Genomic DNA, 72089 nt, shown 5'->3' with positions numbered 1-72089 from the left:
ACCCCTTAACATAGTTACTCTAGATCTCCTTTAAGGTTCTGTTAGATCTGCTGGCCCTTTCTGTGTCTTGACTTTTCCTTGTTGTCCCCTCATCTGGCTTTTCTTTCAGGTTTTGGCAAGGGCCTAAGCATACTTTCTCTGGTAATGTAGACATTTTATTCTTTCTCTATCGTTCCCCTCCCCACCATGTGGCTGCTTGCCTGCCATATGGCTGACCTCCATGCCAACTGAGATGGTGGGGCTTTTGCTTTTCTCTTCCGTATCTCCCTCCTTCGGACAGCTGACAAGATTTACAGCTGGCATTCTCCTAAGTTTTTGAAATCCTATTAAAATTGTCCTTGAGCTTAAAAACAATAAAAAATAAGCAAAACGCAGTGTATTATATATTTACAAATGCAAGAGTTCAAGAGGCAGCAAGGGAGAGAGATATCAAGTGTGGAGGGTTCTGTGGCTGGGGCTCCATGAAGGGCCTCACAATACAGAAGAGACAGGCTGCTCTTCAGTACCTGATGTCATCTGCTTTACAGTTTGGCTGTTTAATTCTTCTGAGTCTGAAGCTGGTATCTCTGGGAATTATCAGATCTTCTGAAATCAAGGCCCAGATAACAGATTTTGCAGATCTGAGATCTGGGTCTGTTTCATTCATTCTTCGTTGACTTGTTATTCATATCTTTTATTTGATTCATTTATTTACTGCAAATCTTATGTTCATATTAGTTGGCAAGTAAAGTTACATATATTTATTGTATAATATGACATGTTGCCATCAGTACACATTGTAGAATTGCTAAATCAAACTATTCACCAAGCATGTTTTCACTTATTCTTTTACTGTTTTTAAATACATTTTTTATTATCAGAAGTCTGTGAAACCTGCCTGCTGTGCAGTCAGTCTCCTGTGGTAATACTTGTATGTATTTTCAGTCTCAGAACCAATTTGTAATTTGTTGATGTCCTACCTTGAGGGATATATATATATATATATATATATATATATATATATATATATATATATCCTTTGCTGTTTTCCTACATTCTGGAACATTCTGGAACAAGCCACACAGAAAGCATTTACACATCAAAGATGACACAAGGGCTCCCTCCACTGTCACCAAGCCTCAGGCAGACACCCATGTGGAACCCATGACTAATTCTTTCTGCAGGCAGAGGCCCAACAGCCCATGCTTTGAGCTCTCAGATTAAGATAAGTCTTCAAGAAGATAGAGAACACAGATCTGCCTGGTAGGTCATGATCACCTATTGTTTTTAGTTAGTTATGCTAAACAAACTTGTAGAATTAATAGACTCTATGAACCAGCGCACCTGCAATACTTCTTTCTTCACATGGAGCACAGCAGGGGTAGGACTCAGAGCAATGAGAACTTGCCTCCTAGTACAAGGGTGCTCCAGTTCTGTCTCAGGAAAGACGCATCCCACTTGCATCATGGAGGCAGTCAGCAGGGATAATAGATAATGGTAGTGGTACCAGGCAAAGCTGGTGTTCTTAACTTCACTGTACCTACAAGAGACCATGAGTGTTGCATAGAAGCCATGCACACTCTATACTGTAGAGACTGCACCACCTTCACTTCTGTCTGGACTCCATAGCATCTTTCTGTGGCTTGGCTTGCCAACTCTTCTCTGAGGGGAATGGTTGGATACAAGGAAATAGCTTGGAGAAATGGGGGGAGGGGCAAAAATGGAACTTGTCTGAGTTTCTAGATATCATTGAGCTTTACAGGCAGCCCATAATGCAATTCCCACTCAGAGTTGCCCTCTTTGTTCAGGACAGGGAACACATTAGAACCACCTCACATCCACCAGGAAGACAGAAACCTCTGAAAAGAGAACCCTTCTACAAGAACTAAATTTAAGTAGCACCAAGGAAAAGTGCATGTTATAGCCCCATGCCCAAGTTTGGAGAGGGATGTAGGCTAGGGATGAAAGAGAATGGGAAGACAGTCACCAAAGGTGAGAGATGCTAGGCTCTAATATTCTAGGGTCAAGGAAGGCCGGCGTTAGGGGCACAGAATAGAAAGAATCTAAGCCCGTAAATGCTTACCTCATTGCTACCACTATTTCATCTCCAACTTTAATGACAAGAAATAAAGTAATCATGTCACCTAAAAGTCAAAGAATTTGGAGATTCCCATAAGAATCTCAGCTAAATCCTCTAAGATGTGCAAAAAGTTTTGCTGTCTCCTGTAGGCCCTGACATCCTGTGCACACAGTACAGGAAAGAAAGAGATGCAGTGAGGCAGGATGCTGTCACCTGCTGGACAGTTTGGTCCTTTTACTCAGGTCTCAGGTTTCTGCAATGGTAAATTGCACTGACAAAGGAGAGCTCAGAGATCACACACAATCTGTTTATGATAACTGAAGCATTCTTGCAATGATAAGAAATTTAGAAAAAAATAAAAAAATAAAAAATAAAATAAAATAAGAAAGAAATTTAGTGTTTACTTGAAAAGCAAGTTTAAGTAGCTGTATTGAAGTCCACATTTCATAGATGAAGATAAGGTCCTAAGAGGTAAAGTAGTTTGCCAAGGACTAGGAAAATGCTGAGGCAAAAGACAAAATAGAAGGTGTTTAACCTATTCTGAGACTGCAATGAAAAGAAGCAAACAATCCCAAACTACACAGCTATTTTAAAAACATAACCAAAATCTTTTGTTAATAAATAACATAGAAAACAGGGCTGTGAAACTGAGGCGTTGGAAGCCTCAGAATGGGAGGAGGCAATTAGAGGGGTTACGTCCTGTTCAGGACAGCAGGGACCTTGGGCTACAGGATGCAATGAACAATGACTGTTAGTGTGGAGGAGAGCAGTTTGACCACAGTGCTTCACTTGAACAAACAAGTCACCAGGGCTCCAGGACTTCCTTGAATTCCAACCGGCTGGTGCGACTCTTGTATCCTCAGTATGCATCAGGGTACAAACTAAATAGAAGATGCATTGCAAGCTCAAGGCTCTGCAGTGAGGCACAGGAAGCCAAAGGTCTTGCTTACTGAGGGAAGCAGCCTCCACAGTGCATGTGATCCCCAAAGTAGAAAGAAAGATATATCTGAATACACATTTCTATTGATTTTTAAAAATCAATTTTCATTGTAATATTAAAATTTCTATTTTAAGTATATTCACATTACTGAATAATTGTCACTTCAATTCATCACCAGTGCTGTTTAATTTAGCAAAAAATGCAAGTCCTCTCATTAAAAACCAACACATTTGTCCCTTTCTTCTTGCGTGTTCACTATATAGGCTGTCTCCAGAAGGTTTAAGGTGGGTCTTCCCAACTCAAAAGATCTGGGTTTGGGTGGGTCTTCCCACTTTAAATGAAGTATTCAGCTGCTTGGCTTTAGTTAATTCCTGATGTGGTCAAGTTGACAACCAAGAATAGCATTCACAGATAAGCACACAGACAGATAGACAGACAGACAGATAGCATATCCCAGTTATTGTGAATACAGTTGCTGTAAACATTTATGTACAACTATCCATTCTAGTTTTTACTTTCATTTCTTTTGGTTATAAACTAAGTAGAATTGCTAGGTCATGAGGTAGTACCAATACACACACACACACACACACACACACACACACACACACACACACACACGCGTGCGCGCACGTTTTTTGATGAATCTTTATACACTTTCCATAGTCCTGTGACATCCCACATTCTTATGAGCAAGCCACAAAGAGCCCAATTTGTCCACATCCTCACTGACCCTGGTAATTCCTTTTCTTTTGTTTTCCTTTCTTTTCTTTTCTTTTAAACAATATTTACCTGTGTGGATTTCATGTGGTATCTTGTTGTAGCAAATAATCCTAAGACATCTGTATTTATTTTCTCTAGCAGTTACACTCCAATGCATTGCATCGGACATTTTAAACAAATCAATATATCTGAGGTACACTCTGGTTTCTCATAAGGGGAACTACCAGAGCGTACAGACGATAAACATGAAGGAACTTGCCTTGTTGAGCCACCTTGTGGTTCTGTATCCACAAACTTCCTCTTTCAGTCTGCCTGGAGGCGGAAAACACCAGTTAGACCGATTCTTATAAAACTCTGAAAAGTCTTGGTAATTTTTCAAAATCTGTGCTAGAAAGAGCTTCATAAATCCAAAAGCTTCATGTAGATACTAAGAGTTACTATGTCTTCTTCTGATGCTATGTATGAAAAATGGTTTTGTTTACATTTTGCTTTTAAATGTTATTTTGAGACAGGCCTCATTCTGTAGCCCAGGCTGACCTGGAACTCTGTCTCTTAAAGAGTTAATCATATCTGGCAATCCTGCCACCTCGTCATCTGTGGTGCTTTTGAGGAACATGGCTACCCTTCACTCCTACACAACAAAAAGACTCCTGCAGCATTTCCTGCCCAGAGTGTATTTTCTCACTGAACGTGGTTTCTTGTCAATTCCTATAACATTGTCTCTCAACAACCTTCTCTACAACTTCTCTACAACTAAAGGACTAGTTCACTTCTAATTGGCACAATCATCCCTATGGATTTACACAAGAAAAGAATCTGGGATTCTATGGAAACCTAAAATGTGTCCTTTGCTGATGTTGTGTGTCTGTCGTGTGTGCCCCTCTCTCTCTCTCTCTCTCTCTCTCTCTCTCTCTCTCTCTCTCTCTCTGAATTCTAGAGCAATACCACTGACTTCTAAACAAACAAACAAACAAACAAAAAACAAAGAGCTCTGTCCATCATGAACCACCTCATGGTGAACATACTGACAAACAGACAATCTATAGCACAGTGATCTCCTACTTTTCCCAGTGTGAAGACCACTTTTTGGATAATTCAGTGTGTCTATTTTAGGTTTCTCACAAAAAAGGAACCAGAGTCTGCTGGTAAGAATGCCCTGTATCACATATAAAAAATGCTATGGGGAAACATGCTTTTTAAAAATTATGAAATCTTTTCAAAAATTAAAGATTGCAAAATCATCTACTTCCTGGTTTTCACTATAAATTAAGATTCCTAAAGTTAAAAGCTCTAACTATTAGGTATGGTGGAACCCAGTGGAAATAAAAAAGATGAAAGAAAATAATTACATATGAAAAATAAAGTAGTATGTATCTTTTAAAGGAAAAACAAGTCAGGCATATGTTTGCATTAAGGATGAAAATAGTTTTTTTTTTTTCTTAATAGAAATAAAATGACAAAAATTCCAGAAAAATAAAGAAAAGGAGTGAGGTACAAATTAAACAGATAGAAAGTTACACTGTGAGAAGTTTCACGCATAGTTGAACAGTGATGGTCAGGTGGACCAGTTCACAGAGCTTTCCATAGACGAGGCTCATGCTGAACAGATCAGTGCCAGAATTTCATTTTCTTTCAATGTTATCCTTCATTGTTGTTCTAAGACATCATACAGAGGAGCTTTGCCTTATCCGTTAAATCGGCTGTCCAGGATCTCCAGATTTATTTGATCTTCTTTAAGGAGGCTATTAAATTAGGTAGACTTATCTAATACACTGAATTACAGAGCGAGCCTTTTGAAACTCAGATAGTCTCTCCTTAACTCTTACAGGGTCCTTCTCCATGGATGTGCTGTCGTCTCACTCCACAGACCTATATTTTTTATCCCACTGCTTTCCTGAGAGCATCAAATGCAGCTAGAATGCAAATCTCAAGAGGTTCATGAAAAACACTGGCACACGCACAGTTCTAATGACCGCATTGCTCCACTACATAGGTATTTTCAGATCCCTCATGGAAAACTCATGGACTCATAAAACTGCTCACCCAGTGTCAAGCATAGGAGAACTGTGTTACTGGATCAGAATGGTAGTGTCTTTGTGACTTTTATAATTTTTCTAGAATTTGGAGACTACTGTTGACTATTCTCGCCAAAGCCATTTTCCTATTGGAAAAATCCAATAGGAAGGGACTCTCCAAATGGCAAGGTGGAATCAGGGAAGTCCTGGGCTTGGTGTCTTGGCACAGAAAGCTTACTAAGGTTCCAGTGTGAGATTCCTTTCAATATATATATATATATATGTGTGTGTGTGTGTGTGTGTGTGTGTGTGTGTGTGTGTGTGTGCATTATTAAAACTGACTAAAATAATTTTTAAAATGTGCCTAGATGCTATTATTGTTACATTTACATAAATCATCTGTTCAAATGTAAAGATTTTATAAAAATAATCAGCCCTACTGTGATCATATGCTAACCGTAAATAAAAATTATTATTTGACAAAAAAACTGTAGTTTGCCTTTATAAAATTTTACCCCCATATATTTCTTGAGGCTTTGTCATCCATTTGTAAACTGGATTAAATCCTCCATTTTCTATCTTTTTAAAAAAGATTTATTTATTGTGTATACAGTGTTCTGCCTGCATGTATGACTACAGGCCAGAAGAGGGCACCAGATCTCATTATAGATTGTTTGAGCCACAATGTTGTTTCTGGGAATTAAACTCAGGACCTCTGGAAGAGCAGCCAAGGCATTTAACCTTGGAGCCACGTCTCCAGCCCAGATTCTCCATTTTCTACCTTGTGGCTGATGTATAACATGGCTTGCTTCTATACGAAGGCTTGCAGCACTGATGGGCTGTTAAATTAAGTCACCCAGAGAGGACCTCTGGGTGTAAAAATCACAGTGTCATCACCAAAGCATGCTGCCAAAGGACCTATGGGAAAGTCCCAAGGCAGGGGTAGGGGTCAATAGTGCACATCACAGATCCGGGATATTACAGGGAGTCAGTCTCCATGATTAGCATTACAGAAAACTAAAGTGACTGTCCTATTGTCCTAAGCCTGCAGAGAAGTGGGAAAGGCTCCAACCAAGATCAGCAAGGGTAAATAGTATGAATTTGGAAAAACCCGAGGAGGGTCAATTGTTCCTAACCCTTAAAAAAACATTCTCAATTTCAGGACACAAATTTTATCAGATTAAACCAGTTAAATATGATTTACCATCCGAAAATTGCCAAACAAGAAAGAAATCACCAAAATGGGCGCTGATGAGAACAACAAATCTTAGTTTGAACCTCTTGAGACAACAAATACTGTAAAACTGCACCACAGACTCTATCGGTTGATTGTGCAGCAACAATTGCTTACATTTGTAAAACACAAGCCTTCAAAATGAAAACTTCACAAGTGATGGTGAAACTGACCAAACGAATTTGAACCGATGTTACTCACAATCACAATAATGAATCAGAAATGCAGCTTATCAGCTAAAGGTAGACTCAACACACCCAAGAGATGTTTGATGGAGCTGGAGAAGCTGCTCAGATTGCAGCACAGAGAAACAAGATTGAAAATGAGAATGAAAATAGGAAGGGTGAAGACATGAAATAGAAGCAAGAACAAAGAAGATGGTACGGGGCAGTCTCAAGCAAATATGTAGCCGTCAAGGATTGGAAAGAAGCAACATTTAAAAACGTAGTGATTAGCATTTGGAGGTGCTGTTTACAGACAGTGATCTACAAATGTGAAAAGTACCATGCACCCAGAGAGAACAATAGAAAGAAATTTTAAACTTGACATATTGATTTTAAAGCACAAGACCAAGAAAAAAGAGAAGAGATCAAGGTAACCACCCATCACCAGCAGAGCCCAGCAAAGAGGAGCTCCTGTATTTTAGAGGACATAGGGTCACGTGGGATTGCACTCTGCTTTGGAGAAGAATGTGCCAGCTGATAGCAGAGCATGCACAAGCCTGAACTTGCAAAGAACGCATGAGTGCAGAGTGCAGAGGTTGTCTGCCAAAGAATTATGTTAAGGGATTTGGCCAGACCACACACACACACACACACACACACACACACACACCACACACACACACACACACAGAGAGAGAGGAGAGAGAGAGAGAGAGAGAGAGAGAGAGAGAGAGAGAGAGAGGGAGGGAGAGGAGGGAGGGAGGAGGGAAGGAGGGAGGGAGGGAGGGAGGGAGACACAGACAGACACACAGAGAGAGACAGAGGGGGGAAGAGGGGCAGAAGGGGAGAGGGGGAGAGAAGGAGAGAGGAGAGAAGCTTCAGGAAGAAATCATGAACAAACAGGCAACATATGAAGAAAAGAAAACCTTAAGAAAGAGCAAGAGAGCTAGGAGCTGGAGAGATGACTGAGCTGTGAGGTTGGGTTCATAAGCACCCATGTTGGGTGGCTCAGAACTGTCTGTAACTCCAGCTGTAGGGGATTCACCGTTGTCTTCTGGACTCTGCAGCCACCTGCACTCACAGACAGGAACATATATGTATATACACACAAATAAAAAGTAAAATAAAATTAAAAAGGCAATAAATTAACCAAAAATATAATTTAGAATTGTTTAATGTAATAATAATAGTGATAATTCTCATGAATAATATAGGTGTAAGTTATATATTTCCCACTTAGAATTTATTTTTCTGTATTCCAAAGAGAAAAAAAAGTTTTCTCATTTTTTATTGTCCAAACATGTTTTGTAATTTCTTTAATTTATTGGTTGTCCAAGTGTGTTTTAATTTCAATAGATCTGTATTTTTTCCTTCTGTTGTTGGTTTCTAGTTTTTATTCATTGTGGCCAGAAAAGACAAAGGTTATTATTTCAGTCTTTTGAATCTTAAGACTCGTCAGCCAACATGTGGTCTGTGCTGGAAAATGATCTGCCTGTACTTGAAAAGTGTGTATTATTCTGGCAGTGGCTCTAATGTCTCTGTGTGTCTTTTGGGTCCATTTTTTCTACAGTGTTCTTTAAGACCAATGTTTTCTTATTGGTCTGTCTATTGTTGAACACAGGGTATCGTACTCTGCTACTATTAGCACATGACTCTTCAGTTCTGCCAATATTTGCTTTATATATCTAGATACTCTAATTTTGTTGTCACAAATGTTTAAAATAATTATCATATCCTCTTTCACTAGTCACTTTATCATTATATAATAGCCTTCTCTGAATTTCATGATAATTTTTACTTAAAGTTTAGCTGGTCTGATGTTTAAGTATAGCCATTTTGCTTTTATATTTTTATTACCATTTTCACGATGTTTTCATTCCTTAGCTATCAGCCAACAAATGTCCAAAATACAAAGTGAGGCTCTGTGAATGGCATATTATTATACATTCAGCTGCCCCATGTCTAGATTAGGCAGTCTAATACATTTACTTTTAGGGTAATTATGTAAAAGGAGGGACTAGATATTGGGATTCTGTTCTTTGTTTTGTCTTGTGATTCTAAATTTATTTTTTCTCTTAATTCCTTGGGGTTAGTGTCAATGCCAATCAAGAGAAATTTCTTTTTAACTATAAGAAAATCATAATGTGTTCCTAATAGATGAATGAGAAAAACGGATAACCAAAAGAGAAGAAGAAAAGACCTTCAAAAAGCAGAGTCAGCCACTTCCCGACACTTCTTACAATGATTCATTGAGGAAAGCCCCTCATCGTTCATGTATCCATGGACTGTGTTAGGCTTAGCAGTGCAAGAGCCAAGAACATTAAGGTTCTGTCTATCATGGAGCGCCACCATCATCTGAAGAGATGCCTGAATCAGCAGGGTCATTCCAGAGGTATCTCACAACCCTCATTGGTCCAGGTGGGTAAGGCCACCCCTCACTGAGAACAAATGGAAAGGGAGCCAACAGTGACTGGGCATGGGGTGGATGTCATATATTTCTAGAGACATGAACAACTGAATCCTCAGAGAAGAGACCCCCATAACGAAGATCTTAAGAGGTAAGCAAAGGTATTTTACTCTCTTTAGGCATTTGGAGAATATTCTGATTGCTGAGAAAATAGATTTTGAGCTGAAGAAGATCATAATAGTTACACGAGAGTAGCTAAAAACAGTGCCACAAACTGAGGGTTTTTTGTAGAACATCATCAATTTTGTCATTTTCACTGTTACTATCTTTGTTCCTGTTCTTTCCTAATCCTTGGTCCTTTAGGTGCTAAGAAAAGAAATACCCTCAGCTATGCAGCAAATGTTGTCAAGTATTCTTAACTTCATGGTTATCCATTGTTTGTTGTACATTTTAACTGGCAGTATTGGCACAATCGGGCATCACTTCCACGTTCATTCATGCTGACTAAACCTGTAAAAGAGGACATTATATTTTGTTCAGCATTGTCACTGTTTATCTCTTCCAGGGATTTGAAGGCATTTTCCTCTGAAGCTGGTGCCATGAAATTGCTTTACCTTCTTATCTCAGTATTCCTCTTTATCTCTCAAGTCATGGCAGGTAAGACCTATCTAGTCTCTTTTTACTGAGTTCCAATGAGTTAACTTCATGAAGGATACTTTTATGGAGGTCATAATCAGTGTAGGACAGAAGAATATTTAAGGTCTTACAAATCATGTTTTCACACTAACCTTGAACTGTGAAGAAATGCTGAAACCTAGGAAGAAGGGGAAGAGGACTTTTGTCAACCATACTACCAAATCTCTTATTGTCCCTGTACTGATATAGCCTTGAAGAGCAGTAGACTTCACCATCAGCTATGATTTGGAGACATCCCGTGTAAGGTCTGACTGCAAAGCCAGGAAGACATAACTTAGAGCTTTTTTGAAAAGGACATCCAAACAATTGGAGCCTTGGCATTTTGGAGGAAGCATAGGCAATTGTGTTCCCTATATTGACAAAAGAGCACCAGGTTTGGGATGAAGGGGAGACAGGTTTAGCTTTCAACCTTGACTATTCCTTACATCATGGTATGGGGCTCTGGGTCACAGCAGAGCTTAAAGTCTTCAGAGAACTTTAACTCCTTGGGGGGTTATTGAGAATTTGGACCTGGCCTCCTACAGCAAGTTAGGTGTCATACACCCCCCTTAGTCCTCCTGCTCCCTTACCCTTTCCTCCAAATATTAGCCCTTTATTTAAACTCACAAAATTATTTACTTCCTGTTAAAGGGTCCATTGTGATTTCTAAGGTACCACATCAGAAGACCATTAGGCAATGAGTTCAGAAGTTGTGAGCAGGTTGGAGAAGTATCCTCTTTCAACCAAAAAGTAGTTTTCTAATAATGACCCACTAGGAAGAAGTAATAATGTTTGTTGTGTTACTCAAAACAGTGATCCTAACTCAATTTGCTTTCTGAGCCAATTCTTACTCAAGTAGGTGATAAACTATGAGGTGCTCTCCTTTGGAGGAACAGGGAGAGCACTCAGCAGTTTCCATGATGAGACACCAGCTTCTAGCATTTGAGTAGATGTGAGTTGTGCCCAGGAAGAGTGATGTACTATTACAAAGTGTCTGAGTTACAATGGAGCGATAATGACACAGGATCCCATGATAGGTACGTGTGTGAAGTGTCTCTGCTATCAACATAGTTCTAGCCACTTCCTTTTCAGTGTTGGATAGAATGGTGCCAAACTGGTTCATGGAAATAGGACTGAGGCCAGGTTAGGATGACATGGGATGGATAGATCTTGCGTTCATCCCTAGTATTGGTTTTCACATATGATGGGCACAGCCCAGTAAGCTCCTCTGAGGCTGGTGAGAGTCGCCTCTGGGACATGTGCTGTTTGGGTTCTGAAGCCTTTGCTAATTGTTCATAATAGACAAGCCAGACCCCAGGGAGCACTGTAGCTGCTGCACTCAGTATGAGCTTTCCTTTTCCTCCAGGTGAGAGGCAGGCAAGAAGCCAGATCCAACTTTGAATAGGATGCATGTTGCTTTTCTGGACAGGAAACCCCCACCTCAGATTGTGTCTGTCATTCTGAGTTCTTGGCTCAAAAATTAGTTTAGATCTACAATCTCATTTTCTTAGGATGTCTACTAACAAACGTGGTTATATAAACCTGTATTATTGTGTATAGATTTTGGAATGCTGTTGTGCCTCAAAAAGTTTGCAGCATATACACACCTTTTAATATATGTGTCAACACAATCCCTTTTTGGAAACAAGCTGTTGTATTATATCCTCAATGGTATCCTGTCCTGAAATGATGAAAGCATAAAGTCTTAATACATTGCTTCAGAACAGCAGTTTTGAGCAGTTCCATGAAGGAGCTCATGTTCCATGATGTTCTGGCCCTATAGGAGTATTGGAAGAGTCTTATCCTTAAATTACAACACAAATACTTTAATTTATAACCAGCTCCTGCAGGCTGTAAACAGGAAGGAGAGACTGAGTGGAAAGATTCGATACAGAAGGAAGGCACCTCCATCAACAGTGAGTCCATGGGATCCTGAACCTACTGGATGGTATCAATTCCTGCCCAGGGCGCTTGAGAATTTCTACCTAAAACAGCTAATTTTTCTCCTACAGATTATGAGCACCATTACTGTGACTCTCTCATAAGTGTGTGCCTGAGGAGGAAAACAAAGTGTACTCGAATGCCAGGGTTGTGCCCTGGCAGGAGCTTCTGCTGTGTAAGAACCATGACCTGAGGAATTACACTTCCTGTCCTTCCTGAATTATACCAGACACCAAGACCTCATTGTGTCATTCTCTTCATTTACTTAGTAATTTTAAAACAACCATCGAGTACTTCCTCTATATCAAAAGGTTCTAGTGAACTTGAGTTAAAATTCAAAGTCAACTTTAATAAGAAACTTATAGGCACAGAAATTGCATCCATGGGTAGATAAAGATATCTGCCTGGTAAGTCATGCCTGAGCAGAATATCAAATGTTAAGGGCTATACAGGCAAAGTTGAAGTGATCTGAATATTTTCTGACTTGAAGGGAAAATATGCATGGCTTTCATGCCAGAGTTATGACTCCCATCATAATATGAGGGAATTTGGGAACTAAAACATGAGAGACAAAACTTGCAAAGAAATAGTGGACACTTGGAGAACTTTCCAAGCTAAGCTACATGCAGTTAATTTATCTTTTGCACTATAAAGTAACACTGAAGCAATTTTAGTGATGTGAAAGGACTGAAAGACAGAGGGTAGAAACACAGAAGACAGTTAGTACACTACACAACTTAAATGCAAGTATTTGGGGTCTTAGGGTATGGATTAAGGTAGTGTCAATGGCTGGAGGTGGGCTTAGTAAAGAGCCAAACAAGGAGAAGATGACAGTAATCCCAGTACTTGGGAGGTGGAAGCAGCATGATCAGGAGGTTTAAAGCTCATCCTCAGCTGCATAATTTGAATTAAACCCGGGACATATGAAACCCTGTTTCAGAAAAATAAAGGACACACAGACAGGCACAGCACACTCTCTCTTTTCAAGTTTATTGGCAATTCACTAAAAATTTACACATTGGGAAGAGTTCATGTACATTGTGATGTCTTTATTACATGGAAATCAGAGCAGGTGCCTACTCTCACAATGAACCACACAAGTCAGTGAGCTGCCATTAAAGCCTACAGCAGTGCTTGTACCGACTTTTGCATTCTGCAGGCAGGATGGAGCATCCATGGGTTTTCTGATACTTGCAAAGGCCACCCATTTTCTCACACTGACGAAATCTCATATCTCTTCTGCGCCCTGTAAGAAAAGGGAAACAAATAAAGCTTCATTAAAACCAAAATGCTATAATTTATCATTCCTAGCAAGGGGTGGGCAAAACAGTCCACAAGCTCCACACTAACTTTCTGATGGCTCAGGTGTGACCTGAGCTGGTCACTATTTTCTCATTGGCAGACTATGACAAAGAAAATTAGATGAGGGGGCTCATCTGATAATGTATGCAGTCTGCATTTCAGTGTTGTTGAACAAGACAGCTGGAAGACAGCCATGCCTATTCTCTCAGTCAGTCAGTCAGTCAGTCAGTCAGTCAGTCACTCACTCACTCACTCATTCACTCACTCACTCTCTGTGGCTGTCTTTACCAGAAAGACAGAGGTGACTTGTGGTAACTGAGGCCATGTATCCATGGGGGCTTGGTTTTAGATATTTTGGGATTTTTTTTTCCTGGTCCCTTAGAAAGCCTGAGATTCCCATAACTTAGTTTCATTTTCATTTGAAGATGCTTGAATCAGAGAAAACACCTCACATGCCTGTGTTCCAAGAACATGAGTGTAATTCACTTCCTTGCACCGGTTCTTTCTATATCCTTCCTAAAGTGCCCCCCACTAGACACTCAAAACTTTACTAATATGCATCAAATATCTGGCAATACATAGCAAGTGGATGACAGAAGTGGCGTGTTGCTGATGGTTGAGTGCTGTGCCTCCCATATTTGGTGAGGTGTGCATGTTATTTCATACGCTGAGATGCAGTGGCACTTAATGAATGTCAGCTGTCCTATGTCCCAGTGAGTTAGGCTAGGAAGATATGAAGCCATGGAGAGAGTAGGGTGAGAGCAGGGAGAACCTGAATCCTTCCCCAAAATCAAGAAAGCCAAAGAGTGAAGGACAGCCATGAGTTAATACTGAATATTGTTTCTATCAAAGCCTGTGGCCTTTTGATGTGCTGTGTTGTGATGGAGAGCACACCAACTGGGAATAAGAGACTTGGGTTCTAAATAAAGCTACACTGCCACTGTGGAAAGAAAACAAGCATGCAGAGACAGACATATGCTTCTATCTGTAGTCACCTCCACAACCATATCTATCATCCGTGGATACCCATCATCCAGTTATCAACTATAAGCTATCAATCATCTGTCCAGATTCCCTTCCCCCTTTCTCTTCCATTAGGCTGTTCAAAAACAGTTAGGCTCTCTGTTGTGTTGACACAAAAATATGATGGTCTTATCTTTTGCCTAAGTACATACAGCTATGAGCCCAGCCAGGGTATTTTGAATGGAAACCATGTCTTCAGGGTTCTTAAATACTAGTGTGAAACTCCTTGCTGGTCTTCCCATGGTGGTAGCTATTTCCTGAGCTTGGACTGATGGATTGTAGTGATCAGAGCACCCCTGTGGCCTGAGTGAATTGGCACCTCAGAGAGGATGAATCCTTTTGTTCTTTTAAGATGCCAAGACTGGGAAATAGTTTTCTCCATACAATATCACCAGGTAAAAATGAGACCACTTCATTAAATCTGAATTTTCAGGTAGGTAAGTGTTAAGGTTTTAGAAAAAGCACACCTCAAACATTGCATGGGCCATATTCACACCAAAAAGCAATCCTTGTTTATCTATAGCATAATAAACTTACTATCTAAGATTGTTGGGCATTTAATAGTGCTATCTGAAGAATGAACTATTTGACTTACAGATTTCATCATGTATAATCTCGCTGGCTTGAAGGAAGTTACAACATTTCTAAATCATAGCTATAAACTATTTACTCTATAACTATTGCTACAAAGAGTAAAGTAGCTGTCATATGCTAGAAGACTGTGTTGTGGCATGATGGTGTACATCTTCAGTCCTAGAATTCAGGAGGCAGACTGATCTGAGTTTGAGGCCATCCTGGTCTACAAAACTAATTGCCAGCCAGCCAGAGCTCATGATATCTGAAAAGTTTGTCTGACAAAGGAGACATGTGGGGTTAGAGAGATGGCTGGGCAGTTAAAAACACTAACCATTCTTCAGAACACACAAGTTTGATTCCCAGGACCCAAATCAGTCTGCTTATAACTGCCTGTAATTCTAGGTTTGGGGAATCTAATGCCTCCTCCACAGATGTAATATTTAATGGTATTAAAAGTGAAATCTAAAAACTTTCAGGAAAATGGATGGACTTAGAATAGATAATGTTAAGTGAGACCCAATCTTAAAAAGAAAGAAATACACATTCTCTCTTTTATGCAGAATCTATCTGTGTCTCGTGGTGTGTGTGTGTGTGTGTGTGTGTGTGTGTGTGTGTGTGTGTGTGTGTGTGTAGAAATGTACATGTGAGTATGGAGTATGGTAGAACAGGAATAGAATAGAAAAAATGAGACTGAGTATAGGGGATGAGAAAGGACTGAATGCAGGTGGTAGACATGAGACATGGAAGACAATATAAAGCGAATTGTTTTTCTAGTTCTAATCCTGATGTGTGTGAGGGGGTTGGTTTCAGTAATGTCTAAGTGCATGAAATATACTCAATACTGAAGGTGTAAGATTTAATGTGAAGTTCCACAGCTTCTGTTCTGAATGACCATTCTAACTGTATGAAGTTCACTGAGTTGTCTAGACCTTGGGTCTGGTTAATACTAATGTGTGATATTTTTATTTATTTGCAAGGCTTTTCAAAAATCAAAAGTGAAAAATGAAATAGTAATAAATTTTAAAGTTTTAACAAGTGATGTGTGGGGAGAGAAAGTGATCGTGATCATTGACCACTGTTACTATTTGCGTTGGTTTTGCTGTTTTCACTCCCATGGAAATGTTTTGTAATCCAAAAGAAAGACACACTCAATATGTTGTCTGTCACAATTACTAGTGATTACCAGTTGAAGACCTCAGGGAAGTCTTTCTTTAATTTTCCTTAAGCTTCTCTTTGTAAAGTAAAACATTTCCATACACTGTCTTAGTTTCTCTCCATCACTGCAACAAAAGCAACTTAAGGGATACAGCAGCCTTCATTTTAACTCACAGTTCAAAGGACAGTCTATCGTGGCTGTCAAGTCATATGGACAGGGACTATGGGGAGGTGGCCATGTTGCTTTGAAGGCAAGAATCAGAGAAGGGCAAATGCATGTGTGTTAGTGCTCAGAGGAGATCCTCCACTCTGATACAGTCCAGGATCCACTGCCCAGAAAGCACTTGGGTTGTCCCATGTCAATTAATGTAGTCATGATAACCTTCCCACAGACATACCTAGAGGCCCTTCATCTACATGGTGCTGTTTCTGTCAAGTTGACAGCACCAGTGACTAGATGTGTGATGCTTCTTATAGCTTTGTCATGATATTATTAGTATATATTTCACTTTATGATTGAATTGTAAGTTTGTTTGGTTTACTTCAGGCTCCAAAGTCTTCTACCATTTACCCCATCTGGGTGGGTCCACAGGTTACCTGATGCTGTCTGAATAAGACATATAAGAAGGAGAAAGAGAAGAAATAGCAGCTTCATGGTAAGAAGTGAGTTCTTGGCTTGGAAGGAGGGAGTGGCAGTGTCCGACGGTGGAGACTCCTTCTTCAGGGCACATCAACGGCAATGGCAACAGGTGATCTGGGGGAGTTGGAATGATTCAGCTGGAAAGAAAACTTATATTCTTAGTGCAGATGTTCAAATAGGACCACAGTGTGACCAGAGATGTCTTTTCTATGAACTCATGAATACAAACCCAAATTGTCCTCTGTCAAAAACAAGCTTTTAGCTGAGTATGCCGGCTAATTCCAATACTTAGGAAGTAAAGGGCAGAAGGATTGTGAGCTGAAGCCAGTCTGGATTATACAGTGAGTTACAGGACAACATGGGATACACATGGCAGAAACCTGTCTCAAAAAAAAAGAAGCAAGCAAAAAAATTCCCCTACATGGGGTTTATAGTAAGTCAGGATTTCCCAATGGGTTTCATTTCTACTTGTGATTTGAAGGAATTGTGTTTAGTTTTTGTTTCATTTTCTTTGTTGAGACAGGGTCTCTCTCTTTCTCTCTATGTAGTACTGGCTACCTCAAACTTGCAGTGTAAACCAGACTGGCTTTGAACTTGGAGTAATTCACTGCAGGTGCTGGGAATATAGGGATACACCTACACACACACACACACACACACACACACACACACACACACACACACACACACACACACAAAGCTAAAAATTAGAAGAGATTTTGTAAATGGAAACTCCCTTTGTTGCTTACTCAGTTTCAGTATTTTGTGCTAACCAATTTGGAAAGGCTGCTCCCATGTAGGTTCAGCTCTTTCCATAGCCAGATCTTGTACAGCCCACAGCTGGTGATGCATGCAGGACCAAATGCCTTCATACTGATGATCCTTCAAAGTCATCAATACACGGTTGAGTAAATGTATGGACAGATGGAAGGAGGCTGAAGGGAGGTAAAGAAGTGTTGTAGTCTTCATGTTTGTGTTCCCTGAAAAGCTCTGTATTGAATTGCCAATCCTAAGGAGTGGGGTATGTGAGAGTCAAAGTGTCAGGATGAGGGCCCTCATTAGAGAGATCCATATCCTTACACAGATCTGTAGACACCTTCACCAGGGGATTCTCAACCTCCATGATTATGAAGTGTGTGTGTGTGTGTGTGTGTGTGTGTGTGTGTGTGTGTGTGTGTGTGCTCGTGCTGTTATTTGTTGTAGCATCTAGAAGGAACTAAGACACTAAGAAGTAAAGGAAACAGTGGAGTGGAAGGGGGGAGTGTAGGAAGTAGGGGATAATTTAGACACCCAAATATCCCTACTCACTTACTCATGGTTGCCCTACACTACTAAGTCACATCCCTGTTGAGAAATCAAGGGGCAGATGGTGCTTGAGAGGTAGACATCAAATAAATTCCTCCACCTCTGAAGTAGGCTGTATCTCTAGTGGGTAAGGAAAAGGAACTCTTACCTACTAGTTAAAGAGCTGTATAGTTAGATAAGCCTGGGTTCAGGGACTGCTTTGCCTCTCACTGAGCAATGTTTTGCAAATAATTTGACCTTTTAACACTTTAGTTCTTCTGCTCCTGCCACATAGTTGAGTGACTGTGTGGGAAAATGGACTCTTCAAGCGCTCAGCAACTCTTCTCATTGGTCATGACTATGTAGCCATCTTCCATCTCTACATCCCAGGAATGGGGACTTGCGGCAAGTTGGTGGTGGATATACACCTCTTCATAAAGACTGTTTAGCTTTGCCTGAGATCATGGCTAGGAATTTCATAATAAACTGCAAAGGGATTGAGGAACTCTCCAGCATGTGTTTCCTCAAATGAAAGCTAAGTGATTTCAGAAAATGAGAAAGAAATTTAAAACTAAATAAAGACAATCTGTGTCTCTTTCATTCTGTAAGTGAAATGTCAGCAGGGAAACTGGCCATGTGGGATAAAGATCTTAGAAGGGAATTAGAATTGTAAACACAATTCACCACTCAACATCACTTCCAAGTATTATCATAATAGCTTTATCATATAATGAAATATTTGAACACCACCCATAACTTTAATAAGAGAACTTTCTTAAATAACTTTATATTCCAGAGTCTTAAGTATGACCCGTAGCTCATACAGCATTCATGTAACATATGTACTTTCTTCAAGCAAGATAAGGCATACTGAGCCTAGACCCATTCAAAAATTACACTTATTAACAGTTTTTTTCTTGCTGAAATAATATTTGAAGAATAAAGGACATGGCTACAGGAAGATTGTGTGTGTGTGGTGTGTGTGTGTGGTGTGTGGTGTGGTGGTGGTGGTGTGTGTGTGTGTGTGTGTATGTGTGTGTGTGTGTGTGTGTGGTGTGTGTGTGTGTGTGGTGTGTGTGTGTGTGTGTGTCTGTGGTGTGGCATGTGTGTGTGTGTGTGTGTGTGTGTGTGTGTGTGTGTATGTTAGTGTGTGTGCCCATGCATGTACATGGACATGCCCAAGAGCTAGAAAGTATAAGTTCAGAAAATTAGTAAGGTCATGAATGGTTGAGTCATCCTTTCTATCGGAGGGAAAGACCATGGTAGGGTAGATTGTGGTGGGCTGAGATGCTAAAGCAAAGTTAACAAATGAGTAACCATGTTAAGAGAAGTGCATTCTATTTTTTAAGGTTTTATTACTGATAGCTGCCATGGTACAAGAGACAGGATGGGAAACAAGGTATTTCTCCCTCATCTCTAGGGAAACCTTTCATTTAGGAAGCATATTCCTGCGCTGTGGGGGTCATTCTCTCTTCTGTCCATTCCCATCCCCCAGATATAACCCAAAACAGTGACTGACCACAATGGTTTTCTAGGACGTGGTGACTGTTGATGGTGCAGGCTTATCTTTTCAACTTACTATTTGTCCACTTCCTTATCAGCCTCAATAATGGACAGGGGAGATCAGAGAATGCCCCTGTGTCCCATTTGGAAGTCATCTCTAGACTTTAGAATGTATCACCAAAATTACAGTAAAGTCAAACAAGCTTCACTTTGAAGTGCACACTATTCACAGTGCATCCCACAAAGCAGTGCTTATGCAGGGATTCCCTAATCTCAAAGGATACCCAGAAGCAGGCTTTCCTGTCTATAACTGACTATAAAATTACATTTTTTTCTCTTTGAAAATCTTCAACACAGTACGGTATAATTAAATTGCTTTTAGAGTAACACTCCAATGTTGATAAATGACTTCCTTCACATTGGACCCTAGGTTTTGAGGGCTCTGCAAAGGAATCATTACCCTGCTCTTCAGTGTCTCTGAACATTTACTTCCTCCTTCTCATCCTTTCTCATTTATAAGGGAACTTATTCTACTCATGAGGTATGCCCTCATTGTCTAATCAAGTCTCCAAAGTCTCACTTCCTAATACTGCTGCACTGAAGACTATGTTTCAACACATATTTTTTGAGCAGACACAAACATTCAGATGATAGCAAAGGCAGAAAGAAAAGAAAGCATACGGTGAAAGCTTTTCCACACTCTCCTCTCTTACTTGTATGAGAGAAAAGCACTCCCCTTGATTGTCCCCTCAACTCCTCTTCACCACAAGGTATCTCCTAATGACTTACCTAGAACATTGGCTCCCTCTGCCCTCCATAGGCAATGTGCTGCCCGGACTTGGAGGCAGGGAAACTTGGGAATAGGTGCTCATTATGATATAATTAAGAGTCAGGAAAACCATGTGCTGAGCAGGCAGGGCTTCATAAAGCATGTACTATGACCCTGTTGACTAGTTGAACCTGGGTAGGGAAAGAAGGGTCTAAGGAAGTGGTGCTTGTGTGATACTTTTCAGTTTCACTGAAAAACTCAGCAAAGCAAATGCATCACCAAAGATGTTTTTAGACAGACACACTCAGAAGTAGAGTACATAAGGTAAATCCTTATGGCCAAAGAGGTGGCACTTCTTCAACTCTTCTTTCTTGGACTATAGGTTTCTAGGGTACCTTCCAGCTCTGTTCTCCTATTAGATTGGTGCTTCTCAAGAAGACTAAATTGATGGGCAGTTGTGGCATGTGCCTTTAATCTCAGCATTTTGGAGGTAGAGGCAGGCAGATAGAAGCAATCCTGGTCTACAGAGGAAGTTTCAGGACAGCCAGGGCTACACAGAGAAATCATATGAAATAAAATGAAATAAAAAAAGAAGACTAAGCAATCCACAAGTCATGAGAAAATAGAAAATACATGGATAATCAATAGAAAATGGCTTCTATGAATTCTTGAGTTCCACAAACACCATAGGCCTGGTAGGCAGCAGGAATGAAAAAAAAAACAGTCTAATTAAAGAGAGGCCAGGAAATGCCAACCTTTTAAAAAAATTTATGTTTTTATAAAACAATTTTAAAAACTATTACTTTGCCATCTAAGTTTGCCCTGTCCGCTACAATAAACATTAGTCATACAGGTTAAAGTTTTATCAGTTACAGTCAGCCCCAAGGAAAAACCCCTCTAGAATAAACCCCAATGCACAAGCTTGTAATTGGATACTTTTACAGGAGACCAAATCACCCTCAAACCTAGTTCTTTTAAAAATCTATCATGGCCCTTGAGTTAGCTAAGCTTAACTAAGTGTCTGGTAGAAAGGATGTCAATGAATTGATAGAAGCTGGGCCTAGAATCTTCTCTAAATTCACATGCATGTTGATGCATGACTGAGCAGAGAGGGCTTGAGAAGCTGGGGGCGGGGCATGTCATTTGGCAACCCCTTCTTCCTCCTGGTTTCTCTAACATAGTGATTTCATAGTGATCAGGGCTTGTACACCATATTTAAAGGTTCACGTGTTGTATTCTGGCAGCCAGAGAGCCAGGTGGATGATTCCCATCTTTTATGATGTCAGAGGTTCTTCAGCAACACAGAGACCACCTTCTCGGTAGAGACAACTGCCTACTTGGGAAGCAAGAGAAGCTTCCAGAAGCCACCTCTTGATGGAATAGTGAAGTGTTTGGGAAAACATTTGGAAATTCTGTCTTTCATGCAGAAGAGAGTGAAAGCATGTGTGCCGTACAGACTCATGGAAAATAAAACCCAGGCTGGAGAGATGGCTCAAAGATTAAGAGCACTGGCTGCTTTTCCAGAGGTCCTGAGTTCAATTCCCAGCAACCACATGGGAATCTATGGAGATCTGATGCCCTCTGCTGGCATGCAGGGTTACATGCAAATAGAATGCTGTATACATAATAAATAAATTAATAAATAAATAAATAAATAAATGTTTTTTTAAAAATTTAAAAAAATGACACCCAAAGCACTTAACTGGCTTACCACCTCACACAGCTCAGCAGAATCTAAAGCTGGGACTGACTAAGTCCAATGCCATAGTCACTCACAAATGATAGATAGCTGTGTTGTGGGACAGTTGGCAGACATTCCCTCCCACCCATCTGAAGACTCTGACCTCACACAAGGAGAGATGCTTGCTCCTTTTGCACAGCAGGCAAATGCCAAAGTGACAGTTTTCTTCCTTATTTGGGGCAATTTGGGACAATTTTTCTTATTTGGGCAATTCTGTAAGATTTAGCTTAGAATACTGATGCTTAAAAGGGGTTAAAATGGACCAAATCTTAACATAATTCTTTGTCTCACCCATGTGGATCTAATGCACACTAATCCATCTATTTGCCACATGAGTACACAAAATTTAAGGATCCTGACATAACCAATGCCTATTGGTCCTCTGAACAACGGTAGCAATGAAAATATATCTGTGGGTTTGGATCACTTACTGTCTGGAACTAAGCATTTTCCAGGTATTGTTTCAGTAAGTTCTGTTCATAGCATGAATTGGTATTCTCCAGCCTTCTGGGACTAATCTTCACTCTCAGCCACACAGCTAAAAATCCTAGTGGTAAATGTGGGCAAATTTCTAATGTTTCTAAAGTTCCCATGTGCACTTGCACCCAGGCAACTCTGCCCCAAATCCCTCCCTCTTCCAGTGTCTCCTCAGCACCCCAGACATCTACCCCTTTCCTAGAGTAGCTTCTTCCTCCTCCCTAAATCCCACTGTGCAAGAGTCTCTATCCCTGTGACTTATCCTACAAAGCAGACCACTGTGTGGGTCGGGATCCCATGAACCTTTGCAGAGAGCACATGAGCCTGTGTTGGTCAAGGTATGAAGAGAAGAAATTAGCTGGGGACAGGAGCATTGTCCCTCACTGTGGGATTCTGGAAGTCTCTCATTTCTCCACCTACACAATACCCCTAAAGAGAGTGTCTCTTTCTTGCTTCATGTAGGAATCAGACTTTCCACACATATGCCACCTTCTTGTGAGGATTATCTTGAATTGGAAACAACTGAGTTTGCATGAAAATGATCTTAGACTCTGGGCCATCAGAGCTAACTCTAGACGTATCCATCCCCAGAAAAAGCACCCAGCAGAATCCCACCCATCAGCCCCACAATCACAGATAAGCTGCTGTTCCTGGCTTATTCCATGATGCTGCAGATCAGATTCAGGTCTGCAAGCTTGCACAGCAGGAGCTTCATGGACTATGTTCTGTCTCCAGACCCCCACTTTTATTTTAAAGACACATTGCATTATATTTATCTTCAGCAAGTAATTGCTTCTTCCACATCAATCATTTGGCCCATGCTTCCTTTATCAGTTGCATCTGTCCACATGAGACAGTTTTACTCCAAAATCTCATTTCTTATTCCAGTCTTGGAGTTTAGAGAATGGAAGGAATTGTTCTGGAGCTGAATTTTTATGCACAGACACAGATTATATGCACATTAACTGAGGAGTGAATGTAAAGAAATTGAGACCTTTGCACATGCAGGACACAGAGCCACCCATCGTACTATAAAAGCCCCCAGTGCAAAGGTCTGGCCTAAGACAGAATCTGACCTCTCTTCTTTGCAAAATAAAGTCTCATTTTCATCTTCACCCTGCTTTTCCTTCGTGTTGCTTTCAATAAAGTCTTGTTTTCATTAGAAGTTTCTTGTGTCTTATGTCTACATATAAGAAAGCCTCTTCCTGACTCAGCTTGCCCATTTGACTTAAAATAACACATGATGCAATATTTCCCTTCAGTGTCCAATACATAAACAAATAAGGCCAAACCCACATCCAAGAGATCTCATAGCCAGAGAGTGTAGTAAAATCCTAACTACAACCATGCAAGGCACAATTAGAGGCACAAGCCATAGGGAAGCTGGGGTTGCCTCCTTTGGCTTGAGTTGGGATTGAATGGATGAATGAAACAAAGAGGTTAGAGGACACAGAGGAATGCAGAGGGAAGGGCAGGAAGAGTGCTGGTTGCAGGAAACTATCCTGCATATCAGGTACAGGGACAGATGTCCATAAACCCGGGAAGCATAAGAGAGCCTTGCTTTTGAGTCACTGATTCCTCAATGATTTTACAATTCATCCCGTGAGAAAACAAATAGCAAGCTCACACAACTATGAGGAGGCAAGATTTTGTATTTAAGCAAAGTACTTTAATTTGGGTTTAAGTTTTGTACATCCTCAAGAGGGAACAGATTCTGGCTTTTAAATTGTCTCATTGGTTCTTGGTCTTCTTATTTATCTTCTCTTGCAGCACCTGACTTTAGGAATGCCACAAGTGCCAATCTGTCGAAAATTTCCACGACATGCACCCCAGCATATACCCCCATTGGTGAGGCAAGTTACAGGGTTCTTGATTCTTTGGGTGAAAGCTGAAAAACGAGTAAGAAAAGCCACACATTAGAGTTGAAAGCATCAGATCTTGAAAAATTCCAGTGGGCTTTTCAGCCAAGGCTGGGATGTCTGGTTCATCAGGACTGAATCTAGTTCTTGGAAGAGACTGGCACTGATGTTTTAAGGTATGCTGGCTTTCCTAGGACCCAAATGTGGGAGGTCTGCTCCATCCTGAATGACTAGAGCTCCAGGGCCACCAGGAAGGAGCTCAGCTAACATGCTGTGTGAGTCCCCAGCTACTTCACAGCAGCCCTGCCTCTGTTTCTGCTCACAAGCCCCTTTGTTTGAGTATCAGAAGCAGTCAGTGGGGTATGAGTGTACACATGGGTGTATATGTGTGTACACACATACAGAGACCAGAGGTTGGCATCAATGTGTTCAGCAATTACTCCCCACCTCATTCTTAGAGACAGGGGCTCTCACTGAACCAGGAATTCACTGAGTAGGTTTTTCTGGCTGGCCAGTGTGTTCCTGGAATCCTTTCCAGGGCTAAGATTACAGACATGTCCCAGCTTGCTCTGCTTCTGTATGGGTCCTGGGGATCTGGACTCAGGTCCTCATGGTTGCACAGCAAGCACTTTACACACTGAGCCATCTTCCTATTTTGAATTGTTTATTTAAACTTCCTGGTACCTATTTTTTACAAAACTATCTGACCCAAAGCTCAGTGTAAAGGACTTGTTTGATGATAACTTGATGCCTAAATAACTTACAATGGAAAACAAAAGTCAACAGTATAAACTGTTTTTTTTGATAGTTTCTAATGTCTAATATTAGGTTTTCATCTCATCCCTCCTTTATTTCTTCTTCCCTTTTTTCTTCACACTCATCTAAATGTCAGACAGTGTTTGGGTATTGCTTGGCACCCAGATGCTCCTCTGTAACCAGAACACACCCATCATGAAACTTGGTGTTTCTCTCTGTAATTTCTGTTTAATGCAGTTTCAGATCTTTGCTTCATCCACCTCACTTTCTCTCTTACTTGTTTTAACCCCTTCTCTTAGTTATCTATCCCCTTTATTCTGTTTGTCTAATGTCAAGCATGAAATACAGCCTTGGAGCTTGAAAGATGATTCAGCAGTTGAGAGTGCACAGGGACTCTACAGAAGACCTGAGATCAGTTCCTAATACCCTGATCAGCCAGCCTGCAACTGCCTATAACTCCATCCCAGACAGATCCCATGCCCCTTTATGGCTTCTGGGGTACTGTACGCTTCAGTACACACCCATACACAGATATGCACATGCACACATATTTGAAAAGAAAATCAACCTTTCTACAAAATACAATTAAGACAGAGTTGGGAAAGAAGGGGAATAAAGTACTGAGGCCGATGAGGTAAAAACAAGAGAAGACAGGACAGGGGAGGAGAGGAAGGAAGGAAAGTGAGGGAAGGACACAGGGGTGGGAGGGGGCAGGAAGACATACAGACACTCAGACACACAGACAGACAGACAGACAGACAGACAGACAGACAGACAGATAGACAGACCTTTTCTCATTTCCCTTTGGAACCACCCCATTCTCCTGCCTCACCTGAAAAAGGTGACAGCAGCACCAGGAGAAATGTGAGGAGGAGGTAATGGATCCTCATGACTAAGGCCTGGTGAATGGCAGTGACACAGGGAGTGGAGCTCAGTGCCTTTTATAGGTTCAAGCGCCAACTCTTGGGTAGAATTCTATGCGGACAAGAACCCGGGTAATTACACTTGTGAAATACAGAACGAGTTACCTCCCTTGCCAAAGAGTGGCCCTTTGAGAGCACACTCATTGTCACTTATGCAAATGTGTGGAGCCCAGACAATGTCTTCCTTTACTGGAAACCAAGAGCAGCTTCCTGCCTTGGTTCTTTAGGTGTGAGGGACCCAGGCTTTAGGTGTCTGTGACCCCTGGGCACAACTTGACCTTACTTGCCTGTTCCTTATAACTTTAACTTGGTTGTCTTGGAGTCTGGCAACAGTTTTAGGTCTCAGTGGGAACTAATTTCACAAAGATCCATCAGGGCTTGGGCACACTCAGCTGCTGGATGCAAGGTCCCCAAGCTTTTCCAGGTCAGGACATAGGTCTAGTATCATAGATTTCTCCACGTTACTGCAGAATGGTGAAATTCATTTACTACTTAAAACAACAACAACAACAACAACAACAACAACAACAAAAAACATGCCGTCAATTCACTGTCCACTCAACTTGACAGTCATGGAGTCAAACAGGTGTGCTACTTCCTCTTACAGAAAAAGCAATGAGTTGATAACATTTTACCTGAACATGTCTTCCTGTGCCTACCCAGAACAAAACCAGTGAGTGGCTGGTTCTGGCTACCAAGAAATACACAACTCCATGGAACTTGGTAGCCATTGAGTCTGTGGCTCTCAGCTTTCTATGATTGTATGGATATCGGTAATGAGGAGTCAGGCTGGGTTTTGTATTTTCATATGAGAATCTATGACAGCAGACTCCAGTCCTTCCCACCACTTCCCTGTTGGTCTTGGTTCTGAGGGAGGCCATGGGGCTCGGGGCTGAGTGAGATCTCGTGTGTCTTCCTTAACCTGGTTGCTCATTTTTAACCTAGAAAACTATTGACAGTGATCAGGACATAACCCATGCCAAGGACAGAGAGATGGAGATTTTCTAAGGGAAAAGAGGTTCCATCAATCATGATTTCTTCCTCTCTACAGGGAGTTTAAACAAACAAGCAGTTGGGCAGAAATTCATCATTTAAGGGCAGTTTCGACAAAAGCTGTTGTGGAGTTTCCAGCAAGGAGATTTGAAACTGGAGAATGAAGAGTTTAGACACACACTTGACTGCTTCACTCCAACCACTTACATGATTTCAAAACCCATGGTTTTGGGCTTGGTAGGAATATTTTTAAATTGGCGTTCAGTAGAGATTTTTAAAAATCATACACAAAATGTATGCATACTTGTGGAGTACTTGTGTACATGTCACAGTAAGTATGCATAGTTGTGGAGTACTGCTTACAGTGTGCAATGATCAAGTCAGGATAATTAGCATGTCCATCACTTCAAATTGCGTAATTTTACTATATCGAGTAGCCTCAATTCCCTCTTGTAGCTTTTTTGAAACATTCGGTAGCTCTTTAGCTCCAGGGATACTGCTATACAAAAGATACAGTGGAAACCAGGACTTAATTCTCCTATCTTAAAAAAAAAAGAGAGAACACTAAGGCTCATCCCAGTCTTTCTCTGGTTGTTATTAACCTACTTTGTCATTAGAGGTGTTCTTAAAGGTAGCTGGTGATTGATCTATAATGATGGTTTGGTTCAAAGAAGGAAGTTTCTGATGGATCAGGGAATCACAGGGCTGGGTTAGGATGCTATTACAAATAATAAATAAATTCCTATCTGGGACTGGAGGATAGCCATGTGACATCACACTCCCTGTTGGGACTTTGTTTCCCTTCGTGAGGCATGCAGACTTGTATTGAAAAACATGTTAACTCATCCCCAATACTAAGAGTATTTCTTCCAGGCCAAGAAAGCACATACAAAAGCTGTTATCTGTAAATGTGCAGGCTGAATTAACACTTAACTCCTCTCTATTTGCCTTAGTTCTCTTACATATAACAGTAAAAGTTAAACATAATTGTTTACTATCAATGTGGCAAAATACTTTTGACAAATCAACTTTGATGGAAGAAATGTTATTTTGACTCAAGGCTCAGAGATTGAGTCCATGGTCAGTTGGTTCCACTGTTTTGTGGTCTTTCATGAGCCAAGACATCATAGCAAGGAGCATGTAGTGAGGTAAAGTTGCTCACCTCCTGGCAACCAGAAAGCAGAAGGGGGGATTTGAAGTGCCCATACTCATTGCTACTGTGTGTCCAAATACCTAGTTCTCTTCTAGTAGGCCCACTTTTTAAAGGACACACCATCTCCCAGGGGAGCCTCAGACTAACTCAAACTTTAACACATGACTTTTGGTGGACATTTAGGATCTCAGTCAAGCCATGTATGGCCATGAATAGCCATAATCCCACACATGTAACCCCATCTACTCAGGAGGCTGAGGCAGGAGGGCCATAAATTCAAAGCCCATTAGGGCTACATAATTACATTGAAGGAAGCTGGAACAGCTTAGAGAAACCATGTCTCAAACATGAGTGGAGCAAAAGGAGTTGTGGAAGAACTTTGGCTTAAAAAACTCTTGACTGACACACTAGGCTCATGGTTCACTCCCTAGTATCATGAAAAAAAATTTAAAGTCCTGAATTACAGAACTTCACTAAACTCTTTCCTGATTATCTCATTCATTAAACTTTTTCCTAATTACATCATTATATATTTCTATTTATACACACAAAGAAGTACTACTTAATATAATTTAGTATCATAAACCTCTCATTTTCACAACTTGGTTCTCAATAGCTACTGATTTTTCCCCCTGGATCATTTTAACTCTAAACACTCACTTTGAATTAGGTTACATGGCTATTTATTTGTAGACTTCTGTTTTGTTTTGCTTTTGAGAAAGCAATCTTAATTGTTATAATGTAGGGGTGATGCTTTACTGGGCTTAGAATTGAACGAAGTTAGTGGTTCCCATATTAGTGTGCTGAGCCTTAACTCTAACTCATCCTTTCCTGATGACTCATCTGCTTCCAATTGTTAGTAAAGCAATGTGCTGTTATTTAAAGATCCACCCATACAAGTATGAACTTCCCATAAAGCCCTATTGCAATCCCAGGGAGCAGCCAGCAGCACTTTCCTGGACCATGTCTGTCCTGTTCTGAACTCAATGAATGAGGGAGGCCTTGATAAAAAGGAAACAAAGATGATCTGAAACACACACACACACACACACACACACACACACACACACACACCACACCACACACACACACACACACACACACACACACACACACACACACACACGAGAGAGAGAGAGAGAGAGAAAGAGAGAGAGACAGAGAGAGAGACAGAGAGAGAGACAGAGAGAGAGAGACAGAGAGACAAAGAGGGAGGGAGAGAAGGAGGGGCATTAACTTTCCCCACCTCCTTTGAGGACAAATACCTCAAAGAAATGATGACATCAGCCTGCATGTTGAGGACAGTGGCCTGAGTGTCCCATCAAAAATTCTAGTGACTACAGCTTACACTTCTTGGCATGGGCCACCGAGACTTCTTGTGGCTGTGTTCATCCTATTAAGTATGCTTGAAAGAGACCTCCAGAAAGGATCTTCCCCCTCAGAAAATTACAATTCTGCCTCAGCCTAAAGGATCACACACCACTAGAAGACCACACACTATCATAAACAAGGGCCCCTCACCACAACCTGGAGATGAGGTTGTGTAGCTTTTGGAGTGAGTTCAGGTGTAAACCTAGATGAGTTTTAGTTTCATAAGAGCTTCAGGCTATGGGTACAATAGTAACTGACAAAGCTGGGAACTGGGGGAGGGTAGACTCATGGCCCTTCTCTTTTAAGGAGAGATAAAGACCATATCCCACACCTCTCATATACACCTGGAGAAGGCAAATAGTTTGCCTCCATGGGGAGTAGCCCAGTCACCCAGGCAAAGGGAAACCCTACTGATGGGCTTTCAAAAACAAAGCCTTTCATGATTGTGATTTCTGGAAAATATGACTTCAGCATTATGGTTTCAGTGTGTCTTTTAAAACATAGTTTTTAATCTTCCTCTTGCTCCTGGATAGGGTAGAGGTGGGGCAGAATTCAGGTTTTGAATGTTGTGGGATGTCACACTGGGCCCGAACTCAGAAGGTGGGTGGTGCTTGGTGTCATACTCTATTGTCATCATCTTAACCTTTTCTTTTCTTTTAACTTAACATTTTATAAGTAAAGTGCAATAAGAAAATAGAGCAAGCACTTGGAAGACTGGGCATTTCTTGAGACAGAGTACACAGACTCAGGCCCAGAGGGCAAGGTTGACCCAGACATCCTGAGCATCTCAGGAGAAGCCTAGGGATCTCAGTAATGGTGGTGGCAGCTGTGACCCCAGACCTGGAGAGAAAGTATGGTCTCCATGTGGGCCAACCTTGGAAAGTTCATTTGTCCATCAATGGATATGTCCTAGGATATGTAAACAAATGTTAATTTTGACTTGAATTCTGGGCTGAACTTCAAGGGTCCCAGCAACAGTCAAGGAGAGACCTCAAAGCAGATATGACCATGTAAAAAGGCAGTAGAGCACTTAAAGCTCTTACAGGAGGAGCTTACAAACTTCAAAGGCTTAGCCCTACCTCAGAAATTGGGATTAAATGTATGGCGTCAAGTTCAACAGAATATAATGCCATTTCCATATGAAGCTTCACATAAATCCATTGTTCACTACAAAGATGGCAGTTGGTAGTGCATGACTTTAATTCCAGCACTCCCAGAGGCAGAGGCAAGCTGATCTCTGTGAGTTTGAGGTCAGCCTGGTCTACAGAGTGAGTTGCAGGACAGCCAGGGATACACACAAAGAAACTTGTCTTGAAAAACAAAACAAAAAACCAAGAAAGAAAATTTTAACTTTTACTTTTCCTTGACAGTGAAGATTCAGCAATTGAATGCAGCAACAGAGTGCAGTATAAACCATAAGGCATGGAACTGGGTTCACCACCTTACCTTCACAAAACCTGAGCAGAGATGTTAAAAACTCCATTGTTATTAACAACAATGTTGTTAATTAACAACAATGCATTAACAACAATGTTGTGTATGCATTTCCACTTAAAGCTAAATTCAGGAGCTGAAGAGATGGCTCAGTGTTTAAGACCACATAATGCTCTTGTAGAAGATCCAGGTTTGGCTCCCAGCACAATATAGTGACTTACAACCCTCCATAACTCTAGTTCTAGTAGATCCCACCCACTCCTCTGACCTCCATGAGCACATGATGCATAGACAGACATGCAGGCAAAACACTCACATAGAAAATAAATCAACGAGGTTGACCCTAAATAACAATCTAAGCAATAGTCGAGAGGCTACCTTAAATGCCCTTCTCTGATAATGAGATTTGTGACTACCTTATATGCCATCCTAGGGTCTTCCTCTAGTACCTGATGGAAACAAAAGCAGACACCCACAGCTAAACACTGAACTGAACTCTGCAATCCAGTTGTAGAGAGGGAGAAGTGATGAGCAAAGGGGTCAAGACCAGGCTGGAGAAACCCACAGAAACAGCTGACCTGAACAAGGGGTTGCTCATGGACCCCAGACTGATAGCTGGGAAACCAGCATAGGACTGTTCCAGACCCTCTGAATGAGGAGGTCAGTTTGGAGGTCTGGACAATCTATGGGGCCTCTGGTAATGGATCAGTATTTATCCCTAGTATAAGAATGGACATTGGGAGCACTCTCCACATAGAGGGATACCCTCTCAGCCTAGACACACTGGAGAGTGTCTAAGCCCTGCTGCAAATGATATGACAGACTTTGAAGATCCCCCCACGGAAGGCCTCACCCTCCCTGGGAAGCAGAAATGGGATGGGATAGGGGATCAGTGGGGGGCAGGGGAGGAGGGGAGAGAGAGGGAACTGAGATGGACATGTGAAAGAAGCTTGTTTCTAATTTAAATTAAAAAAGAAAATAAATCTTAAAATGAGTAAAATTAAATTAAAACCTACATGAAACAGACATTTAAATAATTAAATGTTAGAATCTTTGTAAAAAATCACCATTTTCAAAATACATGTCCCACTTTTGTATAACAAACTAATACATCTGCAACACACCTCCTACACCTAAAGCTCAGGTAACGCCACTGAAGAATGGGTAGAAAAGATTGAAAGAGCCAGAGTGCCAGGATGTCATCGTCAAAAATGTAATTAAATCACTCAAAGTATGTGTAAATGATCTAAGAAAGCTAGTTCTAAAAATGTTGTCTGGAAAAATGGAACAATCAATATATTTCACTAGTAAATTATTGTTTTCCAAAATTGGTAACAACTAGAATAGTCCTTTACCATTTATAAGTCTGTGCAATTAGTCCCTTATAGTTTTATTCTTACTCCATTTTACAAATTATAAAGTGTTATTAAGGAAGAAAACCTTTTGTCTTCTTGTACTCAACACAGCTTCTCTTCCCTGGACTTTGCATTGATCCCTGCATTTTTGTTCATCACCGAGCCTTGTAAATGTATAGCTGGATCTCTTTTGATCACATGATTATCAGTCATCTCATTTAATCCTCATTCACAAACCTGCCAGGAGAAATGACTCAATTCCATATATGAAAACCCCAGGACCAGTAAAAGTTAAGAGATACAATGTCACTTAGCTAAGTGTTGTCACTAGAAAACAAAACCAGCTTGTCTTCAAAGTCTTTGCTGCTCATCCCCTACCCAATAACCAAGATGTCCTGATAACTTTACCCCCTTGGTTTTTCTACAGCACTGTTGAGCCAGAAGGTACTCAACAAATGCCTGTCTGATTTGGCACTGCCATCAACCTCTCCAGTCCTCTTGTAGGAAGAGCAGAGCTGAACTTGCTAGAAATGAGATTGCAGGCTACTGCTACCTTATGGGGAGCCTTCGTTCAAGTGCCCTAAAGATGTACAAGCTTCATCACTTCCCTACCTGCTGGAGGAAGCATGTACAAACCTGAGATGGCTCATAAACCATGCTGACTTCAAGCTTTGATATGGTGCCAAGGATGACCTTTATCTTTGGATCCTCATGCCATCACTTCCCAAATGCTAGGTTTCCAAGCATGAGCTAAGTTTTTATGCAGTGCTGGGGAGTCAAACCCCAGGCATCAAGCAAGCTAGGTACACACCCTACCAAATGAGCCACATCTGCCAAAATTCAGTGTATTTTTATTCAGATATCTGCTGTTCATCTCTGGAAGTCCCGTTTGATCCTTTATATACTCCATTCCTTTCCTCGTGAACAGTTTTACCCTGGGCATTGGGCATGCTTACACCGACTCTTTTTGTACCTTTGCTGGCTAATTCTACTATCCTCAACTTCACTGGGTTCATCTTACGGCATGGCCTTTCTTCTTCTTTTTTTTTTATCATCATGAAAGTTATGGTGAACAAATTGCAAAGCATCTTATTTATTTATTTTATCCTTTAATTACTACTCATATTTACATATCCATCCCCGCCATTCCCTTGCCCTCCCAACCTCCCAAGTTCCCCCTCAACCCCCCCAACCAATCCCCCAACTCATCCCCAGGGATGAGTTTTCCTCACAATGACCTTTCTTCTGATAGTGGATTGTATCCTTCTCTGCCTAGTTGGTCATTTCTATGGCATCTAGCATGTGGGAACAAATTTGACCATCATCTTTAAAGGAAAGTTGGACTTTATTCTGGCCCAGATTTAGGTTTGTCTCAGGTGTTTGAAACCTTGCAAGCGAGCTACAGAAATTTTCAGAAAGGACTCACCAGTGTCACCAGGCTACTTTATGAAGGTGGAACGACCTCCACTTTGCTGTTGGAAATGCATTTTCTAGATCCGTGAATTCCTGAAATATCCACACTGTTCCCTTCTGATGTTTTCATTTTCCTCTGGCCATGTGATATTTTGTCCCAAGTGTCCATTAATCACCCTAGGACTGATGTCCCCTCCCCACCCTCTGGTATAGCTCTCAAGCACTGTCTCCATTTGAGGGCCTGTCCTCCTTTCCCCACCTCTGAAGGCAAATGGGGGTGAGTTGTTCTATCTGAATAGATGTTTCAATGACTTGAAGCTGCAACATTGCCTGCTGGTCCTGTGAATTGGCCTCCCTGTGCCTTGGCTTAGAAACTGCCTATGTAGTAAGTGTTGTATTCATGAACTTGCCATCTTCCTTCTCTCCCTCTCTCCCTCCCTCCCTCTCTCCCTCTCTCCCTCCTTACCTTTCTCCCTCCTTCCTTACCTCCCTTCCTCCCTCCCTTTCCCCACCTCTCTCTTTCTCTCTCTCTCTCTCAGATCTACACTGGTTGTTGTTTAGTGTCTGGAAACAGCCTTTCCCATTATACTTTTGATGGAAGATGAATGCTATAAACTGTGCGGCAGGATGGTTCTTCCACCCTAACCTGAGGGACTGATTATCTCATCTGTGTACCCCTCAGACTAGTGCTGCCAGGGAAGACCACTAACTGGGGTCACTCAGTATGAACTTCTAGAAAGCACCAACTAAAATGAAAACACTTCTAAGATATGTGGATGTCCTTCAACTCAAGGACACTTGTCAACCAGTCTAAGCATCCAGATATGGAGACAAGAACTATACTGTTATGAATCATGCAACCAAATGTGGAGAGTAGCAATGTGTGAATGTCCACAAGTCAAAAACGAAGCAAGAGTCGTAGATAGAGGACTCAGGTCAGAGCTTCACATCTAAAGAAAGTTGCCCATTTGGGAAGCTTACTGTTTTTAGGAAGAAGAGATCATGGGACAGCCCCTGAGGGATACGTTAGGGTGAGAAATGGGTGGGTGGAGTGTATACCAGGCAGGAAGCAGCAGAGCAAAGGCCAGAGCAGTGGGAAAGAAGAGAACAGGAAGAGGGCCAGGTCCCTGTTTCTCTGGGCAAATTTTTCATAAGGGCTTAAGGTTGACTTCTGGGGTGAACTGATGTTTTAGATTTGGGAAAATGGGATCCTATGAAGAGGGCTGGAAAGATCAAGATATCTACAGTAAGACACAAAGGGGTATTTCAAAAGACAACAACTCCATTTCCAATGAAGTTATAGAATACACAAAATATAAAATGTCAGTCTGGACTTTGATGATTTCCCCAAGGGAGGCCTCATCCTCCCTGAGGAGTGGATGGGGGATGGGATGGGAAGATGGGAAGGGGAAATGGAGGTAACTGGGATTGTAAAAGAAGATTGTTTTTAATTCAAATAAAAATTAACTAAAAAAGAAAAGTCTGTCTGTATGTATATGTACATTTCACAAATACACATGTTTATATACATGCTATTTATTTTTCATTATTTATTCATTTATTGTTTTTTTGAGACAGGGTTTCTCTGTGGCTTTTGGAGGCTGTCCTGGCACTCGCTCTGTAGATCAGGCTGGCCTCAAACTCACAGAGATCCGCCTTTGTTTGCCTCCCGAGTGCTGGGATTAAAGGCGTGTGCCACCACCCTCTGGCATTTATATACATGTTTATACACACACACACACACACACACACACACACACAAATACACATACACCTAATCAAGCCCTTGGCCCTTGGAAAATGAGCGTAAGTATCATGTAGACCTCTGTAGATGTGCTGCTTCATTCAAATCAAACTGCGTCTGTTGATTTTCTTAGTTTTGTATTTGTTTATGAATTCGATGGCCAATATGTTTAACAAAAAAGATTAAGCTACTGATTTTCTTTAAAAAAATATATATTACTTTCATTCTACTGTTACACGCCCCTGAGAGGACTGCCCCCAAATGGCCAAATGGCGGCAGTCTCATCCTGAATCTGGATCTTCTATTTCTTCTTCGTCCGGCAGCATTTCCGACCTCTACTAGAACATTGACCTATTTGTTCTTCCCTTGCAAGGCAGCTAAACAAAGCACACCGGCCACCTCGTAGTCTGCAGAATAATTTCTGGATGGTTCTCTGGATGAATGCATTCCCTACAAGGGGAAAAAATCAAGACTATTTTAGAAAAGGTGTTAAAAAGACATTGGGTCCAGCAAACGGCATTTTTTCACTTCTGTTTCTTTTCTCTTTTCCTATAAAATCAAAAGTAAAATGAAGGGATGTCTAGGCAGGAAACAAAGTCTTCTAGGGGCTGCATCTCAGCTGTGAGCTCACAGCAGCCTGGTCTCTGAGCCCTACCATAAGAACTTGGACTTGGGGCCATTGTTTTCCTAGTACCTTTCAAGCATCCCATTGTACCTCTCTCCCTCCAGCCACTTAGCCCACTTAGAAAAGATATCTGTGGGTTTGGGTATCAGATGAAATAGTTCATTTCCATCAGAATTAAAATATCATATCAACTTTCTCATGTCTCATTCTAGTATTCCAGTGATGAGGTGGGTGGAAAGTTGGCATCTGTGGCACTATTTAATCTCTTAAGAGTGGAACAGGACAGACCCGAGAGCCTGCTTTAGTGCTGTTAATGATTGTTGTCAGAAGGAAACACTGGCAATGTTTGGTTTCCACTCATCAAATCCACCTAATCTCAGGTTCACCGCAAACAGAGAAGGGCTGACTAAATTACATGTTCTCAACCCTTTCCACCCCTTATTTCCCAACCCATCTTACCTGGAGCAGGTACCAAGAACAAGATGAGGAATGCAAATAGCAGATAATGGAGCCTCATAGCTGACTGCTTCCAACAAGCCGAGACTGGGCCAAAAGGTGTGCTTGTCCACCTATATAACTAGGTAAGCTATGATTGTAATTCTTGTAATGTCGTAGTGATGACAATATAACATATTTCCTGACGTGTCTTTCCAGTGTCTCTCACCACAAAGAACACACCCACTCAGCCAGGAGCTTACAAACCTGATGGGTGTAGCCAAGCTTGATGGGACTTTTTTGAGGTCCTCCAGGCCCTGGGCACATTTCCAGATCAATTTCGGGCTGTGGGTACAGATAGAACTGGTATGGACAAAGTAGTTCTTTTTAGGGGTAGCCCCAGGACGTGCAGCCTCCGGCTTAATTGCCTTTGAATGTAATCTGCTTTCTGTAGCCTAGCAGAGACCTGAGAGCCTTCCGAGGACATATCCAGAATTGAGAAACAGAACTAGATTTTAGGTAGTAAAGATAAAAAGAAACTTGGGCCATATTGAAAAACTTTTGCTATGGGAGTACTCTAGTTTGAATGACACCTGTCTCATACTTTACCATTGTCTGAAAACTAGATTCATGAGTGAAGGTGTTTCAGTTTATCAGAGAGAGTGCCATAGTGATATGTATTCATCTTCTCTCTATACCAGAGAGACTTACAAAGACAACACTGAAGACCTCTAGGTGTTCTTGACCTATGAGCTTTTAAAGAAGGCCAAGGTTCCGTTAATTCTACTATGTATAAATTCAGTAGCTGGAGTAGCAAATCTCTTGACTAATCCATTTAAATGTTGAGGAATCTAATTACTCTATTACATCCATTGATAGTCTATTCAGTCAGGAGACCAAGTCATCCCACAGAGGTAGCTGTTGCAAGGTGTCAGTGTAACTACAATGGATCTAATGTTCTGGGTGTGTTAGTTCTGGGATGGAAGGGACTCAAAATACTGGGATACCTAGAAAGATATTAAACAAATTCCTATGGGTTCAGACTAGTCCAAGTGCTCAAAGTGGGATTGAGCCTGTGAACAGACATTCAAATACAGCATGGGTGCTGACAAGTGAGAATGGCACTTATGCAAGCACAGGGCTACATAAATGTAAAAAAATAGTGGCTCATGATGAAGAGTGGGTTCAGATCTGCAGATACAGGAATACTTTGGAGTATAGACACTGGTTTTAAAATCATCTTGTATCTGCGGTTAGAGACATTAGGAACAATTTTGAAATTGAGGAAGTTGATGAGTGTGGAGCAGGTGTTGGCTGCTGGGTGTTGGCTCAGTAGTCTTGACTGGTCTGGGTGTCAGAGGATGACCAGATCCCAGCCTTGTGTCACTGAGCCAGCCTATCACGGGAGATGGCTCACTTTTCCATGTGGAGAACAGATTCCACATGTGAACCTTTGGCTGTGACATGTGCCTTTGCAGGCCGAGAGCCTTTCTATTGCATCAACGTCTCAGAAGAGGTTCATTAGGAGTAATGGTCACTTTTTCTTGTTAATCACCTTGCAAATTCTGTTTGTTCTGCTTTGTGTATTCCTGTGGCCATGTACCTCTCAATAGCATCTCAGCTGTGACTTCAGCTTTAGGAGATTCTGTCCTCTCCCCCTTCAAAGCAAATTCAGAAAGCTACCTCTCAATAGCACAAGAAGATTAGGGAAAGCATAGACTTTGTTTCACACTGGGTAACTGAACTGTGTGACACTACCAGGCCACTAATGTACTAATGACCCATGTCATTTTCAAACCAAGGCTTTCAGAGTTTTTGCAACTTGCATATAGGATTGAGCACTGAGGGTCCTAGGGCTTAAACACCACTGAATTTTAAACACTGATTTCCTTCTGTATCTATTCTACCCCATACACTGTATCAGGAGAAGAGAGCCAGAGAAGGTAAGGGCAGAGTGTCCAAAGCAGGGATAAAATAATTAGCACGAAGGATCTCTGGCTCATCCTGAGCCATGGGAATCAAGTTATGACAGATTCAATAGTGCAGGAAGTCACACAGGCATGATTTGTCACAGAAGGAAGACTGCAGAGGTTGGAAGAGCAGAAGCAGTTGGGGAAACAACGAATACTAACCAAGATTTGGTTCAAGTTTCCATTTGATTTAGTTAACAGCATGGTATGGGGAAACTAGGACTAAGATTTCAGTTATTTGAAAGTATCATCCTACCAATAATTCCTTGCATGAAGACAGAAGAGAGGGCCTGGAAAAGTGTGTACAATTTAGCTAATGAATCTTTAAAAGTCCTTTTGTTTACATAATCTACCTTCAAGTAATGCTACCCAATGACTGTTGGATCGAGCTTGACCACCATGGGGTGTTCAACTCAACCTAGAAGCATTCACTGGGTCTTGAAAATTCTGCCCTGTGGCAATATATTGACTTTGAAGTAACAGAGATTCATCTACCTCTACCTCCCAAGTGGTAGGATTAAAAGTGTGTGCTACCACCACCTGATCTCTATAGCCTGAGGCTGGCTTTGCTTTCTCAATCCTCAGGCAAGCTTTAATAAATCACAAAGCACCACCCTGCCCTCTGGTCTAGGGTTGGAGCCCCATGAGATTTTCCCTTCCCCATTAGCATGTGCGTGGCTGTTGTCCTTCTTCAGATCCTGTCTGGCAGCCATGCTGTTGAGACTTCATCAATACAAGTTCCTTGATATCTCTAGGGCTGGGATTATGCTTAAGGTAAAGACTATCGAATTTCTGTACATCTTAACTCTGACACAAGCAGTTGCGCATTCTGCTTGGCTTTGGAAGAGAGGATATCGTCTAACAAAATGAACCCACATTCACTTTGGTCACAAAGTCCCCAGAGAACTCCTATTGATCTCCTATCAGCTCATGGGTCCAAATCCTTCAAATTGCCCTCCATGCCATCTTTCCTGAAACCATTATGCTTAGCTGAGGTTGCTTAAACAAGCTCTACAGGAAGTAAAAAGGAAATAAAGACTGCATGGAAGAACAGGGCCTCCAAGGACTACAGAGGATGGAGTCTGAAGACTGTGTGGTTCAGAGGTCAAGCCTTAAGGCAGTGAACACTAAGTACAGAGATAAAAGGAGAAATCACATTACTGTAGAGAACGCCCATGGGTGAAAAATCTTGCAAGATCTGGGCAAAGGCAAAATTTAGCTCCTATGCACACTTGAGTTTGTTTCTATCAGGAAAAAGAAAACAGTGCCCACTGAATTGATGCAGGTTTTTGTTTAATTAGATAACTTGATTTCTGTGTATAGTAAGGGAACAGTTCATTCATAGGGCATGATTTTGAGAAAAGATGAAAAGGACATGAACAGGGTTCTAAAAATCGGTTCTCCTTGTTTATTCACTGGGAGGTCAGGACTTGTGATCAGAACAAAAAGGCAGAAAAAGAGATAGAGCACATATGATTCAAAATTCTGGGAGCAGATAAAGTGGCACCAAGCCCCAGATCCACTCTGCAGTCAGCTGTTTATGCACTGGGTTTCTTGCAACAGTGGAAGGAAAAGGCCCTGCTGATGGAGTCTGGAGTACAGAAGCCATAGTGGATGTCAGAGGCCATTGATACATGAACAAAGAACATTTTCAGAGAAGGCCTGCCTAGACACTCAAGATTCCTCATTCCTGGAATAAACAGTTTGTCCTGAAGGCATCTACAACCTGTTAGTCTTTCCTAGCACAGTTTCCTTTCTTTCTTTTTTTCTTTTTTTTTGTTTTTTGTTTTTTGTTTTGTTTTTTAAGACAGGGTTTCTCTGTGGCTTTTGGAGGCTGTCCTGGAACTAGCTCTTGTAGACCAGACTGGTCTCAAACTCACAGAGATCCAACCTGCCTCTGTCTCCTGAGTGCTGGGATTAAAGGCATGCACCCCCCCCCAGTTCTAACACAGTTTCTTATCACGTGGTTTAGATAATGGGACCAGAACCCCCCACTGTTGCCCAGGTTGATCTCCATATTATGTACACTCTTGCTCCAAATTTCCTTTCCACACATTCTTAATTATTTTGTCTCAGAGAATAATCTCCATTTGCAGAAGTGTTTCTGAACCCTTGGAATCCAACTCTGAATGATTGCCTCATTGCTACTTTGTTCAACTCCCCCTCCCCTTTCCTTCACTCTCCTCTGTCTCAGCATCTACAGTGGCCTGCACCATGTATATACCTATGTTACATTCACCTAACTACCCATAAACCTACTATTTCCTGGTATCTGTCATTATAACCCATTGAAGTTTTTCTTTTTAATTTCAACAATGAATTTGTCATATTCAATGCATTGGCTGTTTTTGCCTAATCATCTTACTTGATCTCTTTGCATCAGATGACCTATGGGGGCATATTATGCCTGAAACCACCCCTCTACTTCAACACCCAGAAGTCCTTAAACATACCCTCTTTCAGAACCTTAGTAGCTGATACTGTACAATGGTCAAACATAAATAGTATTTAGTATTTGGGTTCTATGTCCATCACTATTTCCAAGTTAGATGATGGGAAAAACCACAGAGGCTGACATGGTGAGACAATATACTTTCCATTTCCTCCAGTTCTGATTGCTGCTTTTAATTCTTCATGGGCTGTCGCCTCTTTTATCTGCAATCTTGCTAAAAGTAAACATCTTCAAGAATTTGACAATCCTTTTCTTCATCTCCTCCTCCTGGTTTTCTCATCATCCTTAGTTTTTATCCAGCACACACTATGTACCGTACACAATGCTAACAATATAAATGTACCTATTTCATTGGAATCATTCAGTAGTTCAATAAAGTTGTATGTGTGTCGTGACCCAGCTTGTATCAGTCCCATGCTACAGAGACTATCTATTCCAGACTGATGTCCTTATGGACTGTGATTGGAGCCATCCGAACAGCCATGGGTCCATCCCTGAGTCAGGGTGTATGGACCTGGAAACTCCTAGCTACTCAGGGGCGACAAAGACCAGACACAGGCTTCTTGTCATTTCAGGAGGGCTCTCAGTCCATGCTGAAAACTGGAGTCTCTGGTTTATTCTAGTATCCTCCTAAACAGCTTTCTAACAGTCCGGGTTACTGCCAAGAGCATTTACTATTAAGTCATCCTTTTAACCCTAGCAGCACACCTAAAAACAGTCTCTAGGCACATAGACAAAGCCCTCAGCACAGGTGCAGCACATTCAGGGTCTAGGCCTGTTCTAATTCAAACCAGGAGACATTCTCCACTGAGGCCATCCCATCCTGCAGCAATTAGCCAGCATCTGCAATACAATGGAGGTCCAGGTTTCTGAAAGATGGAGCTGTTGGTTTGGACCCCAAAAAACATTCTAACTGATAATTTTTGGTCCCCGACATATGTGTATGGAGGCTTAGAGTAGATGATAAAATGCCTCATGCTCTTAGTTAGAGATGATGTTCAACTCCCGATAATCACCACACACAACATTGGGATGTGGTATAGACTGTTTCCCAACTTTGCTGACTGACTTACACACTTACCTGGTTATCATGAGCCTTACATCTGGGGCCTTTCTCTCCTCAGCTTGTTATAAATCCTCTGGTCTTTGTTGTGAATAACACATGCAGCTTCAGGTTTTCTTTGTTATGGAATTTGAGACTTCAAACCCTTTTGCGTCTACTTATTTCCTAATTGTTCAAATGCATCACTTACAACCCATACAACTATTTCTACATGGGAGTTTGCACCATGTTCAGAGCCTGGCCCAGATACCAAGTCTTAATGACCCCATCATCACAGTTAAAAGGGGACCCCTTAGCACTCTGCACTGTCTCAGAGTGTAGCTAGTATGACACTTGGACCTTTTGTCAATGCCACAGTGGATATAATACATTACTTGTAATCATTTCTGGTGATCTGCATATCTACTGTCTTTTTTGTCTCCTTTGGGTTCATCAGAAAGTAAAGCCATGCTTCTTATATTTCCCTTACTCTTTGAAAGATAAGAACTTTTAGAAACTTAGACTTTTCAAGACAAATTTTTGGTTTTTCGAGACAGGGTTTCTCTGTGGCTTTGGAGGATGTCTTGCCACTCGCTCTGGAGACCAGGCTGGCCTCAAACTCACAGAGATCCACCTGCCTCTGCCTCTGGAGTGCTGGGATTAAAGGCATGCGCCACCAACGCCCAGCTAAGACAAATATTATTAAGAACAACTAATTCCAATGTGTGTGTGGGGGGGTGGTAAATGAAAAGACCTTCACCACATAACAAAAATCACACAAAGCATTTTTGCAGCAATACAACAGCTAGAAATAAGTTAACAAGTAAATATAACATAGAATGTGGGTTAGATGGTTGTGGCAATGAAGACCAGGAGATTAGCCTCATTGAAAAGCTGTCATATTTCAATGACAATGGAACAAACAGAGGGACTTGAGAGTTACAGTCACAGTCATTTAGAAGGAAGAAACAAAAGTGAATATCACAGTTAAGTTTGAGTTAAGTAGTGGGAAGAAGCAGGCTGTGAAGGATGTCCGACTTCTCAGAACAGAGTAGATGAGTGTAGGAAGCACGGTGTAGAGTAAGCATTGGAGAAACCAGAGTTGTCAGTCATTCAGGCCTATTTTTTTTTATTCTAAAGGAAATGACTGACACATGGTCAACCAGAAGCCTGGAGTGAATGTTGTCTGACAACTTGGTGATCTTTTTACTCTTTTGTGGAGCCAGCCTTCCTAGACTCCCACCCCCCACCTAATCCTGAGCATTGTTTAGGCCCTAATCCTGAGCTTTGTCTCTCAGCGAATAGAACCCATCCCTATGAAAGAGGTCCCACATACTCTATATCCTCCACCAACAGAACCCATCCTTACACTCACTGCAAATTTCTTCCTGTCTAACCCTGAGCTCTGCTTTTTCAGCTGAAAGAACTCATTCTAACTGTAAAGGTCATAGGTGTCATGGTACTTTGCTAGGGAGTTTCTATGTAGCTCTGCCTAAAGCTTTGTTACGAGAATTGTCACGTGGAGATCCCCCCCCTCAAAAAAATTGACTGTGTTTAAACATGTAAGAGAATTAAATTGTGGAATCAGGCTCTCTAGAAGTTTTGATCCAGTCTGACCAATCAAGTCTGGCTGAACCAGATTTTCATTCTCACCTCTTCATGTTTTGTTTCGTTGCCAGCAATGGTATCTGCAGGGACCCCAGAACAGATGAAGGTACCATTAGGGAGGAGAAATTAGTGGTAACACCTGTCAGGGAGACATGATATGGAGAGAAAGCCAGGATGAAGACACCCTACTTTTTGCTGTTTGATCATTTACTACATGCATAGAATGTATTTTGATCAAATCCATCCCCATGCCTCCTCCAATTTCCATACTATACCTCACTATAATTCCCTCTTAATTTCATATGGTCCTTTTAAAAAAGTCACTGAACCTACTTAGTGTTGCCAGCATGTTCATGAATAAACAGCCATCTACTGGAGCATGGGCAATGTCTCAGGGGCCCAACCCTGGAGATGACTGACACTCCCTCCTCCAATAGCCATCAACTGCCAATAGCAAGTCAGCTGGATCAGCTTGAGATGGAACTTAGTGACTACCTCCCCCACACATGGCATGCTGGGACTTTGTCTGACTTGATCTCACACAGTCCTTCATATGCAGTCACAGGTACTTTTAACGTGCTCAAACTAGTTTAAGAATTTGGTGCTTAGCTGTGATGTAGTGCTTTTGTTAGTCTCGAAAATCACTCTGACCCCACGTGGGCTGACTCCAGACTCTTAAAGATGAAATAAAGTGAGAGACAGAACAGCAAATTCTACACAAGTTTGCCCCAAGGACATTCTTCTATATGTCTAGCTTGGGTAGGCTCATGTCCAGTGGGATGAATACACAGTGATGCCTTTTTGTTTACATTGTTATTCTCTCATTAGCTCCTCCAACTGCATTTCACACCCCAGCTCCAGAGAGACCTCATCATGAAGCAAGTCTTGCTAAAACCCCACACATCCTCTGAAAGAAGGTTTCACAAGCAGGGGACTTAAAGGCATAAATGTTTCTTATAAAATGATCTTGAAGTCAACTCATTAATGGGCTGGGGATTGGGATCAAGGAAATAATGTATCCAAAGACAAACTGTGGGGCCCCAGGGGTGGATTTTTATTTAACTTATTTATTTTTAATATGTTTTAATTGAAATAGAATTACATAACTTTCCCCTTGACTTTCTTCCCCCAGCCTGCCTCAACTACCTTCCCTCAAACCCCATTTTCAGGTTGATAGTCTCTCTGACTTTGATTATTGCTATTATTATGTTTTACACACACGTGTGTGTAATTGTATGCACAAATATATATAAATACAACTTTCTGAATGTGTTTTTGTTGGTGTCTGTATGTTGTTTCAAGGCTAACCACTCTGCTTAACTATTATGGGGGTTCAACCCTTAGAGAGGCTAATTCTCCTTATCCCAGCAATCATTAGTTGCCCGTAGTTTTGTCTAGTGGAGGGGCCCCAAGATAACTTCACCCATGTTAACATGTCCATTGACACTGCCCTTGTTCTGGTCTTGCTTATGCAGCCATCTCTAGGAAAGACTGTTTTACAGCAGACTTCCTGGCATCCCGAGAATTACATCTCCTCTGAGGTATTCCTTGATCATGGATGCAGGAGCTATTACATAGATGTATCCATTAGGGCTGGACTCCACACAATCTCTGCATTTATGGTTTGAGTGACAGTCTCCATTTGTTGTAAAGAGTGGCTTCTTTGATGAGGGGTGGTAGCAGCTTTTACCTTTGGGCATAAGAATAAGATTTAGAATGTAGAGAGGGATTATGCTGGTCTAGTGCAATACAATCTTTTCTAAGGTCCGTGACCACACTACCTCAAAGCAGCTGGATAGATTTTCAGTACCAGGCATGATTGCTTCCTTTTAAGTGGACCTTAAAGTCCAATTAGATAGCTCTTGGTTGTTGCCTACATGTGAGTATACTTATTGCACATTTATGCATATCTTGACATGCTGGTCATTGCTATGGTTCATGTGTTTTGCAGCTTGGTCATTGTTTCCCTCCCTTGGCAGCTTGCATAGTGTTTTCTGGAACCATGGAAAATAGAGTATAGTAAAGAGGCCTAAGGTCAAAGCCAGTTCAAATTGTCCAATACTGTGTTGTAAGTGTGTGGTGGATTCATCAAGAGGGGGCCATCCTCAACCTTGACAGGCAACCAAGGCCTACATTTATAATCTGTATTTTTGGGGACTCACTTCGAGTACCCTCACTATGGTTTTTATGGAAAGCATTATCAACCCAAGTGGCTTATATATAATTTTAGGTAAATATAAAATATGGTTCCGTGTGAATTTATGAAATAACCCTGCTTTTGTTAGTCCCTCATGTCTCCTCCTTATTATTGATCTCCCTTCCTTCCCAAATTGGAGTCCCATTCATGTTATTCCATTTTTCCATATCATCTGTATCCTACAATTCCCCTCCCAAATCCCCCCCAACTATGGTCCCTTTATACTATCCTAGTTTCTATGGTTATTCCCTGTTGTATATGCACTGTTCTGGCTAGTCTGTCAATTTGACACGAGCTAGAGTCATCAGAGTGGAGTAATCATCCACTGAGAAAATGCCTCTATAAGATCCAGTTGTAGGCAAGCCTGAAGGGCATTTTATTAGTTAGTAATTTATGAAGGAGTGCTTAATCCATTGTAGGAGGGGCCATCCTTGGGCTGGTGTTCCTAGGTTCTACAAGAAAGCATTCCTGGGTTCTATCAGAAAGCCATGAGGAGCAAACTGGTAAGGAACACTCCTCCATGGCCTCTGTATCAGCTCCTGCCTATAGGTTCCTGCCCTGTTTGAGTTCCTGTCCTGATTTTCTTTGATGATGAACTGTGATGTGGAAGTGTAAGCTGAATAAACCCTCTCCTCCACAACTAGCTTTGGTTATGGGGCTTCATAGAAACTCCAATTAAGACACTTACATCTGAGAATTTAGAGCTAGAAATGATTGGTGAAAGAAAACACGTAGTGTTTGTCTTTCTGATTCTGGATGGCCTTACTTAATATGATTTTTTTTAGATTCATCTATTTACCTGAAAATTGTATTCCAATTGTGCATAGTTTCATTATCCATTCATCTGTTGAAGGACCTTTAGGTTGTTGCCCTCCCCTGGCTATTGTGAATAAAGCAGCAATAAGTATGTCTGAACAAATATTTGTGGTGTAGGATGTCACATCATTCTGTCATATGTCAAGAAACGCTATACCTGGATCATATGGTGGATTTCTTTGTAATTTTTGAGGATTCTACACACTGATTTCCAAAGTGGCCATACCAATTTACATTCCCACCAATAGTGAATGAGGGTTCCCTTTTCACCCCCCACACACCCAGCACCCACTGTTGGTTGTTTTGTTGATCTTGGGCTTTATGACTGGGTTGAGATGACGTCTCAAAGTTGTTTTAATTTGAGTTTCCCTAGTTACTAAGCATCTTAGCTACTTTTCTATTGCTGAGAAGAGACACCATGACCAAAGTAACTTGTAGAAGAAAAAGTTTATCGGGCTTACAGTTTCAGACAGTGCATCCATGACCGTCATGGTGGGAAACATGGCAGCAGGCATGGCACTGGATCAGTAGTTGTGAGCTCACATGTGAGCTCACGAGCACAAGGCAGAGAAAGAGAGGGAGAGAGCTGTCTAGGATGGGTGGGATTTGTGAAGCTCCAAAGCTCACCCCCAGTAACACACCTTCTCCAACAAGGCCGCATCTTCCAATCCTTCCCAAACAGTTCCTCTAACTGGAGACCAAACATTCAAACATATGACCCTTTGAGGGGGCCATTCTCATTCAAACTACCACACTAAGGATGGTGAATACTTTTCTTAGCAATTTTTACTTCTTCGATTGAGAACTCTCTGCTTAGACCCCTAGCTCATTTTTTTAAATTGGGTCATTTGCTTCCCTGGCTCTTTGTTTTTTGAGTTCTTGCATATTCTGCATATTAATCCTCTGTCAGATATATAGCTGTCAAAGATTCTTTCCCATTCTATGAGTTCCTTCTTTACTGTTCTCTTAGCTGTACAGAAGCTTTTTAGTTTTATGAGGTCTGGGTTGCCAATTGTTCATCTTAATCCTCGGTTAATGGAGTCCTGTTCAGAAAGACTTTTCTTTTAGAGAATTGCCTATGTTTTTGTCCACCAATTTTTAGTGTTACAGGTTTAATAGTGAGGTCTTTGATGTAACTGGGTCTAATTTGTGATAGATACGAGTCTAATTTCATTCTTCTGTACATAAACATCCAGTTTTCCCAGCATCATTTGTTGAATATGCTATCTTTTTTTCTAGCATATTTTTGCCTCTTTGTCAACTATCCCATAATTGTAGTTATGAGTACTCATGTTTGGGTCTTCTATTTAATTCTACTAGTATTCATGTTTGTTTTGTACTAGTAAAATATTGTTTTATTACTATAGCTCTATAATATATCTTGAAGTCTGGAATAGCAATTTCTCCAGTGTTCTTTTTTTCTAAGGGTTGATTTGGTTTCCCAGGATCTTTTCTGGTTCCACATGAAATTTAGGATGCCTTTTTAAAATATATATTTCTGTGTTGTGAAGAATGTTGTAGGTATTTTGATGGGGATTGCATTGAATATGTAAATTTCTTTTAGTAGGATGGTCATTTTCACAAAATAAATTCTACCAATCCATATAGGATTTCTTTCCACTTTCTAGTGTCTGAATAAATGTCTTTCTTCAGAAATTTGAAGCTCTCAATGTAGCAGTCTTTCACCTTCTTGGTTAGATTTATTCCAAGATATTTTAATGTCTTTCGTGCTACTGCATAACTACCACAAGCTAAACGATAGCCCAACTGGAGTGTCCTTGACATTACTGTAAATGGGAGTGTGCCATAATGTTTTTCTCAGTGCTTGTTGGTGGTGTATACAATGGCTACTGATTTTTGTACCCTGCTATTTTGCTGAAATTTTGTTTGTTTCTAGAAGTTTTCTGGCATAAATTTTAGAATATCTTAGGTATGATACATATATCATTTGCAAATAGAGATAACATGATTTCTTGTTTTCTATTTGTATCCCCAAGGGTTGTTTTTTAATAGGATGTCTGGCATAATCATGTAATCAGAACTGGTTATTGAAATGAACTTATTGGCTAATGGTGCAATGGGCAAGGGTGAAGCATTAACTGGTTATGACAGCTGATATTGGTGGAGTTATGATTATATACCTGGCCCTGTAGTTAAAACTGTGTTTATAGATTGAATTTTAACGTATTTTTTTTTACCCAAATGGTATGAAGTTAGTATTATAACCTGTATTGTAAGAAGAAGGAAACTATAATTTTAAAACTCAAATTTGAAGCCTATGCCATCTGACTCACAGACTGTTATGCTAAAAATCCCTTTCTACTACTTGAGCTCAGTGTGATTAATTTTGTGCCCACTTTTTTGTCAAAGGTTCAAAGTTCCTTTTCTCAATGTAAAGACCAGTCACTATAAGTGGTGGAATATAAATGAAAGATATGCTGTTATGCAATCTCTATGCTAGTTGTCTTCTGTATATCAAATTGCGAGTTTCTCATAGCATCAGGCCATGTTCCAGCCTTTCTCTAAAATGAACTGTGTCTGCCTTTTAAGGAAAAGGCTATTGGGGTGGGAATTGTTAGCTTGGCATTCGTCTTGAGGTCTGCCCATTTCCCACACCAGCAGGGGCATGAGGGTGCTATGGAGCTTTCCTTGTCATGAAGAGACAGTCTTTATCCAAAAGGAAATGCCCTTTCCTTTAAACCTATGTTTATTTCTATGTATTATCTCTCTAAATATTCTGTTTTGATTTAGTTAAATAAGTAAATCGCAGATTATTTTCATACCTTACATTTTAGTCTGGCCTTCTAAATGCCCTAACTTCCTCTGTCCCCCTCCCTTAGGAAGATGCCATCATTTCATTGGATCCTAACTGGAAGAGTCACCACCTCTAACACAAGGAGAGAATAACAGTGTATCTTAAGTGTTGGCAGGCATAAGGAGGACATGGACGATACCAAATACATTTTTACGGCTTCAGGAAGTGAGGAACGTCTTAGCAATGAAGGAACTATTTCCTTCAGCACGGTCATTACCACTGTGCTACCCTGAAAGGCAAACACCCATCCTAAGAAGTGGCACAAATACCCTGCCTGGCAAGTTTATGATATAAAGAGATGAGATTATTTGCACTTATGCTAGCAAGCACAAGGAAGGAAGCCTGGGGTATTGGACCAATGCCATACTAGACAGAATGCCATCGAAATCCCAGCCACATCACTCACACTCCTCCTCCTCAACCTGAGCATCACCACACACCCACAGTTATCCTGAAGCTCCTCATGGTGGGTGATCCAGTCTGGTCATTTGAAAGGGTCCCCAGACAGGCATTCCCGAATTGAGTCAGGAATGGAATTTCCAAGAGTAAGTGGGAGAGACAAAATGAGTAGAGTAGGTGGATAGCTTGGGGGAAAAGAGACCTAGCCTGGAACACATAAGATACCACTTGGAAAACTAGCTTTTTAGGGGCCACAGGCAGGTGCATTTTCTTTTAGGATCCAAAGAAATCATAAATTTGCCTGACCTTAGTGTTTTACCTTTTCTGAGGAAACACCAAAGACATTTGTGTTTGTTCCTGGCATGTCTAGTGCAGGTGTGTGGGGAAGTTAACACTGTCCTCTGTGAGCTACTGAGAAGAAAACATTGTCTACTGCATGCATATGACAGCAGCAAAGCATCTATGCACTACAGAACCAGGATTCCATAGTGACAGAATCCCACAGAGACTCCATAGTGATGGGATTCCACAGAGATGGCCATCACCTCGAGATATAAAATAGTTGCCTTTCCAGAATCTTGGTAAGAATAGTCAAGGAGCTACAGCAGTTGCACAAGTCAAATGCCTGCAAAGGGGCCTAGGCATGATGGTAGTTTTCAAAGTTCTGAGATCGGGACTGAGCATCACAGCACTGGAGGAGGTTGATTCCTTAAGGGTGAGGACATGTGTCTGGCAGAGTGACAAGCCTTGCCTAGTGACTGGCAGGAAGAATCTATGTCTTTCCAGCCTCCTCCCATGACAGCACAATGAGGGCCACAGTGAAATGAGACACTTTCTGGTTCTTCTGTTTATGCTCACCTGTGCTGTACACCACGCCTAGCATCAAGCATTACAGTGCAGCCGGCTAAGCGAGTCATCATGACTCTCTGCTGCCAACTGGTTTGGTAAATGTGGGTTCCAGGAAGCCCTGGGTTGACTCATTAATGCCTTCCATCCACTGGGAAAGGCCCAGATCCTTACTCTGTCTCACAGTGTGTATCTGGACCTGGATTGCTAATGTCCACGTCTACAGTGCTTTCCTTTCCTGGAAGGGGTGGGGGAGTCATGTGTGTTTTGTGTAAGGAATGGGCTATAGGGACACTCCCTCTATAGAGGAAGAAGGTAGAGGTACACAATGAAACAGTAATATTTCCTTTGAGAACTTCAGCTGTTGCAATTTTCTAAGTTTCCCTACTTCTGCATAGTAACCTATTCCCTGGTCCACCCTCCTGGAGCCTGAGAACTTCCTCCTTAGCTGCCTCTCCTTTCCATTTGCTGCCCTGACATCTAGTCTGGCAGTGATGCTTCCTTCCTTAGTTCCCTTATCCTACTGCTAGGAATAAGCCAACAAGAGCACAAGAAGGACAATGGGGTTCCGTTGACCCTCCCCATATTCTGTAGGGTCTTGTCTGAGTCACCCTTCTGGATGCCAGTCTGCCTTGTTTTAACTCTCACTGTTCCTCCTTTCCTTTCTCTCCACCCCTCCCCTTATCCTTCCTTCTTCCCTCGTTCCTTCTCTTCCTCCCTCCAGCCTTTCTTCCCTCCCTTCCTTCCATCCATCTCTTCCTTCTCCCCTTCCCCTCCTTTCTTCTGTCTGAAAACATAAAAAAGATGCACAGCTTAGGGTGTAAGAAAAAATGGTGCAAATCAGTGTTCTGAGTGAGTGGCAGCTGGGCTGGGTGACAGATGAAATGTGTGCCAGTTGCTAGGGAAGGATATTAAGGAGGGTGCCTGGCCAAACCATTATAAAGTTTAGAAATGCACTGGGCATGGGAAACAGAGGTACAAAATATGGAAATAAATGGTATGGGAGTTAAGAAATCTAATATACTTCGAGCCTATTAAAGCTAACTAGGGGAACAAATGCAGTTGAATTTAGCAGAGTTTGACATGAAGGGTCCCAGAGGCCATGTTGGGGAACTTATGTATAATTGTCAAGATGAATACTTAGGGAATCTCAAGACATGAGAGAGACAAAGGGAGGATGTCCTTCTTGCCTGTGTTCCCACTGGCTCAGTGCCTGTAGCAGGCAAATGCCAAAGGATCCGGGCTAAAGCAAAGTTCCTTTGTGTTTCCAAATAGTCTTACAACAACTAACCCAAGCCCTCTCTGAAAGCTCACACATTGGGGTGAGAAGGCTGTGTGTGAGCATAAAGAGTTTGGGTTTGGGAGCATTTGCCAATTGCTCCTCCTGCCGGGCTGTAATAGGAGAAAATTTCCCATGTTCCTGGGCCACCTCGACAACTGTGAGTCACCCTCTTTTCTTCCAAGATAGGACAGGAGTTCCTTGGCTTTTGCTCTAGAATAGCTTGAGGTAACTTCCCAGCTCGTTTCAAGCTGTGCAAATCTAGAAACACCCAAGGTATGTGGGGGAATTGCAAAGTCTTTTCTCATTCACTCACTGCAGAGAAATGACAGGCTGCTCTCCTCCCTCCCTGCTGCTTCATTCCCTGTGCACAGCTTTCCTAACTCATGGCTCCTGTCCCCGACTCTAGAATCTGTGTAATGGCTTGCCTGTCCCTCAGAATCAGGCACATATATGAAACGGAACTCACAGCTCACAGTCTTCCTCTAATGTTGTGCCTGGAATGACCCTCAAGATCACCATTTACTAAGCTAGAAAGCTCTGGAGAGACGGGGTAACATTGTACATGGATGCCATAATCCCTGTGTTTTATGGAATGAGAAGAATATGCCACAAGGGACAGTGGTTTGGACTAGGACTAAAGGCTATAGGCATATGTCTTTATTTGTTTTGTTTTTCATGTGTGAGAGTATGTGTGTGTGTGTGTGTGTGTGTGTGTGTGTGTGTGTGTGTGTGTGTGTGTGTGCGCGCGCTAGGGCATATTCTCCAATACCAGTGAGATTTAAACTGGGATTCTGCTTCTGCTCTTAAACATACAGAAACCATAGGTGATCTGCCAACTGATCTGTGTCTACTGAGCACCAGCAAGCCCAGCTGTGTATCACAAATCTCAAGTTATGGCTTTTTTTTTTTTTTCTGCAAAGAGCTAAATATTTCCGGCTCTATTGTCACATTTTCCTTACAAGTACCTGCTTCTGCCACTGTAAGATGAAGACAACAGATAATACAGAAGTAAACTAGTGTGCCACATGGCAATCATTAAAAATACAAGGTGTATTAAATTGATGTCAACATGTACTTTTACATAATCATACTAAAAGTATCTGCTGATGCCTTGACAGCTTAGGATTGAGCTTCCTTGTTAAGAAGGTCTGTGGCTCTGGGAGAGTGACTTCATATGCCTCAAACTTAGGTGTCTCATCTGCACTGGGAACATTGCATGACACTCTGTAGATGAACTGAGGTAGATTTGCAGGAAACACTTAACACAAGCTGGAACAGGAAGGACGTTAGATAATTTGCAAGGAACCAGAGCTTCCCATCCCCAGAGCTGGTAAGCGCTCAAATCTCAGTGCCCAGTGAGATGCTGTTGGGAGACTGGTAGAGTTTTGCCTAGTGAAGGTCCTTTGTCTAGGGGTCATGCCTCGGAGGAGAATGTAGTGCTTCTCATCGATTCTCTTTTCTCCTCCTCCTCCAATCCTCTTCTTCTTCCTCCTCATCCTGTTAGTCCTTTCCCTCCTTCTCTTAATCTTCCCATTTCTTCCTCTTCCTTACCCATTTCCTTCTTCTCCTCCTTTTTCTCCATCCTCCCTTCCTCAAAATTTCAAAGCCCCAGCTCCTAGACTAGGACCTTCAAATGTGGGAGCTCAGATAAGCCCTTTCTCTTTAAAAGCTGGTTCTCTTGGATGTACTTCCTGTGTTTCCCTAGAAGTTAAAACTAGAAAGAAAAAAAAAAACAAGAGAGAGTAAGAACAGGTGATACGGAAGGACGGTGGGATGGTCTAAAGGACACATGGGACAGGGAAGAGGAGAAGACACTAAGAGGGAGATCACAAGGAGGAATCAGGTTAGGGGTGGGGAGAGGAGAGGGGAAGAAAATCACTGAAAATGTCATAATGATACCTCATATGCTAATTAAAAAATGAATGTACAAAAGTTAATTATCTCCAGTGTTTTGTTTATAGTGACAGAAAGCAAACATTGGGGTGTAGCTGGGTGTGTCTTGGAATGCTACCTGGTCTTTGGGACATTCCTACCAGAATTCATCTGCATCCAGATGTTGGGAAGACTTCATCTGAGTTTTGCATTGTCATGAGTCTGCTACACTAATGCTTTGTCCCCTAACATGCCTCCCTGTGGCCCATACAGAAACTACCAACCCTCCCTCAGCTGTCCTGACAATGGGAAGAGGCTCTCTGTGACTTCTCAGAGAGGAAGATTCCTCCACTTCTCAGCTAGAGGAAGCCCAGCTTGCAGGTGAGACACATGATGGCCTCCAATGGAGTGAGTCACCTGTGGAGCAATCTATAGTCTAGTGTGAACTAGTACATGCTGGGCAACTCACAGGAGGAAGCTTAGGAACCTGGCAAGTTCACCTGGCATCCAGCCACCCTGATGACTCAGGGATTTAGAGATCCATTCATTGTCTGTGGACTGTGTATGACGAAGATTTGCTTATCCCTGGAGTGAGGGAAGTAGCAGAGGACTGTGGGTGAACCACCCAACTTCCAGAGACCTGAATCCCTTTGGGAGTGAAGTGTGTGATCCTACTGAACCAGATCAATGCAAGGTGGCTTTTGCAGGAGTGTTATGTGGAGGGACACAGAAGGTAGTTCCAAAGCAGGATTCTTGACGTTTTGAGCTACTATGACATTGCTAATAAAGTGTCTAGCTTCTGTTTCCCAGAGCCAGTGTTTTGAGTGTTTCTTGTTTTGTCAATGTATATTTCACCTGTCTGTCACCTCTTGGCCCAAAAAGAACTGTGGTGGATGGTTATGTCTCAGTGTTAGGAGGTAGGATTTGGCTCAAGGATGTCTGGTGGGGTTAAGATAATATAACATAATATAATATAGCATTGGTAATGGGTGGGATCAAATGGTAGTAAGCCATCTCTGGGGACAGATGATGGGACCAGCCCTTCTTTCTTTATGTTCAACTAAGACAGTGGTTATCACCCTCTGGCTTATGACCCCTCCCCAAGATCCTCAGAAAACATAGCCATTTTTATTATATTAATAACAGAAGCAAACTTGCAGTCATGAAGTAGCAATGAAAATAATTTCATTGGGGATCACCACAACACAAAAAAGCATATTTAAGGATCACAGCATTAGGAAAGTTGAGTCATTGATCTGGGGTTCTAAGAGCTGAGAGGGAGAAGGGAGTCTAGGGCAGTCTGCTGACTCTGAGGTCACAGACACTGAGCTGGCATGAGGGACTAGTTCACCCCTCATGGCTTAAAAATCCATCATGGATGCACAGGTGCAGGAATTAATTCTGTGTGAATGTGATTGTATACAGACAAGTGTATTTTGACCACTGCATTACTATAAATATATGATATGCAAATATTTCCACATTTAAAATAATCTCAAGCACTTACTATGTCTTATTTAAAAAAAAGATCAAACCACTAGATAACAAGATGAATCATCCATATGTTCTATCCAATACTCTAGCCTTAGTCGGAACATGGTGGCACAGTTTTGTAATTACAGCAAGCCAGAGGGTGAAGCAATTAATCAGTAAGCAAGATCATTAACAAGTTCAAGGTCACCCTGGGCTATCAGTAAGTATTGGACCAGCCTGAGCTACAATTCTTCTGAAACAAAATACAACAAAACCATCATTCACCAAATTGCAGGCATGCACTATCATTCATAATTAATAACTGCAAAACTCACACCCAAATTACAACAGGTGGAGGGCCCCAAACCCCTGTGTAGCCAACCAGGGCCACAGGTTCAAGACGGGACTCTTGAGTTTGACTTAGCTCAGGACTCTGCTGGCCATCAGAGAGGACAGGTTTACTAGGTGACTTTCTAGGCCCCTTTCTTGTCTGAAACTGGCAGAAGGACAGAGGACAGTAAAGTGTGACTCTGACTCTGTCAGAGGCGACATTCCACCAAGAGGCTCAGGATTCAAGTGTGTCCTGTATGTCCTTACCATGCCTGCTTTTCTTGTCACACTACTTCCTGTGAGCATGAGCAGTCAAAGCCATTCTCAATGAATCCTAGGCTCCACTGGAACTGAGTTGGTTACTGAGTCCCATTGAGAGGAGAGAAAAGAAGAACCCCCGCCCCCACCCACACACATTCTCTGCCTGGAGTTAGAAGAGATGAGAATGGCACAGCAAAACCTGGAGGGGCTAAAGCAGAAGACACTGTTTGGGCTTCAGGATGTGACAAGGATGCTGCTGCACACATGCCAGCCCCTGGGTGAGAAAGAATAGAGCATTGAAGAAATCCCCGTGTTGAGGTTTAGATTACTTAATTCATGAATTTTCACATTTATTATCTTTGTGTGGTCAGTAAAAATATAAATGTTAGTGTTTATAACTACCAGGCCCTCTAAGACAGTGGTTCTCACCTCCCTCTAATGCTGTGACCCTTTAATACAGTTCCTCATGGTATGGTGAACCCCCCAACCATAAAATTATCTCATTGCACCTTTCTGAGTATTATTTTACTCATGTTATGAATTGCAACATAAATATCTGATATACAACCCCCATGGGGGTCACTACCCACAGATTGAGTAATTGCTTTGCAATTACTCAGCCTTTAAGTTCAATGTGTAATGAGAATAGTATACATGGAGGCAGATTATGGGGCCAGAAGGCCGAATCCTATAACAGGGATGCCCGAAGGGCAAAAGGAGGAATGAAAGACAAAATGACTGACACTGCAAAAGCAGTGATGTGGGAAGAGGGACAGGGAGGGGGTAACTGTGGAGGCCAAGCTTGAGAAAGCGTGGGAACAGCAAGAGGGAAACGGCTGTCCTTGCAACTGACTGTGTCATCTCAGGAGAGGAAGCCAGAGCCCTAAAGGTAACTGAGGTTAACTGAACTTCTCCCAGGAAAGCTCTGTGACACCTGCAACACCGCTGGTTGCACCAAGCAGACTCCCAAGCAGGGACAACTCAGCTGCCATGACAACTGCTGCAGGGGTCACGTCACAAGCATATCTAGTAGGTAAACCTCCCATTTGAAAACGTGTTGCGGCTTGAGGGCGGTAGCTCCAGTGACAGCCATAACTGACCCATACTTGCAAGCACAACTATGAAGGTCCCAGGCTCTGCTATCATCCTTCCAAGGAGGCAACGGTGCAGAACAGCTCTGCTACTGGGCAGGGCTGGTAAGAGCCCACAACCCCAGTTCTGAGCCCCGGCTGAGCCCTTGAGCTCCAGTTGCCACAGAGCTGCCTCCTGGCAGTTGAGCTTTTATACTAAAGGAGTCTGCTGGGGTCACAGGTACTGAAGATCAGTCACGGGAAGTCGATAGGCTTTTAATTTGTTATCTGCAGCTTTGGTTAGACTCTCCTCTCACAAACAGGAGATTCGCATGGATGCTTTAATAAATATCCTGATAGATCAGTCTGAACTGAATTCTTTTCCACTGCCCAGAGAACACAGCTACCCGGGGCAGGGCACAGATGACGACACTTCAGTTAGTACCAAGGAATTCAGGATAGAAGTGCAACTAATTCCGAATCCTGCGGCAATCCTAGGGGGTTTTCCTTAACCATGGGACCAACTTCAGAGGGGAAAATAAAGATTAAAACAAAAACAACCTTCAGGCATTAGCTGTAGTGGCCCGCCCTCTTGTGGTCAGTATTGGTATCGACTCCTGGCCCACCAGGCCCAGGCTGTCTATCTATCGCCACCAGCATTAATAATACCACCCCAGGACTGTTTAGGACCAAAAATAATTTCACTTAATAATATGAGAAAACGTATGGTATGGAGAAGAGGAAGGGATGCTGTTCTTGGCGGTCATTAGGAGCTCTAAACCGATTCCTTCAGACTCTGGGGGCACCTTTCACAGGTAAAATAACTGTCAAAGTGGCTCTACGCTGCCACTGAAGACTTCTCAGGGAAGCCTCTTGCCATCCCATTCTTTCCTACAGACTGTCACTTCACGGTTGTGTGTCTAAGCCTCAGTTTCCAACAGGTGTCTTTTTTTTTCCTTCTGTGTCAGGTGCACAAACATCCTTTCAAAGAAGTTTGCATCCTTGCCCAAGGATATTCCTACAACGTCGGTCTAGTTACCAGCTCCAGATTTTTACACAGGGTCCTAGAGTGGAGCCTAGTTAGTAGAATGCTTGCCCAGAATGTGTGTGAGGACTGGGCACAATGCCCACAACTGAATAACCCCCATGTAATGGTGCACACTTCTAACTCCAGCACTCCGTTGGTGGACACAGGAGGAACAGAAGTTCAAGGGCAGCCTGAACTACATGAAAAGGTGTTCTCCAAAGTAAAGCAAACAACAACCAAACACACTTAAAAGCATCCAGTGAGCAATATATCCTACAATGTGAGTATATAATAGGGATTCATGAAATCTCTCCGGCCGGGTTCTTAGCTGTTCTTGCTGCACCGTTTAGGCTTGTCACCTGATGGCGTGATGGAAAGGTGAAGGGGTGGGTTCTCTCATCATTTTGTTTGTGGAGACAGCCCTGGACCACTAAGGAAGTGTGGTTCTGCCCTCAGAGGCTTGTGGCAGCCTGCGCTGGGGCCTCAGGCGTTTAGTCCAGGTTCGTCCTCTGAGGATAAGAAGCGTAAGGCCAGGAACATGTGCTTCCAGCCTACTGAGTCATGCTCAGGGGAAGGTGGAACCCGGCTCTAGGCTCAGCACTGGTTGCCACTCGGCCCATTTATTGTTGAGACAGATCTGTTGCACTTGGAGAGATGACTCTCCTGCTGTGGACAGGCGTTTCACTACCTCGGAGCAGAGGCTATAACTGGGGCCAGCACCTCCCCAGACAGACATTCACACAGGCAGGCATGGAGAATGCTTTGAGCAGATGCTGGTTCTGAGGAAGGCTCCCTTCTGTGCAGTTCCAGGATTGTATTTAGAAAAAAATTAATGTGTAGATCTGGAAAAGGCCAGAGAAAGGCCAAAGCCAGGTTATCCAATGTTGGTTGTAACTTGGGATGAGAATTAAGATAGGAATTCTGAAGTAGGTTCAGCTGGTTCATAAACAAACCAGAGTCAAGCAGTAAATAGAAACATGGAAACAAGGGATTTTATCTGTTAATATGAAGAGAGCTTGGCATGTGGTCTCTAATACAGAAGGCATGTCCCTTAAAGAGCCTCTACATTCCTCACAGGTAATTAATTCACAACTCTTAGGCAGCTGCCCCACAGCTGAACAGTGTGCAGAAAACAGCAAACAGCTCAGTGTTAGGAAACTTCATGCACTGGGCCCTACAAAGCTTCAGGTGTTCAGAAACATGGTCTTTAAAATGTCAGAACGCAGAGATTTTTCTGTTCCTGGTGTGGTTTTTGTTCTGCTTTGGTTTACTGGGAGGTTTTGTTCTTGTTTTTGTTTGCTTGCTTGTCTGCTTACCATGTTTTATTTTCTTTTGTGGGGAGGCACAGCAGGGATGAGGGTGGATATGGGGAGACTAGGAGGTGAAAAGAATTGGGGTACATGATGTGAAACCCAGAAAGATTCAGTAAAGAAGTTTAAAGAAAATCTGCCCACCTGAGTTCCACCCCCAGAACCCATGGAGGAAGAAGAGAACTCATTCCCAAAAGTTAGCCTCTTACTGCTACATGTGAGGCACATTCATGAGAAGTTTGACACACACACACACACACACACACACACACACACACACACACACAAAGATAACATACATATACACATACACACACACATACACAACACTCCCCATACACACTATACATACATACCATACATACACAGAAACACACGGTATACACACAAACATATCATACACATACACACACAGAAACATAGTGTACACACACACACACACACAAACACACTCTAATACACATACATACCAACACACACAAACGCACATACCATACACACAATAAGACAAACAAACATTTAAAAATAAAAGTAACAAAATGAACACACTTACAGGTACATCAAGAATTCTGTTTATGAATTTCTGATTTGGAGCAATTTGATTGGCCTTGAGGTTTTTGGATTTTTTTGTTTTGTTTTTATTTTACCTAAATCTCAGGAATGGCCATTCTTAAACCTTACTACATTCTCTGTAAACATGGCAAGGTCACCTTGTTATTCGGTTGAGATAACCAAAGAGTAAATGTTGAAAGGTAACAAAATTAACATTCGAGAAGGCTCTAGAACTGCAACAGGAGCCCAAGTGGCTTGAGCAGGAAGGTAAAAGCTAGTGCTGGGCTTGATATTATGCGTGCCACAGAGGACAGACATAAGGCCAGTAGAATCAGCCTCCTGTCTCTTTGAAAACCGTGTTTGAGGCTGAGCTTATATAGGAGACATCGCCTGTAACAAAGGGAGGACAATGTAGGGAAATGAAGTGAACTTGGAACTCCTCAAAGTCCTTAAAATAAATGGGGAATTAACATGTTTTCAATAAAATTCTTTCCTTAAACCTTTGCCTTGGGGCTAGATTCATTCAGCAAGTGTTTATTGAGCATGAACCATCAGAGGCCCATCATCAAAGGCTGTGAGGGTGTTTCTGGGTCTCCACCTTCCAGGAGCTTGCACCCCAGACCCTAGCTCTTCTGCCTTAAGTTGTTTCCTCCATTTTCAAAGGAAATGGGTATGCAGCATCTGTTCCAGTAATCAGAGCAGATATCCCCCTTTCTCTCACCAGAATGGCACATAAAAAGTCTGCAGTGGCCGTAACTGCATGAGGCAGACAGTGTTTCTGATTCCGAGTGGTCTGTCCCCTGTGGGTCCAATAGACAGAGTGTTAGATAGCAATTCCAGTCCACAGCCCAGTGCTGAGAGTTCACTATATTCTTACAAGGCTAAGTTCCAACTTCAATGAGTTTTGACTCCTAGCTTGGAAGAGCAATTGCTTCTATCTCATGGTGTTCCCAGGATGGCATGACAGGCTGTGTGTGAAATCACTTGGCCCATTGCAGGCCCTGAGAAACTTCTGTCACAGGAGGGTCCTTCAGCAGCCTGGAGATAGAGGTATATTGGCAGGGGTGGCATTTTAGGAAACAACAGAATAACAGTAGTTAGGCCTCAGGCTATAGAAAAATTAGAAATGGCTCTGCCTTTCAGCTTGTGGCTGGACTGGCACTCATATTACTACAATATAAAGAAGCAAAAATAACAGTATGACCTGTGTGTGGCCTTCTAAGTAAAACAATAACCATCCAGAGTTCCCATAAAGAAAGCATGGAGGGAAAGAGATGTCTAAAAATGAGGCCTTTCTAACAATGCTCTACATCATGAGTTTAAAAGCAACAGTAACAAAACGTAAGTCTTCCGTGTTTAGAAAAATAGTCTCCTGCAATAGCCAAACTTCAAATGGGGACTGATCTATGATACTGTGTCCATTAAGTCTACCACAGTTTGGAGGGGACACAGAGATGGGTGTGTAGTCCACTTTAACAACAGAAGAGCCTCTAATCCAAAGGCTTCGGGATCTGGACTCTAGTTTTTTTCAAGTAACACATTTTCTCTCCTTTGAAAACTCATTTAAATGGCTACATCTGTTTTCTCATGGATATCATAGGCTATCTACAAAAGCCAAGGGAATGCAGTAGACGAGGATACTTCTCTGTTTTTTGTAATCTAACCCTTTCCCTGCAGCCTGGTTCTCTTTCCACAGACTCTGGGCTGCCTTAGAAGAGCTCTCCTTCCCTTCCAGCTCTGACACATGTACCACTGCCCTTCTGTCCTCAACTAAGTCAGATTATGACTAGATCTTTCTAGTCGTTGGAGAAAACAGGTTTCTATGTCTTGTGCCATAAACCTTACAATTCTAAAAACAAACAAAAACCAAAAATTAAAGCCCCCAAACCTCTTCATTATGAAAATAGTTCAGCCTTGGGCCCCAGAGTGGTCCACCATCTGTGACTGCTGTCTATACCTAAACGCTGTCTACAGCATAAATGGAAGTCCTGCCTTCTCCAGGGCTACCCAGGAGACATTTATCTGAGTTTCCTTGGACCAAGCTGAAGAAAACAGCTGAGAGTAACAAGACCTTCATATTTTATGGCTCCCTCAGTCCACTCTGCTCTAATGTATGAGTGAAGTCAGGTGGTGAAGGAGGAAAATGGGATCTTTATAGTTTTGGAGAATGCTACTTGGGAATGAGTGTATTTATCTGCTCTACTGAGAGACTGTGGGCAAAATGTACCGGGTAATCTTTCCCTTATTTGCCTAAAAATAGACAGGCATCATGACATTCCCTAGAGGCAGAAACTGGCCAGCTTAGCACCGGAAACTTGAAGAAGAAAGATGACCATCTTTGAGGATTGGCTATGTCACACCAAGAGCTATGATAGGATGGTAGGTGACAGAGACAATTGTGTAAAGATGTGGCCTGGGCCTTCAGAGTATTGAACATAAGCAGATTGTTGTATCTTCTTATATTTTACCTTTATGATTGTTAATTTTGGATACTTTATACTGTTAAGTTTTAATCCTCTTTTAGACTAAAAGGGGAATTGTAGGGGAAGCTGTAGCCACGCCTTCTTAGGGGCTGGCTACAGGTGTGCCTGACCAGGCTTGTGAGGGCGAGGTCAGAGTGACGTAGTGTGACTGCGTTTGCGGTTTTGGTTTCTCTTTGGTACTTGTGGTACAGGCTGCTGACCCACCGGCTGGCTAGGTTGCTCTGCAAGTAAGGCTTTTCCCTATTAAATACCCTTATATTTCTACCTGACTCCCTATTGGTAATTTCCCACTATAGCAGGATGTACCTCACTTGAGAACACCACAAAGAGTCTGGCCAGAAGCCACTCCCAGGCATCTGTTCAACAGAAACAAGGCCGCATGTGCACCCAAGAGGGTGTAGAAGACCACTCAGTGTAGTGTGACTCATCACAATCTGGAGTCAAAATTCAAGTGGCAGATAACAGCATAATGAAGCAATTAGTTATTTCCCAGTCAGCAATGACAATAGCAACAATATAGGGATTCAAAGTGAAAAAATGCCAGATATTACATACCAAATTCACAAATTTGCAAAAATCAAACTATTGGAAGCTAGAATATTGTCCACTTTGGAAGAGGAAGGCATCAATCATATCTGTCAAGGTTCTTCCACTTGAAGTGGTCAGTTGGAGGGGTCGGGGGCCCTCAGGGTGTAGAGCTATGCTGATACGTATCTGGAGGGAGATTTCTAGAGCCTTGTAGGTATAGAATAGAGACCCCAGCTGGAGTTTGGAGACAGAAAGCAATCTTCAAAGAGAGTGTCCCTAAAGTAGTATCCAGGGCAGATTTCCAATGAAGGGTTATTGAGCAGGTGACCAAACACACAGTCAGTGCTGCTACTCCTCTTGTCCCTATTTTCGTCTCTTGTCAATTGGACAGCTCTTAAAATTCTAATTAAAACATGAAAAACCTTCAGACTTGAACTCACAACAGCTGTGGTTGCCCGCACAAGACTGGCCCAGCCAACATCCTGTCATGGGGTAGAGGAGGGAACCAAACCCTAGCCCCTATCTGAGGATTTATATGCAGTTAATAGTTTCTGGAAGAGAAGACATTTTACCCAGCAGTGTAGACATAGCTAAGGTTCCCTTGCTCCTGTAAAGACTTCTTCATCAATGCCCCTGTTAGCAACCCTAATAGAACTCACTAGGTCAATTAAAAAGGCAAAGACATGAGAGTGGAGAGTTAGGAAGTGGACTAAGTTGTATGGAAGTGGGGAGGGGATACAAGAGAGAGCAATGGGTGTGAACATGCAGAAAATGTAAAGTATAAGTGCATTAAACTGTCATAACAAAACCCACTCTATGTAATTAATGTGTATCATTTATAAACCAAAAATTTAAAATGTGACTCGTTTCTCTTCAATGCTTCTAATGCAACTCTAATAGTTTCTCATTAACCCTTTCAGTAGCTTCCAATTGATAAGTAAAGGCATGTGCATCTATACCTCTTTGCTAAATAGACAACAGACTCCACACATTATTCTGGACTTTCCTTGTCTTGTTTGCCAGAGATGGGAGGTGTTTGGGAACAGGAAAGGTCCTTTTGTTTTCATAACAGCTTCACAACCTCCTTTTCAGCTGACCATGCCTCTTAACCAGTTTATGACACACATATTTGACCTCCAGCCCAAACAAAAGTGAATTTTGAAAAAGAAGAGTCAAACACCATGCCAGATTGACTGTGTGACATTTCCAGCTGTATAGCAATGATCAAAGTCTGTGGCCGCTGGCAACTAGTCCCTGAGTCACAGGCCTTTCTGTCCTTTGTAAAAGTACAAGGATCAAAACAAATTGTGTGAAATTTTCTTTTTTAAAATTAGAAACAAGCTTCTTTTACATGTCAATCCCAGTTCCCCCTCCCTCTCCTCCTCCCATGCCCCCCCCAACCTCCTATGCCATCCCATTTCTACTCCCCAGGGAGGGTGAGGCCTTCCATGGGGGAATCTTCAAAGTCTGTCATATCATTTGGACCAGGGCCTAGACCCTCCTCTGTATGTCTAGGCTGACAGAGTACCCCTCCATGTGGAGAGGGCACCCAAAGTCCATTCCTATACTAGGGGTTCAGGGCAGCTGTCCTTGTGGGTGTCTACAGTCTGGTCTTTACCCCTTTGCTTACCACTCCTCTCTCTCTGCAACTGGATTCTAGAGCTCAGCTCAGTATTTTGCTGTGGGTGTTTGCCTCTGCTTCCATCAGCTACTGGATGAAGGCTCTAGGATGGCATACAAGGTAGTCATCAAGCTCATTATCAGAGAAGGGCATTTAGGGTAGCCTCCCAACCACTGCTTAGATTGTTAGTTGGAGGTCAAACTTGTAGATCTCTGGACATTTCCCTACTGCCAGAATTCTCTTTAAAACTATAATGGCTCCCTCTATTGTGGTATCTCTTTTCATGCTCTCCTCAATTCTTCCCCTGACTAAATTTTCCTGCTCTCTCATGTCCTCCTCTCCCCTCCTGTTCTCCCCCTCTCTTTCTTCTAGCTCCCTCTCTCCTCCCCCATGCTCCCAAATAGCTCAGGAGATCTTGTCCCTTTCCCCTTCTCTGGGGAGCATGCATGTCTCTCTTAGGGTCCTCCTTGTTTCCTAGCTATTTTGGCCGTGTAGATTGTAGGCTGGTACTCCTTTGTTCTATGTCTAAAATCCATATATAAGTGAGTACCTTTAATCATAAAATAAATTAAGATAAAATAGATCATCACCTTAAATGTTACTTATGAATTAAGGATTTAAAACAGATATTGAAACATGTGCATGCGTGAAGATAAAACTCAGAAATAATCAATGTTAAAATCTGGAGCTCTTTCTCTTGGAACATAGGTCTGAGGATATCTCTGAATACCTCCTTCTTCTAAATGGCACAAGCAGTTACATACTACTTGTACTTCCTGGTTTTGTGTGTCAACTTGACACAAGCTAGAGTCATCAGAGAGGAAGGAGCCTCAATTGAGGAAATGCCTCCATGAGATCCAGCTGTAAGGCATTGTCTCAATTAGTGACCAATGGGGAAGGGCTCAGCCTGTGGTGGGTGGTGTTGTCCCTGGAAGGGTGGTCCCTGCCAGGTAACAGGGGTGGGCCAGCATGATGTCTGAACCTTTCACCCATCACTACCCCTTCTTATTTCCCACCCTCTGAACCCTTTCTTTTCTACTAGTCCCCCTCTACTGTCAAGACTTTTATATATATATATATATATATATATAATATATATATATATATATATATTTTTTTTTTCAGGAGTCACATTGGTAGATGAAACAATAAATACCTGTTTTACACATTACATACAGTCTTTATATCAGACCTTACTTACATCAGGCCTAAGCTGAAGACTCTCTTCTAGTAGCACAGCCTCAAATAAAATGGCTCTGAAACTATAGTTTAGAAATCTTCAGTACAGTTTGAAAATGTCATGACTTGGGTTGAAGAATTAGCTTATTGCAGGCAGAAATACAGGAATAGCATCAATGTTTATCCCACTTCCTTCTCCTCCAGAGTTGAATCTGTTTCCAGGTAGGAGATCGGGGAAATCAACTTGCAAGTAAGACTTACTAAGCAGTTCTGGAGAGTGAGGCATACTATTGTAAAGGGGAGAAATGAGAAAGGCTGGCTTTGGCTGGTCTCATAATATCCCACCAGAGATGTAGCTTCATAATTGCAGAGTTAAATGGGGCCAAGTTCAGTTTGTTCCAACACACTCATATCTGATGTGTGTTATCATCATGACAGCAAAGGATATGAATGAGACTCATGGAATGAGAAAAGAGATATGCATTCAGGTTTATGAATATTGGAAGTAGCATTTGTCTAGACATTAAAGTTTTAACCAATTAGGCAATAAAAACCAAGTAAGCCAATTTTTAAAATGGCCAAATCTCTTGAACAGACATTTCCCCAAAGAATAAATAGAAATGACCAATAAGCAAATATAAACATTTTCAAGGTCACTGTTCATTAGGAAAACTTGAATTAAAATCACAATGACGTCATATTTTATATCCACCAGGAAAGCCGTAATCACTTTATAATTGTTTTCATGCATTTATTTTTTACAAATGTATACAGTTGTACTCCGTTGTATTTGGGGTGTGTGTGTATGTGATTACATTCACCCATTGTTGTTATTTTGTAAAAGTTTAAAACTTAGAAAAAGGAGGCTGTGAGATGGAACTCTCGCCAGTGCGATGGACACAAACCATAGAGAGTACATTAACCATAGTTTATTAAAGGTGGGCATGGGGGGAGAGAGAGAACAGAACAAGAGGAGAGAGAGAAGAGCATAAAGAAAGAGAGGAGAGAGAGAAAGAGTAAAAGGAATGGTCAGTAAGAATGAGAGGGTAAGAGAGAGGGGACAGAGCAAAGAGAGAGAGAGGAAGGGAGAGACAGGAAGGTAAGAGAGGAGAGCAAAGAGAGCTTAAGTGGGACGGCATCTGTCTTTTAAAGGGGTCCTTTATACCTGCCTGCAGACTAGTTCCCATGGAACCCTGGGCTGACCAGAATACTGCCTGAGTGCATTCTGCCAGGTAACAGGTGCCGGCCAGTATGATGCCTGAACTTTTCACCCATCACTACCCCTTCTTATTTCCCACCCTCTGAACCCTTTCTTTTCAACTAGTCCCCCTCTACTGTCAAGACTTTTTAAATAATGTCTTTTTCTAAAAAGTGAAAATTTGAAAGTAGTAATTACTTAGTATAAGGAAACTGAAGCGCAAACCTTTCGGAGTACAGCTACGAAACAGTGAGGCATTTGTCAGAGTGCATACTAAGACCATCTGCCCACTACCTAATTCTTAACAAACTGAATTCAATCTTCTATCACTTCAGCATTTAGCAGGAAGTTCCCACTCACTAAATAACTAAGCAGTGATCTGGACATCTGTTTTATTATTTTTTTTTTGGCAGGGGGTGGGGTGGAGGGCTTCTGTATCTGTATGATGAGAACAGTAAACATTACTTCAAGGGATTATTATATGCCTAACACTGTGTTTGCAATGCCATGTGCTTAATAAGTGATTGACATTTTTGGGGAAAGCTTTGTGAACTAGAACCCCATACCCACCCTGTGAAATAATATACAGTTGCCCCATAATAGCCTCAAGGTGGAGGTGCTGAGGCCTTCACAGTATGAAAACTTTAACAGTCTGTGACATAGGTCCCTGGCAATCTCTGCTCAAGTTTGATCACATTTTGCTGGAAGAACCCTGTGGTTCTGCTGTTGCAGCATCCCATATGTATGAGATTTTACTTTCAATTTACTCTAAATGCTGTCACTATATGAACAACTTGACAGAATTAAAACTGGTCTGGGAATAGCATTTACCTGAGACAGAGGTGGTGCTGAAACATCGGTGGTGGCTCATACCTTTAATTACAGTATGTGGGAGTCACACACCTTTAATTCCAGCACTAGGGAGGTGGAGACAGGAGTGATATGGCTGTGTGGAGAGAGGAATATAAGGCTGGAGGAGACAGGAACACATGCATTCAGTCTGAGGATTTGTAGGAACATGATCGCCCATTTCAGTTTGAGGATTTGGCAGAGGCAAGAACTCTAATGGCTGGCAGCTCTGCTTCTCCGATCTTTCAGCTTTCTCCCCCTAATATCTGACTCCAGGCTTTTATTATTAAAACCAATTAGAACTCATGAAACACTTCATTGTGCATTTCACATCTGGAATGTTCCTTGGCATATCATGGGCACCAGCAAACATGTGTCAAATGAGTTGACCTATTTGCCAACAGACACTGAATGTAAATCAATGCATAAATAAACAATAAACTCTACAAAATAAGGGTAAGAGGGTATTATTGAGGACACCAAACTTACTTTTAAGCCACTGAAGGAATTGGAAGACAATTTTGTCCCCCATATTAATAAAAATTTATTTCTGCTAGTTAAAGACAAGTGTTCCAAAAGACAAAACATGGTGAGAGTTAACCACCAAAGGCTGAGGAGAGAGGGTTAGGAGAACAGAACAAAGCATGGAGGAGAAGGTGCCACTTTGGAATTTGAATTGATGAGGTGAGGGCCAAACCTGAGCTGGCATGCCAAGGGATGAAGACAGAGACACACCTGAAGGAGTAATTATAGCAGGTAAGACACAAAGGTCAAAGAAGTTGTAAAGGATGTGCTATTCCTGTAAGCCAGAAAACTTTCAATAGAGAAACAGTGTCAAAATACACTTGTTAAAAATCCCCATCATTTGAAAACCATATGAAAATCAGGCTGATGATTTTCAGATGAAATTAGTAAAATTGTCATGCGAATTAGGCCTGACATAAAGCTTTTGTGCTGCTGTGCACAGCTGGGTGTGGAGTCACTGCTGGAGCTTGTTGTCCCACCAGGGCCACATCCTTACAGAAAACTGATTCTCTCTCAACCAGAAGCCATCAGATCTCAAAGGAGGAATTATGGGGAAGAGAGGTGAGATGAGGGGAACGGCAATAGCTTGGGAGGAGGATAACTGATGCTAAAGATGCTTGAGAATGCCATGTGGAAAACTATTTTATAAGCTTTGCACACACACACACACACACACACACACACACACACACACACACACACACAATGTAAGTATGTATGTATGCATGCATGTATGTATGTATATAGTTTAATTGGAGTTACCCTACAGAAGGGATCATGTTCCTCACAGAAGCCATAGGTTACCAAATAACTTTTAAAAATAATTCATCGCCTCCAAAAAAAGGAATTGTGTGTATCAAAGTTATCCTTAAATATATACATATTAAAACCTATTTTCTATCCTTATTATCAGATTGATACATCATCTCAAGGAGAAAAAACATGACTGTAGGAACTAGAAAGACAGCTCAGTGTTTAAGAGCATTTGCTGCTCTTACTGAGGAATCATGATCTGTTCCAGGCATCCACATGGTGGCTCACAACCATCTGCAATTACAGTTTCAGGGAATCTGGCATCCTCTTCTAGCCTTCTTGAGCAATATATATATCATATATATATATATATATATATATATATATATATATATATATGATATATATATATATATGTTACATATAATATATTATATATTACACTCATATCCATGCAGGTAGAACATTCACACAAATAAAATAACATAATTATGACTATGTCCTTCGGTGCTAAGTCTGTTTGAATTTGACCTTCTATTATTTCCCGAAGTCACATCTATAGTGAATTAACCTATCCCCCTTATTAACAGTGTGCTTCATACTTATAATTAACCAGACCAAGGGATAGGAAACAGAGGACTAGCGAGGGCACTTTTGTCTCCATGTTGTAGAAAGGAATCTGCATGTACACAGCATCAGTTCTTAGTGAGGACATATTGTCACCCTCGCTTACTCAGACTTAACACTGTGGGCAGGTAATGAAGACATGGATGTGAGTCATTCTTCCAAGAAGTGGCTGAACCCAAATGTCCTGAGAATGAGGAAGAGTGTAGAGGGTGATAAGACATATGTCACAAGCCTCATAAATGTGGCTGATGACCTGGCCCCAGGGGCAAACCTGAACTCCTGTATGACAGACTGACTGCCTTTGTCCCTCCTTTACCTGTGAAGTCTGCTGACTGTAGATGAGAGAGAAGCCTGCTTGTTTATGAGGTGTTGACCCCATGCCTTCTCAGACTACTGGATCTCTAGACAAAGCACTATTTAAAGATTCAAAAATACTGACTGGCCCACAGCAGGTGCCTCAGACAAGAAAATAACAGGTAATGACCAGAATCCTCTGTAGTTAGAGGATGATGGGGTTGATGTTCAATCAGGGAGCCCTCAGAATTTAAAAGCAAAAGAAGAAAGGTTTATGTTTTCCTATTTCAATCAAAGCTTAAATACAGTGGCCTTGTGTATTACCCTGACACGCAACAAGCACTTAAACCCAACAGAGCCATGTCTGAGACTCCTCTGAGGAGATCTCTGCACATCAGAAGGCTGTGCCTTCTTTCCCTGCCTCCCTCATCTGCCAGGAAAGCTGATATTATTTGGATTGCTACAGGAACCTAGCCTGTTTCATTAAGAAAGCAACAGGGCCTGTGTTCATGAACTCATTTTCACAATAGTTTCCCTTCTTACTCCAAAAGATTCCTTGGGAGCGATGGTATCATTTCCTATGACCTCAATAGTGAAAACAAGCCAGGCCAGAGAAGCCCAGCATGCAGGATTGTAATGCCCACCACACATACAGACACGGAGAAAAGGTTTGATGTGGTTGTCATAGGTCATAGGAATACAAATTGGGGACAGGGTTGACTGAACTTGCTGTCCCTCTTCTCCCCAGATGACTTTGGGTGATGAGGAAGAAACATATTTCTCAAAGATGGGGGAGTCCCAAGCAATGAACAAAGCAGAAAGATCAAAGCCTTGGCAGGCTTCTATGTTTCAGTGGGAGGGAGGACACTGTTTGTGCAAGATGAGTTGGAAATGAGAAGGCCGGGCAGTCAGCTGTGCCTCAGTTGGCTCTTTGATATCCTGAGGTATTGCTGGCTGGAGTATCTTCCCACTAGGGTACAACTGGTGTCCATGAAGAGGCTGTCATTGTTTGGGATTCTGTAATAACCAGCTTCTGCAAAAAGAACATAAACAAGATGACTAATAGAGCAGATGGCTCAGAACTGACCTCAAGAGGCCATTATGTCAACTTTCTGATCCAAAATCAGAAATGCAAAATTGACCTCAGATGGGTGAAAAATTAATTTTTCCTTGTGAATCTGGTGGGGTTCTACAACCTTCCTGGGTTTAAAAGTCTTCATCATTTTAATGTTTAGGAAGTTCTATATTATGTTAAATTTGTAATTCAGTAACATTTAAGTATACTACAGAATCTCTGGCTATGCTCAGAAGATGACTTTTTATATATATGCATGTCCTGAGGTATAACGCATTCATTCCTTAGCATGTATATTTCAAATTTAAGTATAATGCAATAGTTTAATTTAATAAAACCTCCAATGATATTTACATTGGACTTTGTATTGATTTTAAATAGTTTTAACAATGAATTTCCACAAAATTATATGAGCATTTGCTTCCTATGGGGACAGAAAGCTACCCTTGGGTTGTTTTTTAATCTTAAGCTTCTCTTTGATTTCTCTCTGCTTTCATCTTTGTTGCATCTAAGGGATTTGTAATATCTCTTTTAGTAGACATACCATAGCTTGCTAAGTTATTGTTCTCTTTTGAATGGTGTGATATTTTTCCAAAGCTTCAAAATGCTTTTGTGATCGCCTGTGGATAATTTTTGAGAAACAGAGTAGCTGAGATGACAAAGACGTGTATTTTGAGTCTTGTGTTGATATAGACAGATTGCTTCACAGAGACTTTTGCAGGTTGTCTGTGTTCCTCACTGTATGGAGTTTAGCTCCTGATTCAGTTAGCTCTGAGAGTAGATGTTCACTCACAGGTGTCCCTAGAGCACAAAGACCAGAAAGGTACAACTTCTTACAGCAGCTCTTCCCTTGGGTACAGCACAAGAACAACAGGCACAAGGCTCAGCATCAAGTTCATAGAGGAGGTCTGCATACACACTGTTTTCTTGCAAGAAGTTTGTCCCT

The 72089-nt window shown here is 41.7% G+C and overlaps 4 protein-coding genes across 4 annotated transcripts; all 4 read right to left on the bottom strand.

Moving 5' to 3' along the window:
- Window positions 1–13273: 13273 nt before the first annotated feature.
- Window positions 13274–16869, bottom strand: LOC100766932 (beta-defensin 33). The gene is made up of 2 exons (XM_027390024.2): window positions 16812–16869; window positions 13274–13404 (listed from the first exon to the last, which is right to left on the bottom strand). Exons 1-2 carry the CDS (start codon window positions 16867–16869, stop codon window positions 13274–13276), a joined length of 189 nt encoding a protein of 62 aa, XP_027245825.1.
- A 7513-nt stretch (window positions 16870–24382) lies between these two features.
- On the bottom strand, window positions 24383–26133 carry LOC100767221 (beta-defensin 4-like). The gene is made up of 2 exons (XM_027390020.2): window positions 26076–26133; window positions 24383–24516 (listed from the first exon to the last, which is right to left on the bottom strand). Exons 1-2 carry the CDS (start codon window positions 26131–26133, stop codon window positions 24383–24385), a joined length of 192 nt encoding a protein of 63 aa, XP_027245821.1.
- Window positions 26134–35930: 9797 nt separating this feature from the next.
- On the bottom strand, window positions 35931–36771 carry LOC100769521 (beta-defensin 14). The gene is made up of 2 exons (XM_027390019.2): window positions 36714–36771; window positions 35931–36079 (listed from the first exon to the last, which is right to left on the bottom strand). The coding sequence occupies exons 1-2, from the start codon at window positions 36769–36771 to the stop codon at window positions 35931–35933; spliced, it is 207 nt and encodes a 68-aa protein (XP_027245820.1).
- Window positions 36772–60634: 23863 nt separating this feature from the next.
- Window positions 60635–62088, bottom strand: LOC100769805 (sperm-associated antigen 11-like). Its single transcript, XM_027390026.1, is given in 3 exon segments — window positions 60635–60766; window positions 60768–60811; window positions 62019–62088. Coding segments are annotated over 3 exon segments (246 nt in total).
- Window positions 62089–72089: the final 10001 nt, after the last annotated feature.

Source organism: Cricetulus griseus (assembly GCF_003668045.3).
Source record: "Cricetulus griseus strain 17A/GY chromosome 1 unlocalized genomic scaffold, alternate assembly CriGri-PICRH-1.0 chr1_1, whole genome shotgun sequence".
NCBI lineage: Eukaryota > Metazoa > Chordata > Mammalia > Rodentia > Cricetidae > Cricetulus > Cricetulus griseus.
Note: the sequence above shows the minus strand (reverse complement) of the source record. Positions and strands in the feature narration are given on the sequence as shown.

Bases quoted from the DNA above. Each gene is read 5' to 3' on its own strand.
- LOC100766932 (XM_027390024.2), bottom strand. From the start codon at position 16,869: ATGAAGCTGCTATTTCTTCTCTTTCTCCTTCTTATATGTCTTATTCAG. The intron at 13,405-16,811 runs GTAACCTGTGGA...CTTTTCTTACAG, and splicing joins TCTTATTCAGACAGCATCAG to GGCGCAGAAGAGATATGAGA.
- LOC100767221 (XM_027390020.2), bottom strand. From the start codon at position 26,133: ATGAGGATCCATTACCTCCTCCTCACATTTCTCCTGGTGCTGCTGTCA. The intron at 24,517-26,075 runs GTGAGGCAGGAG...CTCGTTTTTCAG, and splicing joins GCTGCTGTCACCTTTTTCAG to CTTTCACCCAAAGAATCAAG.
- LOC100769521 (XM_027390019.2), bottom strand. From the start codon at position 36,771: ATGAGGCTCCATTATCTGCTATTTGCATTCCTCATCTTGTTCTTGGTA. The intron at 36,080-36,713 runs GTAAGATGGGTT...TTCCCCTTGTAG, and splicing joins GTTCTTGGTACCTGCTCCAG to GGAATGCATTCATCCAGAGA.